Source organism: Lactuca serriola, chromosome 2 (assembly GCF_051521515.1).
Source record: "Lactuca serriola cultivar US96UC23 chromosome 2, Lser_US96UC23_V15, whole genome shotgun sequence".
NCBI lineage: Eukaryota > Viridiplantae > Streptophyta > Magnoliopsida > Asterales > Asteraceae > Lactuca > Lactuca serriola.
The window spans coordinates 68511985-68584073 of NC_136409.1; positions in this window are offsets into that span (position 1 = coordinate 68511985).

The following is a 72089-nucleotide window of genomic DNA, read 5'->3' on the forward strand; positions in this document are numbered from 1 at the left end:
GCCTTGTGGGAATTATACAAGCATCAAGTTTCGAACTTTACGTGACATTCATGCTTGGGAAGCCCAGATCTATAGTTTGGGGAAGCAGATCTTACCTCAGAAGGTCAATAGAGTTTGTGCATGGCATGAACTCGCCGAGTTGTTCTTGGGACTCGACGAGTAGGGTTGGGGTTTCGCATAAAATTTTCAACGAGTAGACTCGCCGGGTTGGGGGATGACCCAGTGAGTCAGGGAGAGTCAATAGAGGGCCGAGTCAAGTCGGAACTCGCCGAGTTGTTCTTGAGACTCGCCGAGTTGAGTTGTGGTGGCCCCGTGATTCATGCCAGGTGGAACTCGTCGAGTTAGGGAAGTACTCGACGTGTCCAGAGAGGATCCGAGGGAGTCAGTGAACACGTATAGACTCGCCGAGTCGCTCTAGTGCACTCGCCGAGTCCGGTCAAAGTTAACCGTTGACCATTGACCAGAGTTGACCAGTGTTGACTTGACAGGGTTAGTCAACCTTAGTTGTGAAAGTGTTAATTAGAGATATATTGTGTTATAGGAGGATTATAGCTCGGGGGATCGAGCGCGAGTGATTTCCGGGATTCGCGAGTTATCGAGATACGCGAGGTGAGTCTTCTCACTATATTTTACCTTGAGTAGGTAATCAGAGTTATGTGACAGAGTATTTGTATGATATATGTATGTTATGTGTTGTATTGCATTTTTTCTATGTGATTTATGTTGTGCATGTTTATAGAGTTGGAACCGGAAGGTTCACAGAGTTTGAACCAGAGGGTTCACAGAGTAGGGTCCACGGACCCACAGAGTTATAGCCTTGAGTGGCTAATATGTGTTATGTGTGGTATTTTGGGGAACTCACTAAGCTTTGTGCTTACAGTGTTTGGTTTTATTTGTTTCAGGTACTAGTGATGACTGTGGGAAGGCGCCGGCTTGATCAGTACACACACACGGGATTTTTGTGTTATGAGATCTTGGATTTTTATATGGCATGGATTGAGTTTCAAACATTGATGTTTTTATGAATATTAAATGAATTATGTTTTTATAAAATGTGAAAAATTGTTTTTGAAATTACGGTGTTACACATACCAGGAGCTCCCACTCCTGCTACTGATTACCTTACATATCCAAATCATACCCAAAACAGCATCTCAGGGTCCTAGGCTACCAAGCATCACATATCAGGTCAACCTATCTCTAGCTAATAAGAACTAGCATGCACGTCTACAAGCTCATACAATAGGCATACAATGCATCTCTCCTAGCATTCTATCATGCAAAAACTGAGCGGGTCCTTAGCCCTAACTAGCATGCGATTCAAAGATTCATAAATCAAATCATATCGGATAACATGTACGGGTACTTTGGGAGAAACTTACTTGGGCTCAGTCGATTTCACACACCACACCCTTTCTTGTATTAGAAAACTTGTTTTTCCCTTTTTAGATCATTTTTCTTTCATTTTTGAAAAACTCTACCGAATCTCAGTTTGAGTTTAGACACATCCGAGAGTGTTCCTAAATCCCTCAAACCAAGGCTCTGATATACCAACTTGTAACGTCCCAAAAATAATGGCATAAAATTTTCGTTTTTAGATTAAAATAATCGCCAATACATGTCATTTCCAAAAAACTAAGGTAAGCAAGTTTTATCAAAACATTGTCAAATCAGAGTAATTCACAAAATGCGGAAACCATGTGGTGTGTGCTTTGCAATCATCCCAAGTTTTTCATTTGAAAACCTAAGTACCTGAAACATAAACTGAAAACCATAAGCACAAAGCTTAGTGAGTTCCCTAAGATACCACATACCATACATAATTAAGTACAAAATGGGCCCCGCCCACACTCGAATAATGGGTCCCACCCAATAAACATACATATACAAGCACATAAAAGTATCACACAGACAACAAATATAATAACATAACTAATAGAGAGTCGGCCTTGGTTCCTTAGACCTGCTAAACCCAGTGAGGAAACTCACCTCACATTGCCGGATCACACACAAAATCCTTGGCTGTTAGCTGACCGATCCCCGAACTATCAATATCAAAACAACACCCAATTAACATTTGGGTTCCAATCCATAACCATAAATTCATTACTAAGGTAAATGACCAATTTACCCCTTACTTAGTTTGGACCAAGACTTAGGCCCAAACCTAATAATCCAAAAGGCCCAAAGTCCAAAATTCACCCAAGGTCCAAACCATGGCTCAATTTTCCAAATTGGGCCCAAACCCATTGTAGGACTTCCCAAAATAATTATAAGCCCAAAACCTGATGGCCCAACACGGCCCAAGACAACTAATACCAAAAGAAACAACCTAGCCCAACTAAAGCCCATACCAGAAGAGCCCAAGTCCAAAAAGTCCAATTCTCATATGATCAGACGTACACACAGCATACATGGCTTGTACGCACGGCGTATGTCGCTGGTCCAAAAACGGGCATCAAAGCCGGAACACGCGAAGTTCCCCAGCGGTATGCACAGCGTTCTCGATAGCCACCTAAAAGTCATTCCAATGACTTTATCCTTAAAAGTCCAAAACCTCATAATAGCTAAATATAAGTGACTTGATCCATAAAGTTGAAGGTTTTAAGCCTTTGCATGGCTTAATGAAGCCCAACACCAAAGATGAACTCTAAAGGTCAAAATCACTCCAAAATGTCTTAAAAACTTATTAATAACTTAAGACCTCGGTCCAAACTTCGAGATCTGATTCAAAGAGACTTATTAAGTCATAAAGTTCCTAACTTTATGACTTATCAAGACTTAATGGGACCCAACTCAAAACCCTAAGTCCCAAGCTTCACTAAAAGAATACTAAATCATGCATGGAAGTTTTATACTCATCAAGATCCAAAATTTATGACTCCATAACCCCAATAAGGACCAAATATGAAGCTTAAAGTTTCTAGAGTAACTTCTACTCTCATGAACCACCTTAATGGGACCAAAACCATAACAAAATACCACTTAGATAGATCCATATGAAAGAGTTATCAAGGTTGATACTTTACACCTCCAGAAGATAGATCTATGTGCACAAGTCCTAGATCCAAAAGCTCTAAGTCAAGCAATGACTCTTCAAGAAGTTATTTCTTCCTCCTCAAGCACCAAAATCATAAAAAATCACAATGATGCTCAAGAAACACTTAAATGGAGGCTATGGTTTCGTTCTTAGGGTTAGAGAGTGTGATAACCCAAAATTTTTCGATCCTGTACACTTGTTCAAATCTATCAAAGATAGTCGTGTTTTGCTAACTTCTAGCATTGTTTGGAGTCTATTTGAGTGTTCTAAACCTACTACAATTAAGGTAGGAGCCTAGAAATGGGATAACACGATGCATATCAAGCCAAATCGGGCCAAACACTCCAACACATGGAGTGTGCGGCCGCACACTTGAGTGTACGACCACACACAGGTGTGTGTGGCCGCACAACGATCCCAGCCACACCGTCACACCTATATATACCACACTTAGTCAATTTGAACACTTTTCCCACTTCTTCAAAGCTAGAACTCGAAATCCTTGCAAGTATCAACCAACGTTTCACTCCAATCTTCAAACAAGTAAGTGATTCATCCCTTGATTGACTATTTCATGACCATAACAAGCCTTCTTCCCCACTTAGATCCATGAAAACACGTTTTTGGTGTAGATGTTCAAGAACACCTAGAACACCAAGAACACACTAAGTTTTGGACCCTAATCACCCCTTTTAAGCCTCTATAACCTGTGTATACTTGTTATCCCTGGAAATATGTTAAGAACACTTGATGATATGCTTGAAAATCTCAAGTTTATCCTCTTCATGAAGGGTGTGCGGCCGCAAACCTTCATAGTGGCCTCACACACCCTTTATAGGTCCCAAAATGGCAATAAACTCCATATAAGGCTCGAGCATGAAGTGAGAAACCTTCATGGATGAGTTCTAGGGCCTTAAAATACGTTTTAACACACTTCATAGGGAGTGTGTGGCCGCACACACATCCTGGCTGCACACTCTAGCCACACACACACTAAACCTTTGGTTTTGTGGCCTTACACTTCAATATAGGACCATACACCCCTTATGTGCAACCATATTTGTTGGTAACAATTAGTTCTAAGTGTTCTTAAGTCCCTAAGGCATGTCCCTATCACCATTAGCGTCACACCCCAAAACCAAGAACGGCAGAAATGTTCAAGGGTGGAGAACGTCATGTGAAGTATCATAACAATGTAAAGTAGTAAACAAGCAACCACATCATCCATTGCATTAAAAGTAAAGTTTTAATAAATGTGAGTTCTTTTTTTATAATAAGACACCAAAATGTGTAATCAAAATAAAAGACAAGTCTTGTCTGCGCTCCGTCTTCTCAAAACCTGGTCATCGTACCTGTCTACTGGTGACCTGAGAATACAAGTTATTTTGAAAGAGTAGATCAGCATAAAGCTGGTGAATTCATAAGTATTTAAGTGTCATTACTCTGTTTTGGAAAGCTATTATGAATGCCATGTAAAGTTTTGATTGAAACATTTGATATAAGTGTGAAAACCCTAGAAAATCTCATATTTCCTACTAGTATAAAAGTAGTCTTCTACCAAGACCCGAATGTTTTGAATGTAGTCTTCTACCAACCTGAATGTTTTGAATGTAGTCTTCTACCAAGACCTGAATGTTTTGAATGTAGTCTTCTACCAAGACCTGAATGTTTTGAATGTAGTCTTCTACCAAGACCTGAATGTTTTGAATGTAACAAAGATGGTTTTTCCCTCGTATGACTACTATTAACAATATATATAGTCTACCTCATCGTTTATGTGAATGTATCACAAAATAAATGTAATAGGAAAACATAGCCATATAAGTATTATCCTTTTGTATTAGGATAAACCTGACATCGCGACTACCGAAAAGTATTAACCTTGAACCTCCGTAGATGTTCATTTTCCTCTGTAGATAACAGCTGGTCGTAGGAATGGTTAGTCCCGTAAAGGTACCCCTAGTATAAGTATTAACCGTAGGCATCCGTAGATGTTCATTATCCTCTGTAGCCAACAGCAGGGTGTAGGAATGGTTAGTCCCGTAAAGGTACTCCTAGTATAAGTATTAACCGTAGGCATCCGTAGATGTTCATTACCTCTGTTGCTAACAGGTGCGTTCTGGAATGGTTAGTCCCGTATAGTATCCTTTTGTACTAGGATAGACAGAACTAATCTACACGTATAGTATGTAATAGTAACTCATCATATAGTTTCTAGGTACAAGTATCCATGTAAGAGGATCCATGTAAGTGTATCTCTTCATATAGTATTTAGTATAGACTCATGAATGAACTGACTCTGGTGTGATTCCTTGTAATAGGAATAATGTTTTGTATCCCCTAAACTATCCCTATAATAGTTTACTAGAATGTATTTGTGGTCCAAGAAGGTTTATACACCCTTGCTACTCAAGAGTGTGGGAACTGAATGAAGAATGAAAGTTGTCATAACAATTCATATATATATATATATATATATATATATATATATATATATATATGAACATAAGTGTATAGATATAGATTTGACCAAGGACATGAAAGAGGTTTTGTAAAACATTTAAGAGTTTTGAGCAATAAATAGCAATGACTTGATGCCATTTTATAAACATTTCAAAAGTAATTCATTTGATAACAAAACATTTTAAGACAGAAAACCATTTCGTGTATCACATTTTGAAGCATGTGAGATCAGTTGGATGAAAACACAGTTATGAATCACATATGATTGATTCTATAGCATGTTGTTTTCTACCCGTATTCCCCCCCCCCCCTCATTAAAGCATTTAAAATCATTTAAAACATTGATTAAGGGGTATGAACTCACCTATTGATGGTGGTTTGTATGAACTGAAAGATGTAGGATTGCTAAGTGTCAAGTGAAGACTTGTACACACTCAAAGATCCTAGTTAACATGTAATCACACATATATGTATCCAGTTAGTCTTTAAACTACTAATTGAAAAAGTTAAGACATCCTAGAACATGCTAAACACCTTATATAAGTGTTATAAGTCCTACAGATTGCATCTAAGTTGTTGTAGGACAAAGCTATTGGGTTTAGGGTTCCAAAGAACCCCTTTCTTGAGTTTACTCCCCAAGGACCATAACACAATGAGTTTACGGTCATAAACCCTTGATTTTACGGTCGTAATCTCCTAAGCTTTTGATCATTTGATGGTTTGAAGACTTACATGTCCCTTAGAAGTATTTCTACTTGATGGTTTAGTCCTTGGAAGCGATTAGGGCACCCTTTACCTCCTTTGAGGAGTTCACGGCCCTAAGACCAATTCCCTTAGGTTTTGCGGCCGTAATCTCTCATGGACATGGTATTTTTGTGTTTTCAAGTCCTATACACATTAAGGTATGAGTCTAGGCTAGTTTAACAAGGAAAGGAAGGGACTAGGGCACACTTTTGGCCCTTAAAGAAGGTTTTACGGTCCAAGGTGTTCTTTGGCCGTAAACTCTTTGATCTTGTTGTTTCCTTGTGATTTCTTGATGTTTAGACATATAACAAGCCCTATTATACTCTTATATAGAAGCACTTATGATTTGGGATGAAAGGATGAAGATCCTTGAGAGAGAATCGGGTTTTTCTCTAGTTGGAAATGGAACAAATGAATAAATATGGCTAAGGACCATATATATACCCCTTGGGGTTTTGGACAGCAAACTCCATGTGTGGCTCATAAATTTCCAATTTCTTGGAGTATGAAATGTTATTGTTGCACAATAAACCCTAGGACATCCCCTCTCCTAGCATCTCCTAAAGTGTTAATCAAAGAGTACTCAAACTTATTCAAATAGTCTGAAAATTAACAGTAACTGTTCTGACTTCTATTGACTTGATATGTTGTCCATAATGGAAATTTCGGGCTGTCACATCATCCCCCCATTAGAAGTAATTTCGTCCCGAAATTAGAATTTAAGCAAATAAGTAGTTACCAATAACTAAGCAAAAAGATGAGGATATTTCAGTTTCATCTGATCCTCTCGCTACCAAGTGAATTCCGATCCTCGCTTGGCGTTCCAGCATACCTTCACTATCGGGATACGGCTTTGCTTCGTTCGCTTGACCTCTCGGTCCATGATCTCTACTGGTTCTTCCATGAAGTTGAGACTCTCGTTGATCTCGATCTCATCGAGTGGGATTACAAGAGTCTCGTCAGACAGACACTTTTTCAAGTTCGAGACGTGGAAGGTAGAATGTACGTTACTGAGTTCGTCCGGTAGATTGAGTTTCTAAGCTACGGGGCCGATTAGAGCAAGAATCTCAAAAGGCCCTATGTATCTTGGATTGAACTTCCCACGCTTTCCGAAGTGTATCAAGCCCTTCCAGGGTGAGACCTTCAATAGAACATGGTCGCCCACCTGGAATTCCAACGGTTTCCTTTGCTTGTCAGCGTAGCTTTTCTATCGGTCTCTAGAGGCTTTCAATTGTTCACGAATTTGAACGATCTTCTCTGTCGTTTCCCGAATTATCTCCAGACCCGTGAGAGTGCTTTTGGGAACTCGTCCCTTAGCTACCTAGGTATCACCCACCTCAGCCCAGCACAGAGGGGATCTACACTTTCGGCCATAGAGGGCTTCGAAAGGAGCTGCCTTTATGCTCGTGTGATAACTATTGTTGTAGGAAAATTCGACAAGGGGTAAATGAGTACCCCAAGCTTTCCCAAAGTCAATCACACAGGCTCGCAACATATCTTCTAAGGTTTGGATAGTTCTCTCACTTTGTCCGTCGGTCTGTGGACAGTAAGCTGTACTCATGTCCAGCCTAGTTCCTAGGGAAGTTTGTAGCGACTGGCAGAACCTAGCAGTGAATCTACTATCTCTATCTGAGATAATGGATATGGGAACACCGTGCAGTCATACAATCTCCATAATGTAGGTTCTCGTAAGTTTCTCCATTTTGTCAGTCTCTTTGATTGGTAGGAAGTGTGCAGACTTGGTCAATCTGTTGACGATGACCCATATGGTATCAATTCCATCAGTTGCCTTCGGCAACTTGGTTATGAAGTCCATAGTGATCCGCTCCCACTTCTATTATGGTATCTCCGGTTGCTGCAGAAGACCGGAGGGTTTCTGGTATTCGACCTTTACCTTCGTGCAAGTAAGGCATTTACTTACAAAGGTAGCAATATTAGCTTTCATGTTAGCCCACCAGTATAACTTTTTAGGATCCAGATACATCTTATCTGAACCTGGGTGGACGGAATAATGAGTGTTGTGTGCCTCGGTCATGACCAAGTCTCTGAAGCCACCGTGTTTCGGTGTCCAGATCCGATCCATGAGGTATAAGGCTCTGCCACCCTTGACTTCCAAGTTCTTATCCATCCCTCTCAGGGATTCACCTGCCATATTTTTCAGGTTTCAAAGCGTTGAGCTGAGCCTCCTTAATTTGCGTGGACAAGTGTGAATGGATAGTTAGAGTCAAAGATTTGACTTTACGGCCAGAGTATTCTTTCCAACTTAGGGCGTCGGCTACTACGTTGGCTTTACCCGGATGATAACAAATTTCGCATTCGTAATCACTGAGTAGCTCGACCCACCGTCGTTGTCTCATGTTGAGCTCCTTCTGGTCAAAAATGTGTTGTAGACTTCTGTGGTCTGTAAAGATCGTGCTTTTTGTACCATACAGGTAGTGTCTCTAGATCTTCAGAGTAAAAACACCACTGCTCCTAGTTCAAGATCGTGGGTGGTGTAGTTTGATGGGTTTTAGCCATAAGAACTTTCCTATGTGCACATGCAAAACCCTAATGCTTGGATCTAGGCTTTCTAATTAAACATGCTTTGAATCCAAGACTTCTAACAACTAATTGAGTATAAGAACAATAGAAAATTAGATCTAGAAGTTTACCTTTGAATCTCTTGTTTTGATCTTGTTGTCTTGGATCTCTAGAGTCACAGTTGTCACTCCTCTAATGGCTTACAAACACCAAATAGCAATAAATATGATTTGAGAGAGAGGAGAGGAGGAAATCGGCCAGGGTTTCTCTATTCTTGATTAGATGCCGATTTCCCTTTGCCATAGGGTCTATTTATACTTGTAGACTCTTTAAGGGTTTCACCTTAAACCATAATTGGATAATCCTTTCCTTAAAGCAATCCAAATCCTTACCATAGGTAAGCCTTGGACGATTTTGAGCTATCCCAAGCTCTAGAATCCGTCCAATCCCTATCTCTTAAGGATTTACAGTTGAAAGTGTAACTATCAAACAATTGACAGTTTATACCCTCTTATTTAATTAATCTCTTTAAGTCACCAAATTAATTCTAATTAATTCTATGACTTATATTAATCAAATAACAATATTATAATTCCTTATATTATTCACATAATATATTAATAATATTTATTCTCTCATAATAAATCATCCTATCAAGTTGCTATGGTGAAGGCAACCCAAAAGGACCATGCACAATCGGGTCAAATACTTGCCTAATATAGTTGCAGCCTTAGACACTATTCCAACAGTCTCCCACTTGGATAAGTCTAGTAACTATATGCACAAGTACAAATCGATTTGCAATCATAGCTCTCAAAGACGCTGTCAAACTCTGATCTAATCAATCTTGTCCTTTAGATAAGGGATCGTACAGTCCTCTGTTAGATATCATGCTGACAATTCTATGGAATGATTAGTCTAGCATTCAGGTTTCTCGATCTCTGATTTATTTGACATAGAACTTAATCAAACACATCAATTCAGTTCTGACCGGGCCCGACACATAAGTCAAATCAAATCATCGAGTGGCCGAGATATCGCTTTTACCTTCTTAGGATAAAATTCACAGATAAACTTCGACTTATATGCATTTACTTATTCATTAATCAACTATTCACAACAATGCATTTTATAACACCAAGTTACTGATGCGTTTTCGCATTATCAATGTACAACCAATTAACAAATAACAAACCATATATCTAGGTTTTAAGACTATATGATATTATCGTCTTGCGATCACCCTTTTTATATCATATTCCATAAGGTGATTCCAGCAAGCACGGGTTTGTTCCAATGCTCAAAACTAGTTCATAAGCACTCATGAACGTCGTAGCAATCTTTTGCCATGTCTAATACCATTTAGACAATCTACGCACCAATTCACGACAATCTTCATTCATATCTACTTCCAACATATGAACGATTGTGGACAATTTGAATAATTCGATTATTCTTAATAAATTCAATTATTCTGGAAGTCAAAACATGCAAAATGAAACAATAGTTAAACAATCAACATAAGACAGTAACATTACTCATAAATAAAACTCCTTTATTTAATCATCAAATGTTAATTACATTTATCTATTACATGTTTCTACTACTATCTAATATATGATAATATCATCCTTCAGCCCAATACTCCTAGCATGCTGCAAGTGCTTAACCCTACTCAGTCCCTTCGTAAGCAGATCTGCTGGGTTATCTTCTGTTGATATCCTCTTCACACGAGTTGTCCTTCTTCTACACGATGTCTAATAAAGTGGTATTTTCTGTCGATGTGTCGTGATCTACCATGATCTCTCGGTTCCTTGGTCAAGGCAATCGCTCCCTCATTATCACAGAAAATCTCCATGGGCTCCTTTATGGAAGGTACGACTCCAAGATCACCGATGAAGTTCTTCAACCATATTGCCTCCTTCGACGCTTCGCTCGCTGCAATGTACTCTGATTCGCACGTTGAATCAACTACGGTTTCCTGTTTGGAACTTTTCCATGTCACTGCTCCTCCATTCAGGGTAAAGACCCAGCCTGACTGCGAACGGTAGTTGTCCCTGTCGGTCTGAAAACTGGTGTCACTATACCCTCGCACCTTCAAGTCATCACTCCCTCCGAGGACTAAGAACCATTCCTTCGTCCTCCGAAGGTACTTAAGGATATTCTTCACCGCAATCCAATGGGCTCTGCCAGGATTCCCTTGATATCTACTAACCATGCTTAAAGCAAAGGCTACATGAGGGCGAGTACAAGTCATAGCGTACATGATTGAGCCAACTGCGGAAGCGTATGGTACTCGGCTCATTTCTGCTATTTCAGCTTCGGTACTCGGACTTTGAGTCTTACTCAACTTGGCATTACTTTGTATCGGTAATTCTCCCTTTTTCGAGTTTTCCATACTAAAACGTTTTAGTACCTTCTCTAAGTAAGTGTTCTAACTAAGTCCTATTAGTCTCTTACTTCTCTCTCTTACTATCCTTATTTCCAAAATGTAAGAAGCCTCTCCGAGGTCCTTCATAGCGAAGCACTTCCCGAGCTAGGACTTAACTTCCTACAGAGTCGGGATGTCGTGTCCTATGAGCAATATGTCATCGACATATAGAACGAGGAAGCTAACTATACTCCCACTGGCTTTGACATATACACACGATTCATCTTCGCTTCGTACAAATCCAAACTCTTTGACTTTCTCATTGAAGCAAAGATTCCATCTGCGAGACGCTTTCTTAAGTCCATAAATGGACTTCTCAAGCTTACACACTCTATTCGGATGCTTCGGATCCACAAACCCCTCTGGCTGAGCCATGTAAACATCCTCAGCCAACTTTCCGTTAAGGAAAGCGGTCTTGACATCCATTTGCCAAATCTCATAATCATGAAATGCGGCAATAGCTAGAATCACTCTAATAGATTTTATCTTCGCAACTGGTGAGAAGGTCTCATCATAGTCAACTCCGGGAGTTTGAGTAAAGCCCTTCACGACCAATCGCGCTTTATATGTGTGTACGTTTCCATCCACGCCGATCTTCTTCTTGAAGATCCATTTGTACCCAACGGTCTTACGTCCGGGCACATAATCAACCAAATTCCAAACTTGGTTATCATACATGGATTGGATCTCGCTATCCATTGCATCTTTCCATTTCACAGACTCTGGGCCTGCCATGGCTTCCTTATAGCTATTAGGTTCATCAAGATTTATTAGTATACCATCACTAATATACGTATCCCCTTCGGTAGTAATACGAAAACCAGAAAACTGGGGTTGAACTCTAACTCTATCGGAATGTCTAAGAGGTAAGGACTCGTCAATCGGTTCAACAGGAGTTTCCTCCTCGGGTTGAGTGCCAGCGGTAGAGGTTCCTTCATCTATCGACTCTTGAATCTCTTCAAGTTCGATTTGCCTCCCACTGTCTCCTTGGCTTATGAGTTCTCGCTCTCGGAAAACCCCTCTCCTCGCAACAAAGAAAACATTGTCTTTCGGTCTATAGAAGAGATATCCAAAGGATTTCTGCGGGTAGCCGATGAAAATACATCGCTCACTTCGAGGTTCGCCAGTTGTACCCGTGGTAACATAAAAAACACCACTATGTAGTGGGTGGTACCACATGAATCTATGGTTTCAATGGAGTATTTGTGCCGCCTCTTCCACCTTCTTTTCTTCTTGTCAACTTGTATGATATGCATATTAACTTCTATCAGAAAGTTTAGATCGGAAGAGATGAATTGAATTTTTATTATTGTGGGTTGGGATTGATGAAAATGAGAGGAGAAATAGATATTGATATGACAAATAGGTACCATGTGAGTTTGGAGGGATTAGAGGGATGGACTCTTTCCATCCTTAAAGATGCAATATATATATATATATATATATATATATATATATATATATATATATATATATATATATATGGTTCAGCTAGTAGGAACCAAAAAATTGGTAGGAACCGCGATTACTATTCTCCACTAATCATTTCGTCAATGGTACAAACGTCAAACACAATTACTTGGTCGTGACGCGCTCGCATATTGAATCATTAAAGTTAAGGAACATAAACATATTGAATCATAATATTTTGAATCGTCTCTATTTGGATCATATTATGTTTAACATATTTTTAAAAAATCTTTTAATCTTTTAAAATCATGTTTGGTATCTAAAACACCTTATTTTTTAAAAATTCTTTTTACAAAGTCATTAAAATAGTGAGTAGAAGTATCCCTAAAAATTTTATAATTTTTTGAGATTTTTTTTTCAGGGTTTTATTATAAATATAAAAATAAAAAATAATATTTTTTTTCAAACATTGATGAATATGCTCATTTTGTAGAGAATTAAATTTTAAGAACTTTGGTTTTTTCAGAATTCTTTTTAAAGAAAAAAGAAAGTTATGGCCGAAATACTAAGCGGATGGGAGGTGGGGGCACCTGTCAGCGCCTGGAGAGGCAACATGGGCCGAAAATTAAATTTCATTTTCATTTTTCTTTTAATATTTTTTGTTTTTGTCACTTGTACCCTCTAAACAATTAATTTTTCCTATAATTTATCAAAATCTCGCAACTAATTACCAAAATGTCATATCATCTCGCAAGATTTTGATAATAAATCAAATCAAATTTTGACTATTTATTTTTTCAATCTTAAGGTCAAATAGTTGTTGTGATTCATTCTATTTTTTGAGTTTTCAATTGACCCTATATATATATATATATATATATATATATATATATATATATATATAGTTAGGTTCAAATGTTTCTAGCAACTATTGTATGCATGTATGTACCAATGAGAATTCAGGAATTAATAAATCATTAAATAAATTAAAAAGGGTATAATGGTAAACTTAGTATATGTAATTATGGTAAAAGAATAATTCAATTAATCTCTCCTTAATTAGTTAAACCCTACAAAATCAACATCCCTTTATCATTCAGTCGTCGATCACGTTCGTTAACGTCTCTTCACCTCGCCTGTTCTTCAGATTGGTTGTGTTCAAATCCGGCATGGTTCTCGGCCTCGGAACTAGCTCCACCGCCACTTCCACCGATCCCCATCGACAACCTTCTTCGTACTAGAGATCATCATCGCCATCTTTCATAATCTCAAACCTGCAAATAAAAAAGGGGAAGAATGGTTGTTATTTTTGCACCATCGCTAAACCACACAGCCGAGACCCATCATCATGCATCCTCAATGGCCATCACAGCACCGCCAGACTAATTGTCACTGCCGACAGGTATGGTTTTTCCTTTTGTTCTTGCCGGAAACTCAATGATGTTCATAATTGTCGATTGGTTTCTAAAACTCATCCATGATTTCCAGATTCGTCGATTGATTTCAAAAAAAATTATTCATTTTTTAAACAATAGCATTAGTAAGGTTTTTTGTTAAATTTTTAAGTGTGCGCGAAAAAAGATTCTAATCCAATCTTTTAGGAATTATGTCATCGTTCTTGGATGTAGGTATAAGGATGTCACTTTTTTCCTGTGATCTCAACAAGAAAGTTTTATCATGTGGGAAGTAAGTTAATAGAATTATTTTAATTTAATCATAACCCTCATTTTTTATTATTTAGTACCCAATATTTGGCTTTATTCAATATTTGGATCACATGGAAACAATAGGGATGATGTACTGAATCAATTTCACAGGCTTATCAAATAATACTTTTCTAGGAATCACATCTCCTCTCTTCTCTTTAAGCAAGAATCGTTTCTCCTCTTAAATCATGTTATGCGTGCTTTTCTATCTGGTTTTGCATTTTCAAATTGTAGAATTCTTTGGTTATGTTCTCAACTTTAAATTCGCACGCCAAGTGTTTGATGAATTGTCTGACTCAACCAACATTATAAATAAAATGTATTATGATCATATTTTATTGCCCTAATTATTCTGACAGAATTACAACCCACATTGTTAAATGTATAAATCAGATTTTTTATAGTATTACTTTGCTGAAATCTAAAATTACATGTTTTAATTAGATGAAGAATTATGAATTTTTGAATATTCATTCCTAAAATCAGAACTTCATAGTTGTTTTGCTTACGAAAGTATAATAATTAGCCAAATAAAAATCGTAGGTGAGGATACTTTATGGTTAAAACTTTGTAAGAATACATTAGGCTTGGTATGTACACAATACAGTGTATTTTGTAAGAATACATTATGCTTTGTATAGTATATTCTATTGGAATAAACTACATCTCAAAATTAAATATATTGTGTTTTTTTAATTTACTTCACTTTAAGCAAAAAAAAAAAAAAAAAAAAAAAAAAAAAGACAATGGTCATGGTGAATGTATAGTTTGACTCTTTTATTATTTGTGATTTTTTAGTAACTACAAATTAAAAGAATTCTATATCATTCTTACAAAATGACTAATTCTATTTTCAGGTCAATGATAGAGTATTATCTCAAAAATGTATTCTTTCAGAATTTCTTTATATAAACGCATTCTGTTAGAATGTTTTTGAGAATGTTTGTTAACAGCAAGTATATTTTGTTTAATAGGAAATACTTCAATGTATTCTATCAGAATTTATTTATACTTCAATGGTTTATATATTCAAATTGTTTTTTTTTCTTAGTCACATTTTGTGTTAACATGATCTTTTCATGTATTTATATTTCAAATGTTTTGTTTGTTGTATATATTCTTGATAATACAAATTCTTTAAGAATATTGTCTAAACCATTCTTCAAGAATAGTTTATTTTGTAAGAATATTATTGCTGTATTTTGATAGAATTGTAGTTAATTATTTATATGTTTAATGTGCAGTTGTTACAAGTGTATAACTACAAAATATTTGACAATGAAATTGTGATAGAAATGACTTGAAGAATTGCTTGCAGACCTGATGGAAAAGACTTGAAGAATGAATTAAATAATGATCACACTCACTGTTTAAGAATGTTGTTATTTTTTAAGAATTACATTTTTATTCTTTCAGAATGTTGTTATTATTTAATGAATCACAATCATACAACGTAATTATTTGGTATATTATTAGTTCAAAAATCGATTTTTTGTATTAGTTCAGAATGTAATTACTAGTTTATGGTTTGCATTTTATCATTCTCACAGAATAAAGTCGAATTTTTAAATTTGAATTAATTTAAAATATTCAAAATTTTAAAAATAAAGGAATTAGTTATCCCTAAAAATCCAAAAAATTCCTTTTTTAATATAGGTTAATTGACTAAAATGTCCTTATGCTGAAATTTGTGTGAGTATATGGTAAATGTTATCGTATTCTAATATCATAGACCCTCAAATCATGATCTTTGATTCTATTTCATCTGATGGTCCAGATTTGTGCATTTTGGCACACAATAATTAGTAAAAACAAAATAATCTAAGCCTATATATATATATATATATATATATATATATATATATATATATATATATATATAGAGAGAGAGAGAGAGAGAGAGAGAAAAAAAAAATATACATTATAGCCGCATCTAAGTTTAGGTACTAAAACTCATTAAACTACGTCGAATTATTACCAAATGATTTTCCTATACAAAAAAAAAATATACTACCTAATTTCCTAACAAATCATCTCTTTTCTAAAATACTATGTGATTTCATGGAAACAATTTTTTTCCAAAAGATTTTCTTCTTATTTATTATTCATTGTTGGATACAAAGCGAAATAATAAACCATAATGAATTAAAGAAAACGGATATAGTTAGACGACCACGAAAAGCTGACAATAATACATGAGTGATATGACTTGTTTTCTAAATGGAAAAATGTTAAAATTGAACACATCTTCCTATTAAGTATAAATGTATTTACGAAAATAATAAAAAAATATATATTCAACTTCAAAATCAGCAAAATAGATATAAATGTTGCGTACATCGAATGACAGGTACTTGCATCAACGTGGAATGATAATAGCGAATTCTCATAAAAGGTTGGATATATTTTCTGCTTGACTGCGAGGTACCATGGGGAGTTCTTCAAAGTTTGAATAATATGACGACCAAAAATATTTTGACCAGAATATATCTATTAATGACACGAAACCTAAGTTTGTAACCCCAATTAATACAACTACTATGTATCCACATCATTCGATTTTTGGGCTTTTCTAACACACCTTAGTGGGACCACAATTGGGTGTCGAAAATTCTTGTGAGAATCACATCTCAACCTTTTATAACTCTTTGGATAAGTTTTTATTTAAATCAATTCATTCCGACCGATATAATTTGCGAAAATGCAATTAATTTGCGAAAACCCGAAAATGCGAAAATAAGAGAAAACTATGATATTGTGTCACCTCAACCTTATATTTTAGACAATAATTTATCCAAACTTTGAACTATATGATGATAATCGATAATACCTGAGAAATTGTTTCATATTAGCAAAACATGATTTTTGATATTTTTATTGTGAAAACATGAATTTAAAAGTAGTTAAGGATGTGAAAAAAAAAAGTTGTTAAAACCGTCTTTAAATTTATATTATCATAACACAATCCAATGCAAACTTATTATCTTTAATCTATTGCTAATAAATTTAATTTTTATAGTACTTGTGTTTGATTTTTATAAGATACAATATGTTTTCGCGTTTTCGCAAGATATTTATATTTTCGCATGAACCTACTTATATATATATATATATATATATATATATATATATATATATATATATATATATATATATATATATATATATATATATATATATATATATATATGTGAAAAACAAAATGCAGGAACCATTTCTGCCAAAAAAATGTCAACTTTACTCTTCCCAAGATTCATATCTTTAATATATATATATATATATATATATATATATATATATATATATATATATATATATATATATTAAAGATATGAATCTTGGGAATAGTAAACTTGGTATTTTTTTTGGCAGATATGGTTCCTGCATTTTGCTTTTCATTCTTTATCTCTTTTGACATTTTTGGTCATTGCAATCAATATTTTTATATTTTTTAGGAACCTTTTAATATTTAAAGTTTAACCACAAAACTTTAACGGTTTGACAATTTTAACCCATTTTCTAAAAATTTGCTAATTCCTACTCCTTTAATTTTTTAACCGTTTTGAAACTTTTGATCCTTGCAGTCAAACTTTTACATTTTTTATAAAAACATGAAAAAAACGGTTCGGGGCAAACTTCAGGGTTTTCATCGTTGCACTTTCTACGTCTATCATATTTATCGATTCGGAAACAATATTGAAAGTTTCTGACCCCGTGTAGCGGGGTAACCTTTCTAGTTATTTATTTATGTTTTTCTAGAAAATCTAATGCACTCATTTATTACTCCTAATCTATATTTTTTGTCCATTACAAATTTCTTGGGAATAAAACAAATTCAAGACATGATACAACTTACCTGGAAGCCCTTTTGAGATTGTTTATTCATGTTTAATATGAAAAAAATATATATTTATAAAAAAAGGTTTGCTAGATTTAGAAAACAGAGGAATGTCAGCCGAAGTGTTGCACAAAATTTTAATAATATATAAAATATTAATAAATATATTTTGTTAAATAAATATGTAAAATATTTTGGAAGTTGAACACAATAGTAATTTAATAACTATTATGTATGAGTCTCGTATACTATACAGATTAATTAAAAAAATATTAATATATAGACATTAAACGATTTTATAGTAAAATTTTGATATAAATAAAACTGAAATAATGAATTAAGTAGTCAAGACATAGTAAGATGACAAATTTCTTTAAACTTACTTAATAAAAGCTGCATACTTATGGTAAATATTTTTAAAAAAAGATATGCCGTCTTTATAAAAAAAAGAACAATATTCAAAATATCCAACATATTATCCAATTATACTAAAAGAACAATCAAATTATTTTCGTATCTACTAAAACCGTTATATTTTTAATTTTTTTTTTTATATTTGTAAATCTAATAGAATACTTCGCTAAATGTTAAAAACAAACATACCAAATGATTACGTTTGAAACATTGTTCTTAGTGGGAAGGAATAAACATTAAGGAATTTAAAACAATATTTTCCTTTAGGATCTTAATAAGTACAATGTTATAAAACAAATCATTTTGAAAGTATGTTGCTATAAAATGATTATTTGTGAAAGTACAATGTTGTTACACCTTCGGCCAACGGCGAAAGCATCAGGTTGTACGACGTTAGAATGTTGTCACAATTATTTGATACATTGAACAATACACATAGATATATCATTAAGCATTACTTTTATTTAAAATAAGGTTTACATAGTTGTTTAAGATACAAGTACAAATAAATACAAAGAAAATAATTAGAGAACAAATACTTCTTTGATGATTCTGCCACTTCGGGTATTCATTCCCCTAAAAATACATGTAGTTTTGAAAGGTTAACAAGATGTTAGTGAGTTCACAAGTTTTTATATTTTTAAAATGTTTAGTATAGTTTTTACAGTTTAATAGTTTCTAAACACTATTATTTTCCTTGACTCGCTTCCTTGAGTTAGTGTGTAGTGTGACTACTTCTTAGGTTTTCCTTTTTAAGTAGTTATGTTAGTTAAGGTTGAACAAAGTTACAATGAGTTCTGATAATCGAGCTTATGATTGTTGAATCTCCTCGAGACGACGCTTCTTCGGACTTCGTCAAAGTTTAAAAAGGTATCATTGTTATGACTCGACTGTTAAGGTTTTAGCTAGCAACCGCAGGTGGGGGTGTCATCCCCGTGTAGGCTTATTCATACTTCTCCTGGTCATTTAAGATTTAACGATTATAGGTTAGTGTTAGCTAAAGATTATTTAGCTAAAGGATGAATTACGTCTCATTCAACAACTATTTTTGTGTAGTCGTATCAGGTACACTGCTTTCCCTTTTTACGTTAGTTATGTTTCTAATATATATACATACATACATACATATATATATATATATACATATATATATATATATATATATATATATATATATATATATATATATAGTCATGATAGTATGGTTTATTCCAATAGGATATATAGGCATAATAATGGTGCTATCCCGAAAGTTGGCCAGGGTAAAGACTAGATATGATGTATTTCCTAGAGAGTTAGCTAGGGTAACGATTAGGTACAATGTCGTATCCAAAGTTGACCAGGGTAATGACTAGGTACGAGGTTATCCTTAAAAGTAGGTCAACATAATGACTACGCATAATATTATCCTTAAAAGTTTGGGAGGATATCTACCAAGCATAATATCATCCTAACATTTTTAGGTATAATTAAATCACTAATACTATATATAGTTAGCGATAATTATGAAATTAACAATGTACTATAATAACATGTATTCTCCCCCCACCCCACCCCACCCCATAAATATATATATATATATATATATACACACACACACACACACACACATATATATATATATATATATATATATATATATATGATAATCGTAAAAGTGGGGTTGTGAACTCACGTCGAAGCATGCTCTATATACCCGGGGAGTGGTGTCTGATCTTTGGGAGCTCGGGAACCGTTCGATTGGTAAGAGGGCTCGAAAGTCGAGAAAGAATGTGAGTTTGAGGTATACAGAACTAAGCTGATGCACCTCCCTATTTATAGGAAGTTTTAAAGCACGCACCACGTGACATGCATGTGCATACATGTGTCTGTTGGATTAGTGCCTAAGGCTGTAACTATATTTGGTAAGTACTTGAACCGATTGTGCATGGTCCTTTTGGGTTGCATTCACCATAGCAACTTGACAGGATATTTGATTAATATAAATCATATATTAATTGAGAATTAATTTGGTGACTTAAAAAGGTTAATTGAATAAAGGAGCATAAACTGTCAAATGTGTGATAGTTGTGTTTTGGGCTATGTATCCTTATGGATATAATGGTGGACGGATTTTAGGGTTAGGAGACCATAAAATCGTCCAAGCCTAGTATCTAGGAGGATCTTGGATTCCTTAGGGTCTAAGTTATTCAATTAGGGTTAAAGGTGAAACCCTAGTAGCTCATAATATAAATAGATCCCTTAGGTAAGGGAAATCGGCACTCATGCAAGGCAAGAAACCCTAGAGTCGATTTCTCACCCTCCTCTCTCTCTCTCTCTCAAGATCATCCACTTGCTAGTTGGTGTTTGTAAGCCATTAGAGGAGTAACAATTGTGACTCTAAGCTCCAAGAAGAAGAAGTATCAAGCAAGTAATCCAAGGTATTGTTCTAGATCATAATTCATATGATTAGATTCAATTGTTTACATTAGATCTAGTATTGTAAGTCTTGGATACAATGCATGTTTAATTAGAGAAACCTAGATCCAAGCATTAGGGTTTGCATGTGCACATAGGAAAGTTCTTATGGCTCAAACCCATCAGTGGTATTAGAGCTTTGATTGATTTCTATTGAATTGATGCATTGGTTGTTGCTTGTTGCTTAAAAAATTTGATTTTTGAGATTCTGCCTGATGAACTCGGCGAGTTCCACTGTGGACTCGGTGAGTAGCTCCAACTCGGCGAGTCCATATTGGAACTCGGCGAGTTCGAGCGTCAGAAGGAGGTAGTTTCGGGATTTCTTGTTGTTTTTCTTGAGGATACTTGTCTTAACTGTTTTGGGTCATTAAAATCCGATTTTAAATCAAATATATGAGTATATTCTTGACCAAACAAAAGATAATTACCAATTAGTTGAATAATAACTTCCGTATATGATAATAATTGATTATTTAAATTGAATTGGTGAATTGTCTTGCAAGTAATATTGAATAAGATCAAATTGAGATAATCTAATTAGTTGATTTATATTATTTGCTATTTGATCCTTATGTTTTGAAAAAGTTTAAAACTTGTCCTCAAGTTTTGTGATTAAAAGTTTAATTTGAATAATTTTAATTTCAAACCCTAGAATTTTACAAGCTTAAAATTCAACACTATACTAATATATTATTACAAGCTTAATATATATATATATATATATATATATATATATATATATATATATATATATATATATATATATATATGATTAAAATGCTAGTCTTACCGTTAGTAGGCCTCATTCACGAAGCCAGTCTATAAGGTGGGTATAAGATTGATGCCTATAAAATGGCGCTTAATGGGTGTACACTCACACCCACCGCTTGCTTGACTGGTGGAGGGTCGTTAGCCGAACGGATAGGATAGGACAAACCTCTTCTCATTAATAAGTATAATGAATCTATATAAAGTAACTAAACGTATTTCATAAAATTCCCAATCTTAGTTACTTTAGGAAAAGTGAATTGATGCAATCCCATGAAATTACGCTTTGTACCCTTGTTAAGAAGTTAGTGGAGCGTGTGTGGTTAACCGGCACACTAATTGGTTCTAAGCAAAGGTGGCAAAGGGTGATTCATTTTTTGTCATAGTTCGATGGAGCGTGTGTGGTTTACCGACACATTGAATAGGTGCTTGTAACAATGAAGGCACCATGTAGATTTGCATGGTTATTCACACCCGCTTTGTGATCCTCGGTATCCCAGTCACAAACTAGAGGGGCATATCGAGACTCAAACATGCCATTGAAAGGTTCAATGAATCTTAAAGAAATATAGGAATTCTCAATACATTTAAAACTTAAAGCTTATGTTTTTCATGGTGAAGAATTAGTGAATCGTCATTCACTTAACTCCAAATTATTTGCATGTTGGATCACGACATCCCTTTTCTAATGTGTAAATGATGTTGTTGGGTCCTAGCCCTAAATTTTCATTTTGGGTGTTAATTAGGGACTTAATTCTAATCAACTTTGTTCCTTTCTATTTGTAGATGTCTAACGCAAACAATGCTGCTGCTAGCTCATTCATGCTAATGAGCCTTTTTCAAAAAGTGACTTTCGATGGATCGATCTTTGGCGAATGGATAAGATACATTCGCACGATCGCGCGTTACGAGGACAAGGAGTATGTTCTCGATGAGAAGCTCGAGAAGATCAATCTAGAAACTGCTACTCCCGAAAAATGGCTGTCTTTTAGACACATAAACATGATGCAACGAAAGTCCATTGCATCATGATAGCCACAATGAACACCGAATTCCAAAATTTCTATGAGGACATGTATCCTTATGAGATGCATCTAGACTTGATGGAGAGATATCACCAAAGCGCGAGGCAAGAGCGTTATGAGATCATAATGAATATGATCACTGCTAAAATAGGAAGTGGAGAGTCTCTAACCGTGCACTTGCAAAAGATGCAAAGGTATGTCAATCGTCTTCGCAAGTTGAATGTCAACTTTGGGGAAGATTTGGCTATCAACATTGTTCTTCACTCCTTGCCCTCATGCTACAACCAATTTAGGATGACCTGCCACATGAACAAGGAAGAGGTCACCCTAAGCAAACTCCAAGGGCTCCTAAAGGACTGCTGAGAGCAACCTCAAGGACAAGTTTGTTGCACCAACTCCCAATCCACCCGCTGCTCCTGTTTTTGCTATTGGGCAGGGAAGGGGCAAGAAGAGGAAGGCTTATTCGAAGAACCACCGCAAGGGAAAGTCCCAAGATGGTTCCTCTTCTAGTGGGACCAAGGTTGATCCTGCTAAGCCCAACCCAAACCCAAAGGAGGCAGAGTGCCATCATTGCCACAAAATAGGGCATTGGAAGAGAAGCTGCACGGAATATTTGCAAGCCATCAAGGATGGGAAGATCAAGCCATCTTTTGCAGGTATTTACACAATTAAATCTAATGATTCATCTCATGCTATTTCTTGGGTTCTTGATATAGGGTGTGGTTACCACATTTGTTCTGATTTGTAGGGACTAGGAAGACATAGGGATGTGGAGCTTGGAAGAATAAACCTAATCATGGGGAACATAAGATCGTCGCCTGTTACCAAGATTGGAGTGTATTCTTTAGTGCTTAGAAATGGATTGAATTTAGATTTAAATAATTGTTGTTACTCGCCAGATATGGCAAGAAACATCATTTCTTTTCATGGTTTATTTAGACAAGGATTTAGATATTCGTTTAATAATGAGAATCATTCGATTTATGATTATCTAAATGGTGTTTTATATTTTGAAGCAATGCCTTGCAATGGAATTTATGAAACTGTTATGGTTGTAGATAACCTAGGAAATGATGTGTTGTGTATGGATTCTTCGAATAGTATGGATAAAGCATCCTTCTGGCATTGTCGTCTTGGACATGTCAACAAGAAGCGCATAACCTAACTCCAAAAGGATGGAGTGTTGGAATCATTCGACCTTAGGGAAGATGACACGTGCGAATCTTGTTTACTTGGAAAGAGGACCAAGTCACCCTTCACTGGCACTTGTGAGAGGAGTGAGGGTTTATTGGATCTCATACATACCGACGTGTGTGGGCCCTTTAGATCCACCACAAAGGATGGGAACCGCTTCTACGTGACTTTCACCGATGATTATAGTAGATATGAGTATATTTACTTAATCAAGAACAAGTCTGAAAAGTTTGAAAAGTTCAAAGAGTTCAAGAATGAAGTGGAGAATCAATTGGGCAGGAAAATCAAGATGCTTCGATCCGATCGAGGAGGAGAGTACCTAAGTCTTGAATTTCACGACTATCTCAAGGAATGCAGAATAGTTTCGCAATTGACACCACCTAGGACACTGCAGTTGTATGGTGTGGCAGAAAGGTGTAATCGAACCCTGTTAGACATGGTTCGTTCTATGATGAGTCATGCTTCACTACCTATCTCATTCTGGGGGTATGCCTTAGAGACTGCCACCCATATCCTTAACTGAGTCCCTACAAAGAACGTTGCAAAAACACCTCACAAGATGTGGATAGGGAAAGCTCCCTCATTGGCACATATCAAGGTTTGGGGCTGTGAAGTTTTCATAAGATGAGAAACTCACGACAAGCTCGAACCTCGTAGTGAGCGGTGTATTTTCATCGGCTACCCGCAGAAATCCTTTGGATATCTCTTCTATAGACCGAATGAAAAGTTTGTCTTCGTTGCGAGGAGAGGGATTTTCCGAGAGCAAGAACTCATAAGCCAAGGGGACAGTGGGAGGCAAATCGATCTTGAAGAGATTCAAGAGTCGAGCGATGAAGGAACCTCTAACACAGGCACTCAACCCGAGGAGGAAACTCCGGTTGAACCTATTGACGAGTCCTTACCTCTTAGACGTTCTAAAAGAGTTAGAGTTCAACCCCAGTATTATGGTTTTCATATTACTAACGAAAGGGACACGTATATTAGTGATGGTACACTAATAAATCTAGATGAACCTAATAGGTATAAGGAAACCATGGCAGGCCCAGAGTCTGTAAAATGGAAAGAGGCGATGGACAGCAAGATTCAGTCCATGTATGACAACCAAGTTTGGAATTTGGTTGACAATGTGCCCGGATGTAAGACGGTTGGGTGCAAATGGATCTTCAAGAAGAAGACTGACGTGGATGGGAATGTGCACACGTATAAGGCACGATTGGTGGCGAAGGGCTTTAGTCAAACTCTCGGAGTTGACTATGATAAGACCTTCTCGCCAGTTGCTAAGATAAAGTCTATTAGGGTGATGCTAGCCATTGCTGCATTTCATGATTATGAGATATGGCAAATGGATGTCAAGACCGCTTTCCTAAATGGGAAGTTGGCTGAGGATGTTTACATGGCTCAGCCAGAAGGCTTTGTCGATCCGAAGCATCCCAATAGAGTGTGCAAGCTTAAGAAGTTGATTTATGGACTTAAGCAAGCATCTCGCAGATGGAATCTTTGCTTCGATGAGAAAGTCAAAGAGTTTGGATTTATACGAAGTGAAGATGAATCATGTGTATATGTCAAGGCCAGTGGGAGTATAGTTAGCTTCCTCGTTTTGTATGTTGATGACATATTGCTCATAGGAAATGACGTCCCGACTTTGCAGGAGGTGAAGTCCTGGCTCGGGAAGTGCTTCGCTATGAAGGACCTCAGAGAGGCTTCCTATATTTTGGGAATAAGGATAGTGAGAGAATGAAGTAAGAGACTAATAGGACTTAGTCAGAATACTTACTTGGATAAAGTACTAAAACGTTTTAGTATGGAAAACTCGAAGTAAGGAGAACTACCAATACAGAGTAATGCCAAATTAAGTAAGACTCAAAGTCCGAGTACAGAAGTTGAGATAGCTGAGATGAGCTGAGTACCCTACGCTTCCGCAGTTGGCTCAATCATGTACGCTATGACATGTACTCGCCTTGATGTGGCCTTTGCTTTGAGCATGATCCATAGATATCAAAGGAACCCTGGCAGGGCTCATTGGATTGCGGTCAAGAATATACTTAAGTACCTTCGGAGGACCAAGGAATGGTTCTTAGTCCTCGGAGGGAGTGATGACTTAAAGGTGCGAGGGTATAGTGACGCAAGCTTCCAGACCGACAGGGACAACTACCGTTCGCAGTCGGGCTGGGTCTTTACCCTTAATGGAGGAGCAGTAACTTGGAAAAGTTCCAAACAAGAAACCGTAGCTGATTCAACGTGCGAATCAAAGTACATTGCAGCGAGCGAGGCGTCAAAGGAGGCGATGTGGTTGAAGAACTTCATTGGTGATATTGGAGTTGTGCCTACCATAAAGAAGCCTATGGAAATTTTCTGTGATAATGAAGGAGCAGTTGCCTTGACCAAGGAACCGAGGGATCATGGTAGATCTCGACATATCAAAAGAAAATATCACTTTATTAGACATCGAGTAGAAGAAGGACACCTTGTAGTAAAGAGGGTATCGTCAGAGGATAACCCAGCAGATCCACTTACAAAGGGATTGAGTAGGGTTAAGCATTTGCAGCACGCTAGTAGCATTGGGCTGAAAGATGATATTAGTTTAGATTAGATAGTTTGGAAACATGTAATAGATAAATGTAATTGACATTTGATGATTAAATAAAGGAGTATAATTTTTAAGTAAAATTGATGTCTTATGTTAATTGTTTAACTATTGTTTCACTTTGCATGTTTTGACTTCCTGAATAATTGAGTTATTAAGAATAATCGAATTATTCGAATGGTCCACAATCGTTCATATGTTGGAAGTAGGTATGAATGAAGATTGTCATGAATTGGTGTGTAGATTGTCTAAAAGGTATTAGACATAGAAAAGGTTTGCTGCAATGTTCATGAGTGCTTATGAACAAGTTTTGAGCATTGGAATAAACCCGTGCTTGCTGGAATCACTTTATGGAATGTGAAACAAGTGATCGCAAGACAATAATATCATATGGTCTTAAAACCAAGATATATGGTTTATTGTTTATTAATTGGTTGTGCATTGACAATGCGAAACCGCATCAGTAAATTGATGTCATAAAACGCATTGTTGTGTATGTTGAATTAGTAAATAATAAATGCATATAAGTCGAAGTTTATTTGTTACTTTTATCCTAAGAGGGTAAAAGCCATATCAGGGCCGCTCGATGATTTGATTTGACTTATGTGTCGGGCCCGGTCAGGACTGAATTGATGTGTTCAAATAAGTTCTAAAATGAATCCGAGATCGAGAAACCAAATGCTGGACAATAAGTTCCATAAGATTGTCCGCATAATATCTAAACAGAGGAATGTATGATCCCTTATCTAAAGGACAAGATACTGATAAGATCAGAGTTTGACATCGTCTTTGAGAGCTACGATTGCTAATCGGATTGTGTTTGCATATATAGTTACTAGACTTATCCAAGTGGGAGACTGTTGGACTAGTATCTAAGGCTGTAACTATATTTGGTAAGTACTTGACCCGATTATGCATGGTCCTTTTGGGTTGCCTTCACCATAGCAACTTGACAAGATGATTTGTTTAGAGAGAAGAGATATTATTGATAATAATATATTAAAGGAATAATAATGTTATTTGATTAATATAAGTCATATATTAATTGAGAATTAATTTGGTGACTTAAAGAAGTTAATTAAATAAAGGGGCATCAACTGTCAAATGTGTGATAGTTGTGTTTTGGGCTATGTATCCTTATGGATATAAGGATGGACGGATTTTAGGGTTAGGAGACCATAAAATCGTCCAAGCCTAGTATCTAGGAGGATCTTGGATTGCTTAGGGCCTAAGTTATTCAATAAGGGTTAAAGGTGAAACCCTAGTAGCTCATAGTATAAATAGATCCCTTGGGTGAGGGAAATCGGCACTCATGCAAGGCAAGAAACCCTAGAGCCTATTTCTCACACTCCTCTCTCTCTCTCTCAAGATCATCCTCTTGCTAGTTGGTGTTTGTAAGCCATTAGAGGAGTGACAATTGTGACTCTAAGCTCCAAGAAGAAGAAGAAGTATCAATCAAGTAATCCAAGGTATTGTTCTAGATCATAATTCATATGATTAGATTCAATTGTTTACATTAGATCTAGTATTGTAAGTCTTGGATACAATGCATGTTCAATTAGAGAAACCTAGATCCAAGCATTAGGGTTTGCATGTACACATAGGAAATTTCTTATGGCTCAAACCTATCAGTGTCATCCTCTTGTTGTGCCACATCACCAAAATCCTGACGAATCGGTGCGTCAGAAAGCATGTCGCATGTGAAGCACGGACGTACGCGCATGAAGAAAAACGGTTTTCTAAATTCCGTATCTCCCGCATACTGATGGGTTTGAGCCAAAAGAACATCCTATGTGCTCATGCAAACCCTAATGCTTGGATCTAGGTTTCTCTATTGTACATGCAATTCATCCAAGACTTACAAACCCTAGATCTAATGTATATATTTTGAAATTGACACAAGAAATCAGATCTAGATGATTACCTCTTCTTCAAAGGCTTGAATCTTCTTGTCTTTGGAGCTTAGAGTCACAAGTGTCACTCCTCTAATGATTTACAAACACCACAAGCAAGAGGATGCTAATTGTGAGAGAAGGGATGGCACAATTTCGGCTATGAACACTCCTAGGGTTCAAGTGTCCGAAAATTAGATGCCTTGGGGTCTTATTTATACTGTTGTTGCTAGGGTTTTAGTCAAAACCCTAATGTACAGCTTAGGCCTTAAGCAGTCCAAGGAAGCTTCTGGAATAGGGCCTCATTGGCCGAAATTAGGATGGACACATCCCTAATTTCGTCCAATCCTAGTCCATAAGCCTTCTCATCCCAATACTCAACTATCACACATTTGATAGTTTAAGTCCCCTTTATTTAATTAATGTCTTTTAGCCACAGAATTAATTCTTAATTAATTCTTGTCTAATATTAATTAAACTAACCAGGTCAAATACTTACCAAATATAGTTACGGGCTTAGACACTAATCCAACAGTCTCCCACTTGGACAAGTCTAGTAACTGCAAATGTAAGTACAATCCGATTAGCAATCGTATCTCTCAAAGTCGATGTCGAACTCTGATCTTATCATTAACCTATCCTTTAGATAAGTGATTGTATAGTCCTCTGTTCTAGATATTGTACGGACAATTGCATGGAACATAGTCATACTTATTGTCCAGCAATTGTTTCTCGATCTCTGATTCGTATGACATAGAACTTATTTGAACACATCAATTCAGTCTTGACCGGGCCAGGCACATAAGTCAAACCAAATCATCTAGGGGCCTAGATATCGCTTTTACCCTCTTAGGATAAAAGGAACAGATAAACTTTGGCTTATATGTATTTACCACTTACTCATCAAATCATACACACCAATGCGTTTTATAACATCAAGTTACTGATGCGTTTACGCATTATCAATGCACAATCAACATGCAAACAATAAACCATACATCTAGGTTTTAAGATCATATGATATTATCGTCTTGTGATCACCCGTAATAAATTCCATGAAGTGATTCCAGCAAGTGCGGGTTTAATCCAATGCTCAAAACAAATTCATAAGCACTCATGAACATCGCGACAAACCTTTGCTATGCCTAATACACTTTAGACAATATACAAACCAATTCATGACAATCTTCTTTCATACCTACTCCCAAAGACTGTGGAACGTTCGAATAATCTTATTATTCAAGAAGTCAAAACATGCAAACTGAAACAATAGGTAAATAGTCAACATAAGACAATAACATTACAAATAAATAATACTCTTCTATTTAATCATCAAATGTCAATTACATTTATCTATTACACGTTTCAACGCTATCTAATCTAAACTAATATCGTCCTTCAGCCCGATGCTCCTAGCGTGCTGCAAGTGTTTAACCTTACTCAATCCCTTCGTAAGTGGATCTGCTGAGTTATCCTCCGACGATACCCTCTTCACTACGAGGAGTCCTTCTTCCACCTGATGTCAAATAAATTGATATTTTCTGTCGATATGTTAAGATCTACCATGATCCCTTGGTTCCTTGGTCAAAGCAACTGCTCCTTCATTATCACAGAAAATTTCCACGGGCTCCTTTATGGCTGGCACACCTCCAAGGTCTCCAATGAAGTTCTTCAACCATATCGCCTCCTTTTACGCTTGGCTCGCCGCTATATACTATGATTCACACGTTGAATCAGCTACGGTTTCCAGCTTGGAACTCTTCCAAGTCGCTGCTCCTCCATTTAGGGTAAAGACCCAGCCCAACTGCAAACAGTAGTTATCCCTGTCGGTCTAAAAACTAGCATCACTATACTCTCGCACCCTTAAGTCATCACTCCCACCAAGGACTAGAAACCATTCGTTGGTCCTCCGAAGGTACTTAAGAATATTCTTGACTGCGGTCCAATGTGCTTTTCCAGAGTTCCTTTGATATCTGCTGACCATGCTTAAAGTGAAGACCACATCAAGGCGAGTACAAGTCATAGCATACATAATCGAGCCAACCACGGAAGCGTATGGTACTCGGCTCATTTCTGTTATCTCGACTTCGGTACTCGGGCTTTGAGTCTTACTAAATTTGGCATTACTTTGGATTGGTAAGTCCCCTTTCTTAGAATTCTCCATACTAAAATGCTTTAGTACTTTGTCTAAGTAAGTATTTTGACTAAGTCCTATTAGTCTTTTACTTTTGTTTGTCACTATCCTTATTCCCAAAATATAGGCAGCGTCTCCGAGGTCCTTCATAGCGAAGCACTTCCAAAGCCAGGACTTGACTTCCTGCATCGTCGGGATGTCGTTTCCTATGAGTAGTATTTCGTCGACATATAATACGTGGAAGATAACTATACTCCCACTGGCTTTGACATATACACATGATTCATCCTCGCTTCACAAAAAACCAAACTCTTTGACTTTCTCATCGAAACAAAGATTCCATCTGTGAGATGCTTGTTTCTGTCCATAAATGGACTTCTCAAGCTTACACACTCTATTAGGGTGCTTTGCATCGACAAAACCCTCTGGACGAGCCATGTAAACATCCTCATCCAACTTCCCGTTAAGGAAAGTGGTTTTGATATCCATCTGCCATATCTCGTAGTCATGAAATGTAGCAATGCCTAGCATCACCCTAGTAGACTTTATCTTCGCAACCAGTGAGAAGGTTTCATCATAGTCAAATTCAGGAGTTTGAGTGAAACCCTTCGCAACCAATCGCGCCTTATAGTTGTGTACATTCCCATCCATGTCGGTCTTCTTCTCGAAGATCCACTTACACCCGACCATCTTACGACCTGTCACATTGTCAACCAAATTCCAAACTTGGTTGTCATACATGGACTGAATCTTGCTGTCCATAGCCTCTTTCCATATCGCAGACTCCAGGCCTACCATGGCTTCCTTATAGCTGTTATGTTCGTCCAAATTCACTAGTGTACAATCACTAATGAACGTATCCCCTTCTGTAGTAATATGAAAACCATAAAACTAGGGTTGAACCCTAACTCTTTCGGAATGTCTAAGAGGTAAGGACTCGTGAATCAGTTCAACCTGAGTTTCCTCCTCGGGTTGAGCGCCAATATTAGAGGTTCCTTCATCGCTCAACTCTTGAATCTCTTCAAGATCGATTTGCCTCCCACTGTCCCCTTGGCTTATGAGTTCTCGTTCTCAGAAAACCCCTCTCCTCGCAATGAAGACAACATTATCACTCAGTCTATAGAAGAGATGCCCAAAGGACTTCCGTGGGTAGCCGATGAAAATACACCGCTCACTACGAGGTTTGAGCTTTTCGTGAGTCTTTCGTATTAAGAAAGCCTCGTGACTCCAAATGTTGATATGTGCCAATGAGGGAGCTTTCCCTATCCACATTTCGTCAGGTGTTTTGGCAACCTTCTTCATAGGGACTAAGTTAAGGATATGTGTGGAAGTCTTTAAGGCATACCCCCATAATGAGATAGGTAGCGAAGCACGACTCATCATGGAACAAACCATGTCTAGCAAGGTTCGATTACGCCTCTCAGCCACACCATTCAACTATGGTGTCCTAGGTAGCGTCGATTGTGAAACGATTCCGCATTCATTGAGGTAGTCGTGGAATTCAAGACTTAGGCACTCTCCACCTCGATCGGATCCAAGCATCTTGATTTTCCTGACCAACTGATTCTCCACTTCTTGTTTAAACTCTTTGACCTTTTTAAAGGTTTCTGACTTGTGCTTAATTAAGTAGATATACCCATATCTGCTATAATCATCGGTGAAGGTCACATAGAAGCGGCTCGCATCCCTTGTGGTGGATCTAAAGGGCCCATACACATCGGTGTATATGAGATCCAATAAACCCTCACCCCTCGTGCAAGTGCCAGTGAAGGGTGACTTGGTCATCTTTCCAAGTAAACAAGACTCACACACGTCATCGTCCCTAAGGTCGAATGACTCCAATAATCCATCCTTTTGGAGTTGGACTATGCGTTTCTTGTTGACATGTCCAAGACGACAATGCCACAAGCATACTTTATCCAAACCATTGGAAGAATCGATACACAACACATCATTTCCTAAATTGTCTACAACCATCACAGTTTCATATATTCCATTACAAGGCAATGCTTCAAAATAGAAGACACCATTAAGATAAGCATTAATAGAACCCTTTTCAGTATCAAACGGATATCTAAAACCTTGTCTATACAAACCATGAAATTTAATGATGTTTCTTGCCATATCTGGCGAATAGCAACAATTATTTAAATCTAATCCTAATCCAATATTGAGCAGTAAAGAGTAAATTCTGATCTTGGTGATAGGCGGCTATCTTCTGTTCCCCATGATCAAATTTATCTTCCGATGCTCCACATCTCTATTTATTCTTAGGCCCTACAGATCAGAACAAATGTGAAAACCACATCCTATCCAAGAAATAGCATGTGATGAATCATTAGATTTAATAGTGTATATACCTGCGTAGGATGGCTTGATCTTTCCATCCTTGATGTCCTGCAAATAATTCGGGCAACTTCATTTTCAATGCCCTATTTCGTGGCAGTGGTGGCACTCTGCCTCCTTGCGGTTGGAGTTGGGTTTAGCAGAACCAGCCTTGGTTCCACTAGAATAGGAGCCATTTTGGGACTTTCCCTTATGGTGGCTCTTTGAAGGAGCCTTCCTCTTCTTACCCTTCCCTTGCCCAATTGCCAGGACCGGGGAAGCAATAGGAGTTGGAGATGATGCAACAGATTTATCTTCGATGTTTCTCTCAGTAGTCCTCAACAGTCCTTAAAGCTTGCTCAAGGTGACCTCCTCCTTGTTCATCTGGTAGGTCATGCGGAACTGGTTGTAGCAGGGAGGCAAGGAGTGAAGGATGATGTCAATTTCCAGCTCTTCATGAAAGTTCACATTCAACTTTAGCAGGCGATTGGCATATCTATGCATCTTTTGCAGATGAGCAGTAAGGGACTCTCCACTACCCATTTTGGCAGTGGTCATCGAAGTGATGATCTCGTACCTTTCTTGCCTAACGCTCTGGTGGTACCGGTCCAGCAGATCTTGATGCATCTTATAGGGATGCATGTCCTCATAGGAGTTCTGGATTTTTGCAATCATAGTCTCCAGCATGATGCAATAGACTTTTGTAGCATCACGCTCATGGGCCTAAAAGGCCGCAATTTTGTTCAGCAGAGGCAGTGCTAATGATGATGTCCTTCATCTTCTCATCGAGAACATACTCTTTGTCCTCGTAGCGAGTGACCATTCGGATGTTGCAAATCCAACCATTGAAATTGGACCCGTCAAAAATCACTCTCCCACACAAGTTCATGAGTGAGAACGAGCCGTCAAAAATCACTAATACTATATATAGTTAGCGATAATTATGAAATTAACAATGTACTATAATACCCTATATATATATATATATATATATATATATATATGAAAATCATAAAAGTGGGGTCGTAAACTCACCTCGAAGCATGCTCTATATACCCGAGGAGTGGTGTTTGATATTTGGGAGCTCGGGAACCGTTCGATTGGTAAGAAGGCTCGAAAGTCGAGAGATAATGTGAGTTTGAGGTATGCAGAACTAAGCTGATGCACCTCCCTATTTATAGGAAGTTTTAATGCATTCACCACGCGACATGCACGTGCATGTGCGCATGGCTCCATCAGGGGGCTACCATGTGTCATCCTATCGTTGTGCCACATCACCCGAATCCTGTCGAATCAGTGCGTTAGAAAGCACATCGCACGTGACACACAGACGTACTCGGATGAAGAAAAACGGTTTTCTAAATTCCGTATCTCCCGCATACTGATTGGTTTGAGCCAAAAGAACATCATATGTGCTCATGCAAACCCTAATGCTTGGATCTAGGTTTCTCTATTGTACATGCAATTCATCAAAGACTTACAAACCCTAGATCTAGTGTATATATTTCGAAATTGACACAAGAAATCAGATCTAGATGATTACCTCTTCTTCAAAGGCTTGAATCTTCTTGTCTTTGGAGCTTAGAGTCACAAGTGTCACTCCTCTAATGGTTTTCAAACACCACAAGCAAGAGGATGCTAATTGAGAGAGAAGGAATGGCACAATTTTGGCTATAAACACTCCTAGGGTTCAAGTGGCCGAAAATTAGATGCCTTGGGGTCTTATTTATATTGTTGTTGCTAGGCTTTCAGTCAAAACCCTAATGGACAGCTTAGGCCTTAAGCAGTCCAAGGAAGCTTCTGGAATAGGGCCTCATTAGCCGAAATTAGGATGGACACATCCCTAATTTCGTCCAAGCCTAGTCCATAAGCCTTCTCAGCCCAATACTCAACTATCACATATTTGACAGTTTAAGTCCCCTTTATTTAATTAATGTCTTTTAGTCACATAATTAATTCTTAATTAATGTTTGTCTAATATTAATTAAACTATATGATTTCTCCTTTAATATATTATTCATATAATATATTAATAAACCATAATAACCTCTCACTTGATAAAACATCCTATCATGTTGCTTTGGTGAAGGCAACCCAAAAGGACCATCACAACTGGGTCAAATACTTACCAAATATAGTTACGGGCTTAGACACTAATCCAACACATACAAACTCCATTTTCGATGTTTCTTATATCCACACGAAGGTCTCAACGTGTACTACTACTTTCCTTTAGGTTGTTTTGGCTAATTCTAACTTTTATTTTTACCTTATATTTTATACCCGCGATGATTTTATAAAAATCATAACTTTCTCATATGGGTTCCGTTTTCGGCATTCTTGTTGTCTCAAAATTCTTATCTCAAGGAGTACTACGATTTTCCCTTTGGTGACTTTAGTTAAAATTCAATCATTCTCTTTGTAAGTTTTTACATTTCAACTTCTATGTGCGGTTGATTTTTATATTTTATAAAAATCCTATCTTCTCCATATGAAGTCGAATTTTCACAAATTTTATATTTTTGGAATCACGTCGACACATAATTTCCAACTATGTTATCCAATTCGAAGGGTGTTACGACTTTTTGTGCTCCTAATTCTTGGTTTTACTGCCTAATTGGCAGTGTTTTTACGAGCGTGTAGTTATGAAATTGTATTTCTTTATTAACATGACATAATTGTTACATTTATGTATGCCATTATTCATATCGGCGGGTGGTGACGCATATTCCTCTATTGTCACAAATGTTATAAAAAATAACTATTTATGCAATTACAAAGTTATATTTGATTGTCTTTCCTCGAGTGTTTCAAGTAAGATATAATCCATAGCAACGTACTTTCATCTGATTTGTATTTACATAAAACATCATACAATTCCATTTCCACTTAATTTTATAAGTTTATTAATAAATTTAGAGTACAACTTTTTGTAAAATTTTCTTTTTTTATTTACTTGAATTCAAATCACTTAAAAGAAATAAAACAATTTATAACTTTATAATCGATTTTCAGCACAAAATCTCAATGTTAAAACTTTATGGTTGAAGCGTTGGTATTATGTCTAGTTTAAGATACACAAGTATCAAACTTCATAAATTTCATATCAAGAGGTAAAAATGTAAAATGTAGAACTAATAGTATTACACGAAACTTCATAAGAGGATTTACAAAATTGGCTTGTTTTTTTTACCAATTGATCTTTATGTGTCAGTGGACATTCACTTGGAAGTGTGTTGTAGATCACACAATTAAAAACATAGTTCATGTTTGGAAATCAAGCAAACCCAATTCCTGGAAAAAAAATTAAGACGTTCAATATTTGTTGACTTGCTCTAACATTATTGTCATCTTATTTATAAAAACGATATTCTTGCTGGTATTAATAAATACTAATATACTATAAATGTGGAGTATTAGAAAGACGAGGAAATACATAAATCGGGAATGGTTGATTTATACATTTAATAAAATGAACACTTTACATATATAATAGACACATTAATTAATATAATTGGTTTTAAGAACTTGTTGTAGCTTCTTGTATTTGGCCTTTAAAAACTTAACACCTCAAGTGTGATGCCTAAAACAAGTCAAAAACACCATGAACAATTAGAAGACTTGAGAGAGAGGTTCTAGTCACTAAAATCGGCTTTATGAACTCCAAGAACACTAGTGTGTACGATTTTAGGCTATAGGGTGACATATATATAGTGTAGGAATCCAAGGGTCATGGGTAAACCCTAATCCATACACTTAGGTTATGATACATAACTTAGGTGGGCTAACACTTTATGGATTCTTACATAAACTTAGCTCACTATGGATCAATAGCCCAACCATATATATTACTGATTTACATAATCAGTCCCCGTTAATTTAATTAGTCTCTTTTGATCACTAAATTAATTCCAAATTAATTCTTGACCAATACTAATTAAATAAGATGATTTCATATTAATATATTAAAACTTATAATATATTAATAAATCATAAATAACCTATTTCTCAAATATCCATCCTATCAGATTGTTCTGGTGAAGGCAACCCGAATGGACCATGCTACTCTCAAGTCAAGTACATACCAACTATATTTATGGGCTTAGACACATAATCCAACAGTCTCCCACTTGGATAAGTCTATTAACTATAATCGCAAGTATGACATAAAACACCGACTAGCAATTGTAGCTCTTAAAAGCCGCTATCGAACTCTGACGCGTCCATTAGAAAAGGGATCATATATTCCTCCATTCTAGATATCGTATGGACTGAGACATGGATTTTAATCATTCTCTCTGTCCATATGTTGTTTCCCGATTTCCGATTTATGACGACCAACTATTTGAACAAATCAAATGAGTCCAGGCTTGGCCAAGCGCTTAGGGTTGTCATCACTAAATCATCAAGGGGCCTACTGATATCGCTTTTATCCCTCTAAGGGTAAAAGGAATGGATAAACTTTGACTCATGTGCTTGCTATATCTACTCGTCAAATCCCACAAAATGATATGTTTTATAACGCCAAGTTACTGGTGTGTTTACACATCATCAATGTGCAATCGACTTGTAAATTGCAACTCATATCTCTCAGTTTCAAGAATATAAGATATTATTGTCTCACCAATCACTCGTGATAAAATCCATGAAGTGATTAGATGAGTGTGAGCTTAATCCAATACTTAGACCGTATGAGCATTCATGAATGTTTAAGCAAGATTTTTCTATGTCTAAGCACTTTAGACAATCTACAATCCAAATTCATGACAGTCTTGCCTCAATACCTACTTCCAAATTATGATCGACTGTGGATAGTTTGAATAATCTTATTATTCGGGAAGTCAAAACATGCAAAGTGAAACATAAGAATAATCGAATCCAATATGGTCTCAAAACTTATGAACATAGATAAAACACCTTTTATTTAATCACCATATTGATCACACATTATTCATTGTATAATGTTTCGATTAATCAACTTAGGACTTGAATTAAAACAATATTTATCCCATGCTCCAAGCATGCACACTATGTTTGTCTATGGTCCTTACTTTGTGAAATAGATCAATTGAAAGACATGATGCTCATTTCACAATCCAAATCCTTATCGCAAGTGTAAGAATTCCAAATTAATGTCACTGCTACAATGTGTTAAATTCTAAACTATCATGCAATGATTCCTTTTGTAATGTCGAGGTACCAAGGTCATAGAGACTTTGCCAACGATATCACAAAACTTTCCTTTGTAGATTGTTACAAGACAATTCCATGGAGATGAAGTCTCAAATTCAAAGTACATTCCTTTGAACATCCTTCTTGCATAAAAGTTTCTTAATATCCAACTCCCATTTATGGAAATATTTCAATATATGCCATATGACAACTCATTATTAATAGAATCATGTCTATTAATAATAATGTCAATATGGTCCATCCATTACTATACTTCCAACTACAAGCGACCAATCATTGCGAACTTTAGATTGTCCTTGATAGTTGTTTAATAAGTTTAGTCATATTCGGTTCTAGTCCCTTTTTCCCTCTTAGTGCCCCAGGCATTTGGAAAATTAGAACACGAGAATATTATAGCATATGTAATCGATCCTATACCCGAAGCATATGGGATAGGATTCATAATGTCTTACATAAAGACATGATACTTGACCAGTCTCTTGCTATAATACTTCCATATATAATTTCCAATGTTGAAGCATTCCAACATGGTAATTATATATGTCCATGACTAATTTTAATAAACATTTCAATCTAAGCTTTTAGATTTGAAATAAAGTATAAGTATCCTCTCCCTTACTATACCGAAACAACTTTTCAAATTTTGCAACTTTGCGAAATTCTTAACCTTTGTTTCCTATAACTAATATTGCTAAGTTTCAACACTTCACATAATAATCATGCTACCACTATCATGATAATTATATTTTTAACAGCATAACACTTATGCTCCCACTAGCTTTGACATGTACCCAGAAATCAACTGGACTTCTAGAAATCAATACTTATTGAATTTCTTTTTGAAGTTTAGATTTTTGATAAGAGATGCTTTAATAAGCCTTTATCTAATCTCATACACCTTTTATAAGAAAGCTCATATGTGTGTCTAAACTATTTCAGAACTTACGACAGTAAGTCCCGAATGTTCAAACTATTTGCCACTTCTCACAATTCGAACTATGAAGAGGGATGTTGTAATCATAATCGAATTTAAGAATGCAATTAACACAACCACTATCTCCTTAAAATATACTTAGTGAAAGCATTTCCTCACAATCATTTTCATGAATTGGAGAGAAAACTTATGACACTTAGATTTTATGGTGTATGTGTTCTTATCCATATGAATTTGTTATTGTTGGGTTTTGTATACTACAAAATCCTTTGGTGCACATACAAACCTAAATACCTTGGATCTATGTTTTCACTAATTATACATGCAAATGGTTTCCATGGCATTAAACCTATAACCAGCATGCATTTGATATAAACCATATAAGATACTAGTTAGGGTAGCATACCTTTTATAATGCTTGAACTCTTGATGTATTTGGCCTTAAGAGCTTAGCCCCGATAGTGTGGAAGCCTCAAATGAAGTCACAACACATCATGGATAAAGGCAGACATTTGAGAGAGACTCTTCAGACACCAAAAACCATCCATATGAACTCCAACAACATGCCAAGTGTATGTGGGTGGCGTTTTTAGGTCATCATGCATGTCTTTATATGTGTGGATTCCAAGGGTCATATGTATAACCCAAATCCATACCCATGGGTTTTATGATCCATGGTTCATGTGGCCCAACTTTTTATGTGTCCATACATAAAATTGGTCCAACATGGATCATAAGCCCAACACATATAAATATAACTAATTACCATAATTAGTCCCCATAGATTTAATTAGTCTCTTTTGATCACTAAATTAATTCCAAATTAATTATTGATCAATACTAATTAAAACATATGGTTTCATATTAATATATATTATAACTTATATTATATTAACAAATCATATATAACCTTCTCTCAAGAGTCCATCCTAACAAATTGTCCTGGTGTTATGCAACCCAAATGGGCCATGCTACTCTCGAGCCGAGTACAAACCAATAATAGTTATGGGCGTACACATCGAATCCAACAGTCTCCCACTTGGATAAGTCTAAAACTATTATTGCAAGTATGACTCCAAAATCCCGACTAGCAATCGTAGCTCTTAAAAGCTGTTGTCGAACTCTGACCTAGTCAATGACGTGTCCATTAGATAAGGGATCTATATTACTTTATTCTAGATATCATATGGACTGAGACATGGAATATAATCATTCTCTCTGTTCGTTTGTTGTTTCCCGATTTCCAATTTATGTCGACCAACTAATTGAACAAATTCAAATCGCTTTTATCCCTCCAAGGGTAAAAGGAATGGATAAACTTCGACCCAAATGTTCGCTTGTACTTACTCATCAAATTACATACAACGATATGTTTTATAACAACCAAGTTACTGGTTGCGTTTACATATGTCAATCTGCAACTGACGCGCAATTACAACTCACACGTCTCCGTTTGAAGAATATAATATATTATCATCTCATGATCACTCGTGATAAATTCCATGAAGTGATTCAAATGAGTGTGAGTTTAATCCAATATTCGAATCTCAATCCAGGAGCACTCATGAATGTTGCAGCAACTTTTACTATGTCTAAACACTTTAGAAATCTACAAGCCCAATTCATGACAGTCTTGACTCATACCTACTTCCAAAGTATAATTGACTATGGAGAGTTTGAATAACCTAGTTATTCGAGAAGTCAAAACATGAAAAGTGAAACACAAGAATAATCGAATCCAATATGGTCTCAGAACTTATGAATATAAATAAAACACCTTTTATTTAATCACCATATTGATTACACATTATTCATTGCATAATGTTACGAATAATCAACTTAATACCTGAACTGAAACAATAGTCATGTCATGCTCCAAGCATGCACACTATGTTTGTCCAAACAATAGTTATACCACACTCCAAGTATGCACACTATGTTTGTCTGTGATCCTTACTTTGTGAAATAGACTAATTGTTCATGACTCCAATGATGCTTATTTCACAATCCCAAATCCTTATCGTAAATGTAAGAATATAAAATTCTTGCCATTTACTATAATCTATTAGATTCTAAACTTATATGCATTGATCATCTTGTAATGACTATGCAAAAAAGTCACAAAGAATTGGCAACAAACATTTACAAAGTATTCCAATAGAGAGCAATTCCATGGAAAACAAAGTATCAAATTCAAAGTATGTTTCTTTGAACATCGTTCTTGCATTAAGTTTTCTAATCTTACACGGATTTAACGAATAACTTCTCTAACACTAGCCAAAATAGGTCAATAATAATCACATGTGATTATGCTAATCATATAATGTGATAAATGTACTATGTATTTCATGATAAATTCTAATACAAATATGAACTTTTGTTATGATATAACTCAAAGTATACGTCCATACGATTCCAAAAATATAGAGAACGTCTGAATCTGACTTCGCATGAAGAAGTTATGATAAACCGAACACTATAAATCTCTATAGTAAGAGGAATTTAAAATATACTTAGAATTATCTATTAAAATCAAAAAGAGAGTTGTAGTGCTTGTAAATACCTACGCGTGCATATAAATAACATCAAAAACGGAGTTCATATGTGAAAGTTACGACCTTTCGAAGATTCAGCTGTCAGAAACCCTAGTCTGACTGAACTCACGTGGTGAACATAAATGTTCACAAGGTGAAGAGTCATAAGGCCAGATTTAGGAGCTAGTAGGCGCATGGCAAGTCTACGAAGTGATAAACCAAAAGTTCACGACGTGATCAAGGATTGATTCACGACATGAGGAGTCACACGACCACCTTCCGAAGCTAGGGACGCAAATGGCAAGACTACGACATGATCATGCAAGACTCACGACGTGAGCCTTATGAAACTCACGACGTGAGTTTCTAAAATCCTTACTATAATAAGCAGGTCCGACTTCAGCCATTCTTACACCTAAACTTCTTCACTTTCTCTCCTTTGCTTAGGCCATTTTGCATCCCGAGCCCCGACGATCTCGTACGCTGACCGTTTTTGCTTAGATAACATAAAATCACGCTACTAGGGTGAGTTTCACGACCCCACTTTCTAATATTTCGGGGGAAAACGCATTCTAGATATGATATATATATATATATATATATATATATATATATGTTATTATTATGTCTATATGAAAGTATATAGTTATGATCACCGGGGTATGATTGTTCTAAATATAATATTTTGAATATATACAACTATTATCAACTTATAAGTATGTTAATTTACTAATGTAGATCTTGAGTTATACTTAGGATTCTATATATATGTTTTGTGCGATGTAATACCGAAGTTATATTCGAAAGTTCTATATGTTAAGTTATAAAGTATGTTGCTATTAATAGTTTTATGTCAAGATAAAACTGGATATGTTATATGTTGTTATTGTTAGTTTTATGTCAAGATAAAACTGGATATGTTATATGTTGTTATTGTTAGTTTTATGTCAAGATAAAACTGGATATGTTATATGTTGTTATTGTTAGTTTTATGTTAAGATAAAACTTGGTATTTTTATTGATAGTTTTATGTCAAGATAAAACTAGAAACATTATATGTTGTTATTATTGGTTTTAGGTCAAGATAAAACCTGGTTTTACTTCAAGATATAGCTGTTATACTGCCTAAATATTATGAAGTTAAAAGTAATATTTAAAAGCATAGTCTAGTAACTTAGGGTTTTAGACATGAAGATGCTTTTTTTGTTAGAGCTATAGGAAGCCGTCAAAGTCTACATGAGTAATTGTATTCATCAACTAAGATTGAGGATCTTAGCGGAAATCCTCTGAACTATAACCGTTAATCCCGTGTGAGCGAGGAAGTCGTGTATTATTAGTATACGGGTTGACCACCCCACTTGTGACTGTTAGCTACAGTCAACCAAAAGCAAGTGATGAACTATCCTTTTGGATGTTATTGTTCCAGCGTCGATGAAGTGTACGGTGTTGTTTCTCATGGTAAATCATGAGTGTGTTTGTTTCTCATGGTAAATCATGAGTGTGTTCTATCAGAGGTATTATGTCATAGCAGCGGTTACAGGCTCATGGTAGCAAATTGTTAGAAACATTATACCTTGTTGTATACAAGTATTAATGTTAAGTATAAGTTTTCCCTTAGTTATACCTTAGGATTAAGAAATGTTTAGGTATAACACTTAATTGATAAGTATACTATTATACCTAATATACATACTAAATGTTGGAAAGTCAAAATGATACTTTCAAAAATATACTTTTGAATGCGGGAAATGTATTATTTTATGGAGTCAAAACCTGTGGACTCACCAACTTTATGTTGACGTATTTTTAAAATGCATGTGTTTTCAGGAACTTGAAAAGCTGGTATGTATTCGAACAGGAGAAGTTTTACTATTATCTTTCTATTCATTAAGAAGTATGCCATAGTCGGATATTATGTAATAAATACTAGGAAAACAATAATGTAACTTTCAATCATCAATAAAGGTATGTATTTTCTTTAGTATTGTTCAATGTATGTTATATAACTGTGATACGAAGAATAACGTTACACTACCCGATGTTTCCGCCGACGGTCGGGGTGTGACAGATTGGTATCAAAGCTATTAACTATAGTGAACTGCTACTTTGTTAGGAAAGCACGTCTATAGTTTAGGACTTACTCTATTAGGTTTAGGTATATCCCTTAGCCTATAAATAAAAAGTATTATTAATTATTCCACTGAAGGACTACTTACGGTAGCGGTGACAAGGATAGACATGTCGATTTGGGTTGCTGGATTTCAGAACGGCTATATGCTAAAATGATCCTGCCCTTTCGACAGTCCTGACTGGCCGGAGCCTTATCAGATAGACCTGAAGTAACAAACAATAGTAAAAGCATGAATACAATAAATAAGAATATATAGTCATATATAAAGACTCAGACTCGTGATGAGAATACACCTTAATACCCAAAATGTTTTTGATCTCAAGGATTTAGATCAAATATTCCAACTAAAGTTTATATGTGCATAGATCCTATCACAACTAGGTGTAGGTGTGCAACTACATTTTATTATGATCACATCATATGAACTGTTTAATTTGGGAGAAATATTTGATAGACTAAACTCTTGGTGATCCAAAATGTATAGGAATCCGACATGGCACATTCACGAGAATGGATAATTATCGAGGATACGGATGAAGAAAGGGAAGTTTCATTCCCTATGATGGTAGGCGATCCTTACTACCCTATAAACCACCTTTCATCCAGTACCTTCTAACGATGGAGCACCTTTACCCTCCAACGAATGGGAACAGAGTGAACCAATGGAAGAAAGCAAATCCATGGAGGAGACAGAGTTGGTGGCATCATCTTTACCACCACTGAACACTCTTTACCGTAAAGTTCCAAGAGGAGTAAAAATGAAACGCACTGCACATAAATCTATACCGATATGGCAAAAGATTAAGAAGAGTCAGAAGGCAACATCTTCAGGAAGTCATAGAGTTCAACATGAACCTGCATGGATCGCACAAAAAGTTGATAGATGGGTGGCGGAAGAAAAAGCTGCCAAGATGTATGAGACTGGTCAATCATCTCGACCACATCTCCCACATTCTTCTAAAGATAACACTTTATCTCAATTGTTTGAGAAAAGTGTGAAAATTAAAGATAAGATGGAAATTGTCGAAGGTAGGGCTACTCATCTCTCTGGAAGAGTGCGAAGGCTAGAAGGACAAAGGACACGAGATCAAGAATCGGTGATGGATGTCCATCATCGTATAAATTTTGCTTATAATGACATGATTACTCACGATGCCAGGATTGCAGAGTTAGAGCTATACAATCAAACCTCAAGAAATGAAGAACGCACGGGAACTTTTGAGTAGAGAAATCAAGCACTTAAAGAGCAAGTGGTTAATGTCACTGACGTGCTGGGTCATCACTTAGGTTTCTGGTAGATAAGCTACAACTAGTGGTTATGTAAATAGAGAAAATCAGACTAGTTAAGGTGAAAAGAGGAAAGTTTATAGCAAGGATGTAGAAAACATTGCAAATTTTGCAATGTTTATAGAAACTTTTCTCTTATAAACCTAAATAAACTGATGTAACTGCTGGTAATAATATGAAGCATACGTTACAGTAATCATTATGTTGTCTATTATGTTTTACGCTGTGAATAATAACTGGAGTATTTAGTACTCGTGTACTAAATGATTAACAAAACTCATAAAAATTCTTATTATTTATAATAGGAACTAAAACAAAATGCCTAGATGGAGTAATCAGCTAAACCCTAACCGACCATCAGCACCACAACAACAACAACCACAACCACCACCAAAAATAAACCCCTCAATAAGTATAGTAAAACTTGAAGAAATCATAGCTCAAAGATTTGTTGCGGCTCTATCTAATGTCACAAGAGATGGAGTTAGAAATGAAGGCCATGTAGGGACCGCTAGAACATGTACCTACAAAGATTTTATGAATTGCAGGCCAAAAATCTTTCATGGAAATGAAGGGGTAGTGAATTTGACAAGGTGGATAGAAAAGACAGAATCCATCTTTGAAATAAGCTTTTGTCCAGATGATTGTAAAGTATGATTTGCAGCATGTACTTTCGCTGACGTAGCACTAACATGGTGGAATAGCCATGTGAATACAATGGGAATTGATACTGCAAATTCCATGAAATGGGAGGAGCTAAAAATGATGCTAGTAGAGGAGTATTGTCCTAGGGAGGAGATACATAAACTGGAACAAGAACTGTGGACCCTAACCATGAAGGGTTTAGAGATAAAAGCTTGATGAGATTTGAAATCGAGTTTGAATGTAATCCAAGTATGAATTGAGTAATGATTGAAACGATGAACACTAGAGTAAATAGAATCTTTTTTCAGCTCGTATTATGCTTTTTAGTTTACAGAATACAATGACTAAACTGTAAATCTGTGTAAAACCGATACCTAGATCACTAGTACAGACCCTTATTTATAGGTGAACAAAAGCATAACAATCTTCTAAGGACTAAACATTAAGCCTCGACTTTATAATGCCTTAGAAAAATAACTATACATATGAAGACCCCTACATACGAAGACTAAAGACTCTTCGTAACAAACAAACTGATTCTTCGACTATTACAACATTTAGACCTAACAATCTCCCCCTTTGGAATCAAGGTCGAAGTCTTCAAGAAGTCAGTGATTGAACGGCATACATCAACACTCTTCAGATCTCCGTGTACCAAGAGATAACCTTCTTTATCTCTTTCTTATCTCCTTCTGAGTTTCTCTTGCAGTGGTTCATACGAACAATTAAGTTCGTATATTGAGAGTTGTTGTACCTCTCCACTTCGCAAGTTTGAAACAAAATCTCTTAGCTCTTCCAGCTTTATCTTTCCCAACAAAAACTATCCCTAATATTTTTAAGCAGATTTCACCATCTTCGTATTTATTCAGCTCAGTTTGCTTCTTTGTTGGAGCCATTGGTGCAGTTATATCGATTCCTTTGACTATTGCAAGTTCTACATCAGTTTGAGCCAAGCATTCGAAGTAATTTTCCAAGAATATTTTTATGTGCTTGCATCCAAGGCTAAAAACATCAGGATTGGTGTCTTGGAGATACGAAAACGATTTGTCTTTAAGCATCAAGGCAGTATTGATGAGATCATATGTATTCATCAAAGGAAAGTCTGCAACTGTAAATTCTTGAAGTTTCCCACTTGCTCTTTCAATAGTGTATTTGATATTTTCAAACTTCCCTTCGAAAATGACATCCCTTTTAATAGATATCACCTTTCGTATCTTCTCCAAAGACCAAATCTCTTCTGGAGCCTTTCCCAACACTGCATGGAATCGAATCTTCATCTTCTTTCCCTCTTCTGTTTCAAGTGATTTTGTCTCAGCTTTAAACTGTGGCATTACGAACATCATCTCGTTGATTGGGAAATCAAGTTGACATAAATCAGAGTTTGTCACCATGTAGCTCTTCTTTAGAATCTTCTCAAAAGAATACATATGGTCAAACATAACCCTGGATTCAATGGTTTCGTAATTATATACCTTTGACGGATTACCCTTGTCAACCTTCGAACTATCCAAAGCTCTCTGTCTCATGATACTTTGGGCCTGTCTCATTCTTTCTACTTCAGCTGCAACCTCAACTTTCTTTTCTTTATTAGTCTTCTCAACAGCAATACCCTTCCCCTTATCCTTTATATTTGAAGCATCAACTTTAGCTGACGAAGATACATCAGTTTGGATTCCAATAACAACCCACTTCGTGATTGGCTTTGAAATTGTAACTGGACCAGCAGAAACAACAATTGGCTTTGCCACTACTTTCGATGGAAACACCTTATCAACCACCTTCGCATCTTCTGTGGTTGATTTCATCCCTTCGCAAGTTTTCACTTGTTCCCCGACCTTCGTTTGTTCTATCTTCTCTCCCCCTTGCACCCCTGTGAAAACAGGTGGGGCATCTGATATAGTAGGTAAAAGGCTGGAAATTCGAAGCAATGGAACAAGATGCTTGTGTAAAATGGCTTCGAGCTGAATAAACTTCTGGGAAAGGAATTCTTGTGAAGTAATTGGAGAAACAGACTTCGAAGATAGTTCCTTTAATTCCTTCAATAAATTGACCAACTCTCTAAAGTTCTGTTCCACTTTGGCAGAAAGAGTTGTCAATGTTGGATGCATGTTTTCGAAAAGTTTGCCATATTTGGTGACTGCATCACAGATGATATCAATCTTCTGATTAGCCGAAGCATAATCCTGTTGTACGATTAGAACTTCCTTTTTCATATCTTCTCTAAGTTCTCGAATTTGTAGGTTGACATCCTCCCGTACCTTCTTTACTTCTTGTACGAAGAGCACATGACGCTCCTTCGTAACTACCTTCAAATATTTCAGTTCTCTCACAAAATCAGCTCTCTGAGATTTGATTCGATTTTTAGTAGTAATATCATGATTTTCCACTTTTTCAAGAACTATACTTTCTGAATCCTGAATTAACCCAAATACCTTCGAAAAGACCCGGCCTTCCATCAATTTCATCAAAGAATCAACCTCCAAGCTTGTAACCCCAACACCACCAACATCTGCTTGTGATTGCAAGATTGAATTCAGTTTGGAATTCAGAATCTTGAATTGCTTCATCGTCATAAGCATATGGTCTAGAAAATCTTCTTCAGAGTTATCAAAGTGAAGATCTTCGAATGTTCCTCCAAATCCTTCATTATCAGTACCAGCATCAGTAGCCATTGTTTCATCAACAGGTGAGGATGGGTTTGGTGGATCAGTAGATTGAGTAGAAAAAATCGTAGTGAACGGTTGATCCATAATTGACTGGAAAGTTGGAGAATCAGTGGTTGAAGTAACTTGGGGTAAAGAGACAACAACATCAGGCTTCAAAATATTAACATGAGGACTAGTCTTCGCTTGTTCACCACCCTTCGAATCCACAGGGGTGATTAAGACCATGTTATCATTGAGTGGATTTTCTTCTTGAAGATTTGCCTCAAGCCCTTCATCAGCCCGTTGGTTCTTCTGTATGAATTTTGCAAGATCCTCAGCCCTTCGATTCTTCGAAGATGGAGAAACAGGGGCTGGAATTTCCCGGACCATAACACACTGATGTGTTACTTGGGTTTTTCTAACAACCTGGGATGAAGATTTTCGCTTGAATTTGAGTCGACGAAAAACCCCTGACTTGGATGGAATAGTCTCCTTCTCCTGAGACTCTTTGAAAATTGGTGTATCAGCAACAGTCACAGAAATAGTCGAATCAAGTTGTGGAATAAATTCTTCGACTGTAGCAGGCTTTGGCTTAGGAGACTTCTTCTTTTTCTCTACCTTCTCTGAGTGTTCCGAAGACCCAACCTTTGTCTTCTTAGTTTTCTTGGACTTTTTCTTCTCAGCTTCGTACAAAATACTAGTGACAACGGTTGTATCTATCGTTTGAAGATAAGACAACAACACGTTATTTGTAGGATCCACCCTTTTGAGCATCGCATCCGGAATGCGAGCAATAGACATAAAGATTTTAGGATCATTATCAACCTCCTTCGGACATCCATACATATGAAAAGAAGCTTTTTCTTCAAACTCAGGAACTTCAATCCTCTCCTTAGTGTAAAGGTACTGAAGAATAAGACTCCAATATCTGGCACATGAAATCCCCTGCCTGACATTGGTCTTCGTAATGCTCGTTAAGAACTTCGTCCATAACTATTCGGAATAATCAACTTGCAAATCATAATAAAGCCCGACCACCATAGCATAGACTTCCATTCTCCCCTTGTCAAGACCCACTGTTCTTCCCGTAAGACAACGAAGAAAAATCCCAAACAAAAAATTCCATACCGTGGGTAAGCTAGATTTCTTGAAATCACTTATTCTCGTCAATGGGGGTTGATGACCCATCTCGTTGAACATAAAAACAATCTGTGGATAGGTGAATTCCATATTCGGAGAAGTGTTTGGAATCCCCAAAATCTTGCAAAACAATCTCTTTGACACCCGAATTCTTGTTTCATTCACCATGGTAAACTCCACACTTTCAGTAACTTTGTTTTAAGATGTTGTTGATCCAGCCTTGGACAACCAAGACATCGGAACCGGAAAAGAATCAAACATTGCTTTTGAAAGAACTGAATTTTTCAAAGCAACCACCAACATCTTTAGTTCATCCGGATACTTGGATAAATCCGACTCCACTTGATAATTCGAACCCGGGATCTTCAAAATTGGAATAGAAACAACTTCTTCAGTTGTTGGTGATGACGGAATAAGTTCTTGCACTGGAGTCGCCATTGTTAAGAGTTTGAAGAAGATTGATTGCAGAGAGAATTTGTAAGTATGAGAGTATTTGATCGCATAAAGTGATAAGAATCCCTGAATTCCCTTTTTATATGTAACCCTAGAATTTTGAATTTCAAGCGGGATGCATTAAATGCTTGCTGACATGGCACCTTGAAATATGGACCTCAACTCCAAAAAAATAGTAACAAACGTAACTGTCAGCACGCCTAAAAAAGCGTATCGTATACCATACGTCACCAAACGACAAGCTGTTTTGTTTGCCCCAAGAGAAGTGTAACCGTCGGAACCCTTCGGAATAGAAGTAAGGCTCTTTCACTTTTGGGTTAAAAAGCGAAGTCATATGCCAGAATTTCGAAATCATTAGCCTGAGTTGGTATTACTCAAAACCTCAAGGATTTCGTGTGTGTTGTGTTCCAAAAAAAATTTAGATAAGAGACAAATGAAAAAAAAATTGGATTATAGTGATGTCAAAATTTTGATTTGACACAAAAACAGTTAAATCCCGGGAAAAGATTACTTCGAAAATTATCAAGAGAGATAATCAACAGCTTGCTTGGTTTCCCGTGAATTACAATCGACAACTTGTAGAGAAGTTTCGAAGGGTTTCTTTTATAAGGCAAATGGGTGGCTTCGAAAATTTCGTTACATATCAACCTAAACATAAGGTGACTAAGTGTAACTGAAATTATTTGTTTGACCAGTGTAGTCAGTGACAAATTGGTTTAGAATAATATTCAAAGTAACAAGGATTTTCGAAGTATACTCACACGGAAATCATATTCATGAAAAAATATTATGCTGGATCTTGTTAGGAATTCGTAGGCTTCGAATGTTTGATCAAGACCACTCAAAAAGAATGAATACGATTTGGAGTATAATAGGTTGGTACTGAAACAAATCTTTCGTAAGTTCTGGAACAAAGTTCCCCGTCAATTCCTTAATTGGTTGGATTTTTGGGTTTCTCTTCCATCACGGTCTCATGATGTTAGATCGTAAACACAGATTTGTGATTTGTCTAGGTTTTGATTGGTTTGATCAAAGACCTCAAGGACAAATCTCTTCGAAAATTTATATTGAAAGAATTGTTTGGTATAAAAAGATTGGTTAAGAGGTGAAGTGTACCTCTGTTATAATGGACAAAACAGAAAACTCTTAACTCCAATGAGAAGAGTAAGGTAGCTCAGTCGACTAATGTGAATTTATGCCTGATTGGGAAAAACCCTCCATATGAAAGATTCATTAAGGCTTTCAGTTTTCACACATTGAATCTTGTTGAGGCTTTTGGTCTACATACAACAACATGCTTCTAGGGACAACTTAACTAGTTATGAAAATTGAATAAAAATAATGTACCTCCCCTAGAAATGCCAGACAAGAAGTCATTTAATGTTATCATCATAAAAATCTTTGCTTTTCATCCTTCCCATCAAACATACGAATACGAAGCATTCGAAGAGTTGACTTTGAACAGTAACCTCTGAATAAGAGCTTCTTCAAAGAACAAAACATACGAATGCGAAGCATTCGAAGAGTTGACCATGAACAGTACCCTCTGAATGAGGAACACTTTTTAAGCTAACTGTCCTTCAGCGCACTGAAACATTCTGGCCCATCACTCTTCGCTTTTGTCGCATGGAATTGAATTTCCATCAATCATTCCCAATCCTTCTAAAATACGAAGAAATGATTTTTCATCCAATGCCTTTGTGAAAATATCTGCCAATTGTTCCATTGTTTTCACAAAATGAACTTCGATATTTCCTTCTTCCACATGATCTTTTATGAAATGATATTTGAGAGCAATGTGCTTAGTCTTCGAATGCTGCACAGGATTATGACAAATTCTTATTGCACTTTGTGAATCACAATATAAAGGAATCTTTTTCATATTTATAGCATAATCACGTAATTGACTTTGAATCCAAATAATTTGTGATGTACATGCAGCAGCAGCAACATATTCAGCCTCGACAGTAGAAATCGAAACACGTGTTTGCTTCTTCGATTGCCAACTGACCAATTTTCCATCTAGTAATTGACATCCACCAGTTGTGCTTTTTCGATCAAGACTGCATCCTCCCAGATCAGCATCTGAATAAGCTTGAATAAAGAACCTTGTTTTCGAAGGGTACCGCAAACCTAACGAAGTAGTGCCTTTCAAATATCAGAAAATATTCTTCACTGCCGTTAGATGTGGTTCACGTGGATTCGATTGATACCTAGCACAGTTACAAACAGAAAACATAATATCAGGTCGACTGGCAGTTAAGTATAATAATGACCCTATCATGCTTCTATACGGAGTTAAATCAACAGTAGATTTGTCTAACGAAGGAGTTAGCTTTATGCCCGTTGCCATTGGTACTCGTAACCTTGTGCTATTCATCATTCCAAAATTTTCAAGCAGATTCTTCGTATATTTCTCCTGATTAATGAAGATGCCTTCTCAGTTTTGCCGAATATTTAAACCCAAAAAATTATTAATTTTTCCTATCATACTCATTTCGAAATTGCTTTTCATCAAATCTTCGAATTCTTTAGACAAAGCAGGGTCAGTAGATCCAAATATTATATCATCAACATAAATTTGAACAAGCATCAGGTGACTCCCAACTTTCTTTCGAAATAATGTGGGATCAACTGATCCTTGTTTAAATTTTGATTGTTTCAAAAATAATGTTAAAGTTGCATACCATGCTCTTGGTGCTTGTTTTAACCCATATACAACTTTATCTAAAATGTAAACATGATCAGGATGTTCGTTATTTATAAAACCTGGTGGTTGTTCAACATAAACCGTTTCTTCAAGTTCGCCGTTTAGGAATGCACATTTTACATCCATTTGATAAATGTCGAACTCTTTATGAGCTGCATAAGCCAGAAAAATACGAACAGCCTCGAGTCTTGCGACAGGGGCAAATGTTTCTTCATAATCAATTCCTTCTTGTTGAGAATATCCTTTAACAACAAGTCTGGACTTATTTCGAATAATATTTCCATCTTTGTTAGTTTTGTTTTTGAAAATCCATTTAAGTCCAACAATTGAAACATCGACAGGTTTAGGAATTAATCTCCAAACCTTGTTTCTTTTGAATTCAGACAATTCAGCTTGCATAGCAACAACCCAATCAGAGTGTTCAAGTGCAACCTTAAATGTCTTTGGTTCGATTTTGGAAATAAAGACATTAAACATGCATAGCTCTTGGTGAGTATTGAGTACCTCATTTCTTGCATGAAGTTAAGCCCTTGTCAATACACCCGCTTGAGGATTTCCAATTATTTGTTCTTTTGGATGATTTCTTGTCCATTTTTCCATAGGCGGATAAGCAGGATCAAAGTCCAAAGGTGCATCTTCGAACATATCATCGTTTTCTGATCCATTTATTGAACATTTATCCTCAACATCATCAAAATGCTCCCCTTCGAGTATTGGTTCCCCCTTGATTATTGGCTCCCCCTCGAGTATTGGCTCCCCCTCAACATCAACATTGGTAGACATATTATCTTCTTCGTATGAATGCTCCCCCTCAACCAAAGTGTTCGAATCCAAATGCTCCCCCTCCACTAGACCATCAGGTATTTCATTTGGGTTCGCATGCGAAAACGACATTGATTCCTCATCAAACTTCGAATATTCTGATTGTTGATTATCCGGTGCATTTCTTTCTGCGTCAATTGTGTGATCTGAAACACCAAAAATTAATTCATAATCAATATCATCCATTTCTATGGGTTCGTTCTCATTTTGAGAGTTTTGCAAAATAGGATAATTTGCAAATTGTTGATCAGTTTTTTTAAGATAATAATCATCAAATGTCAAATTGAATGTTTCTTCCACTTTGCGAGTTCGTTTATTTAACACCCTATAAGCTACAGAGTTGTGTGAGTATCCCAAGAAAATTCCATTATCATCTTTTGTTTGAAACTTCGAAAGATTATCCTTGAGATTCATTATGAAACACCTGCATCCAAAAACATGGAAGAATTTGACATTAGGTTTTCTATTATTGATTATTTCATAAGGAGTAACATTAAACCATCTATGAATGAATGATCTATTTTGAGTAAAGCAGGCAGTTGACACAACTTCAGCCCAAAGATATTGAGGTAAATTCGAATATGCCAACATTGTTCTTGCGGCTTTGCATAATGATCGATTTCTTCATTCAAATACACCATTTTGTTGCGGTGTATATGGAGATGAGAAATTATGCGAAATGCCTTTCTCCACCAGAAATGAATCCAAAACACGATTTTTGAACTCAGTTCCATGATCACTTGTGAGACTTCAGATTTTAACCTGAGAAAGCAAACCCACGTAAATCTTGAAAAATCATCCACAATAACTAGAATGTACCTTTTCTTGTTAAGAGTAGCAACTGTTGAAGGACCACATAAATCAATATGCAAAAGTTCCAGTGGTTCAAAAATCTTCGAATCTACTGTTATTGAATGACCTTGTTTGTGTTGTTTTCCTACTTCGCAAGCTGCACACAAACTGTCATTATCATATTTAAGAATGGGAAATCCTCTTACCAGATCTTGTACCACAAGTTTGTTGATGTTTCGAAAATTGAGATGTGATAGCCTCCTGTGCCATAACCAGCTTACATCGGCAGCAACCTTCGAAAGTAGACACACAACAGGTTTGCCTACAATTGGATTGATGTCCAATGTAAACATATCACCTTTTCGTTTTGAATTGAGTAAAACTTCGTTTGTCTCAACATTCGAAATGACACTTCCTTCTTCATTGAAAAGAACTTGATTGCCAGTGCCCACAACAAGTTGTGAAACACTTATCAAGTTATGTTGTAAGCCTTTTACAAATACAACTCGATTGACAGTGAATTTTCCATTCGTTATCTTTCCATAACCCTTGACTTTGCATTTATGGTTATTTCCAAATTTAACCACTCCACCATTCTCTAGGCTTCGAAAATCACGCATGTTTTCCTTCTTCCCAGTCATGTGACGTGAGCAAGCGCTATCGATATACCATTTTGTTGTCATATTGCTCGTCACAAAGTATCTGCGATTATTGAAAAAATTTAGGTACCCAAGACTTTTTGGGTCCATTTATATTAGGTTTCTTTTTCAATTGTAAAGTATAACCATTAACCCAATCACAAACTCTAGTTTTGATACTGTGAACAAAGTTAACTTCTTCATTCAAAGGGTCAGATATATGAGATTTTATTGTCTTCAAATTTTCACTGACTGTACCCTTCGCATTTTGAGTCTTTGATATGACAGTCTTCGCTTTTGTGACCGGTTTCCAAGCTTGGACTGAAATATTGGATTCCTTGGATGATGAACTGCCGTTCATTGAAGGATTTACATACTTTTCATATGCTTCATGTATCTGTTCTTTCGAAAACTTACTTGATTGATACATTTTTCCCTTCCCTTCCAACCAATGATCAATATGTCTTTTAGTTGTTATACCCTTCGCATTTGAAGCTTTTTCAGCATGTTTCTTCGGAAGATTGGAACAATTTGCGGAAAATGGAACATAATCCACTTTTGGTTTTGAAAGATATGATTCATGATAAGACGAATTTATTTGTGAATTTGAAATCTGTTTTTCAACCTTTTTCTGAAAACTTTTTCTTGGAAGTGTTGTTATTGATTCTTTAGAAAATGTTGTTTGCTTATTTCTTTCAGAGAACTGTTTAGGTTTTTGAAAATCTTTTCTAAAATGAGTTTGATTATTTGAAAATGAAGCATTTTTCTTTTCAAAAATTTGACTATTTGATTTTCCTTTAGACCTAACTTGATTTGTGTTATTAAGAACTTTCTTTTCTTTTGAAAAATTTATTGATGTCTTATTTAATGACTCAATGCTTTGCCAAAAAATTGTTGTTCTTGCTTGTCTTTTTGAGATTTTATTTTCTTTTGAAAATTTTTCAACTTGTTCTTTAAACTCCTTTGAATTCAATTTTATCGCTTTGGTAACTTCTTTAATTACTGGTTTAACAAATTCTTTCCTTGTTAGCACATTTTCAGTTGTATTAACCAACTTCTTTTCAACTTTTGATTTTTCAACCCATGTTCGTTTTTGTTTTTGACATTGAAATGTATATGAGTTCTTTGTCAGATTGTTTTCAACCGTGCTTTGATTTGCGAAGAAACCTTCATCATAAGTTTTCTAATTGTCCTCCTCCACCAATTTTTTGAGTTCAGGCCTTATATTTTCAGCATTGCCTGTTGTTACGAAGACTTGGTTTGGGAACACAATATCATCAGTGCATTTGAAGATTGGATAAACCACGGTATTTGATTCAAGATAATGAGCACCTTTTTCTTTAAGAATTTTCTCAAACTCTTGAGAATCCATATAAACCTGATCGACAAGAACTCGAGGAATTTCAACCTCTTTCAGACTTTTCTTTGTCTTCGAATGTTTTGTTTCTTCCTCATTGTCACTATCATCTGTTTGACTATCTCGTATGTCCACAAAATCCATATCACAAACTTTCGAAGTTGAGGGTTGATCAGTGTCAATTTTCACCAATAATTCCTCACATTTTTCTTTCCCTTTAAAAGAATTTGTAACATTTATCACAGACAACTGGGAACAATCTACATCCTCTAAATCACTAATTTCACTAATATTATCAAAATTATCTTCAATATCAGCAAAATTAGATTGAGAATTAGATGTAGAATTCTCAGTCTTTTTCAAAATTCGAATTTGTTCAGATTTGGTCAAGGTCTCATTCATAATTTTTACTAAGTCATCGGCATCAAGACACTCTTCGGCTTTAACAATTCCATATCTAAACCTATTATCTGGAACTTTGTTAAAATCAACTATTTCTTTTTCGCAATCATATGAAACATTATCTACCTTATCTCTTTCATAAGCTAAAAATGGCAGTAACTTTCTATGTTGTTCCTTACTAATCTCACTAGAATGATGCAATTCAGTTAATTTTCCATAGAGTCTTTTTGCAGAATTACAAAAAATATTACATTGTGCCAGTAATAAATTTATTTCTCTAGCTAAATTCTCCCTATCTGCCATAATATTTGAAACTTGCAATTCTAGATAATCAATCCTAGTGACTTTCGAATCTAGCTTCTTTCTTGTCTCTAGTAATTGATCATTTAACTTTTTCGCCTCATTGCTAGCAGATACAACAAGTGAATCAAAGTAAGTAACAGTTTCATCAAAAGATACTAATTCAGAATTGTATGCAGAAACTGGAATATTAAAATATTCAAGAATGTTACGTACCTTTGTTGTCATATGCGACTTGTCAGTAGACTTAGATACGAAGCACTACCCACGTACTTCATAAGTCTGCACTTCGTCCGAAACCTCCTCAAGTTTTGCAAACATGGCTCCATGTGATGGATTCCTCATCTCTTCATCATCAGAGCCCGAAGACCATATTTGATATGTTCCATCTGATTCATTTTCTCCATGAGCCACCAAAGACAAATTCTTTGCGCTTGACTTTACTTCCTCCAGCTTCTCTGTATTATAGGCTTCATCTTTTGTTTTGTCTTTCTTTTCCTCCTTCCTTCTCAACATACAATCCATTGCCAAGTGATTAGCACCATTGCAATAGTGGCAATCAATCCCAGTGTCACCCTTTAACTTCTTTTCCATTTTCTCCACTCCACTCTTCGAATCCTTCTTTTCTTCCTTCACCTTCTCAACCATTCCACTTTTGTTCTCAAAACTTCCCTTCGAATCTGATGACTTGTTCTTTGTATTAAAAGGTTTCTTAAAAAATTTCTTTACTCGATTGTTTGAGTAAAAAGCCACAACTTCATCATCAGAATTCATCAGAAATCCTTCTTCTTCATCAGACTTCGATTTTTCACTCTCTTTTTCTGAAACCTTCTAAATTAGAGCCAATGGACCACCAAGACTCGCCATTGCTTCCTCAACTATTTCATTAACCTCATTTTTATGAGATTTCAGTTGATTGTACAAGTCATTTAAAGTCGAAGTGTCAAAGCTCTGCTGGTTTTTCACCATCATACTTACACTCCTCCATTCCTTTCGAAGTCCCATCACAAATATCAAGTTGAACTCCCTTGATGACCTTATGATACCATAACGATTGCAACGGTAGATTAACTCGTTGAACCAATCATAGTATACTTCAATGGATTCAGACTCCTCCTGTTTGAAATCCTTGAGTTCCACTAGACATTGTTTCACAGAAGTGATCTTCGTCTTCTCACTGCCTTGAAATTTATCTTTGAGGTTGTTCCAGATTTCTTTAGCTGTTGTGCAAGTCCTGACATAGTTGTACACAACAGGAGGCAAAGCACCTCTTAATTCCCTCATACACCTCTTCTCCAGCTGTTTCAGACGATTAGATTGATTATCAACCTCTGAATTGTTTGAAGATGAACCAATTGGCTGAACTCTTACAGGTGGATTGATTTCCCCTGAAATGCAATTCCATAGTTCCTCATCCAATCCATTCAAGTAGTCTTGCATATGATCTGCCCACTGATCGTAATATTCCGGAATTAGCATCGGAATCTTTGTGGATGATCCAAGCAGATGAGAAAATGATGTCATGGAGTTAAGATTGAATAACGCCATTGTTGTACGGAACGAAAACTTAAGATTTTGATGAAAACTTGGAGAATTTGAAATCAAATTTTATGATTCAGATTAGAATCACAAAACAAACACTCGATTCACAAAAACTTTTGCAGAATCAAATCCTAGACCTGGATCTAGAAGAATTTTTCACACACAAAAAGAACGGAAACTTTTTGAATCAAACAATAGACTCAAAAACCTTTTTGAACGCATGAAAATCAGATCACAGAAAGGATTCCTGCTCTGATACCAATTGATGAGATTTGAAATCGAGTTTGAATGTAATCCAAGTATGAATTGAGTAAATGATTGAAACAATGAACATTGGAGTAAATAGAATCTTTTTTCAGCTCGTATTATGCTTTTCAGTTTACAGAATACAATGACTAAACTGTAAATCTGTGTAAAAGCGATACCTAGATCACTAGTACGGACCCCTATTTATAGGTGAACAAAAGCATAACAATCTTCTAAGGACTAAACATTAAGCCTCGACTTTATAATGCCTTAGAAAAATAACTATACATACGAAGACTAAAGACTCTTCGTAACAAACAAACTGATTCTTCGACTATTACAACATTTAGCCCTAACAAAGCTTATACCGCTAGATTTAATGATCTTGCTATAATGTGTCCAACACTTGTAACCCCTGAATATAAAAAGATTGAGCGATATATCTGGGGTTTAGCATCGCAAATCAAAGGCATGGTGATCCCATCAAAGCCTATGACTTATGACAGCACCAAGAGGATAGCTCATAAGCTAACCCTCACAGAGATCCAAGGAACAAAAGTGGTCAAAGACCGAGTCTCCTAAATCTAGAACAAACAAGCGTAACTTTAATAGGAAGAATCCCAAACAATCATCTGAGAAAAGACAAGAAGTGGCAACCAACTACGCAGCCACAACAACAGTACCTACTCAACCAAAATCTTCATGGTTCAATCAGTGCAACCGTCATCATCCAGGTGACTGTTTTGTCTGCATGAAGTGCAAGAAAAAGGGGCATACTGCTAGTTACTGCAGGAGCACAACACCTGCAACAGTCGATCAACAAACCAATAATGGGACAGGCCGTGGTGAAGGAAGAAAATGCTACGAGTGTGGGGAGGTTGGACATATCAAGAAAGAATGTCCAAAGTTAAGGAGTCAAGGAGGCATAGGACGTGGCAGGGCGTTTGTGATTGGAAGCAGAGAGGCTATCCAGGACCCTTCGGTCGTATCTGGTACGTTTCTTATAGATAATTTTTATGCTTCTATACTCTTTGACTCTGGAGCAGATCGAAGTTTTATAACTCCGACATTTAGAAAATTTGTTGAGTCATGAGTCTAGCATATTAAAAGAAATGTATGAAGTAGAAATCACCAACGGTCAAACTGAGAAAACACATGAAATCCTAGAAAACTGTATGTTAACTCTTAATAACTACCTTTTTCACGTCAACCTCATGCCAATGCCTATCGGTAGTTTTGATGTTATAATTGGCATGGATTGGTTATCTTCACACCGCGCCGAAATTCTATGTCATCAGAAAGCCATACGACTACCTTTACCAAACGGCGAAGCTCTGATTATCTATGGCGATAAATCTGGGAAGAACCTCAAAGTCATCTCTTGTACTAAGACCCATAAATATCTACATAAGAAATGTAACGCATTCTTATCCCATATTGTAGATAGGAAGAGAAAGACAAAAGAAATCAAGGACATACCTCAAGTATGTGATTTCCCTGACGTGTTTCCTAAAGATCTACCTGGAATAACTCCCGTCTGACAAGTTGAGTTTCGAATCAACTTAATTCCAGTAGCAAAATCTCCTTATCGGTTGGCTCCATCTGAAATGCAAGAATTGTCTAGCCAACTATAAGAAAATCTTGACAAAGGCTTTATCCGACCTAGTTTTTCACCTTGGGGAGCACCAATCTTGTTTGTCAAGAAGAAGGACAGATCCTTTCGAATGTGTATTGATTATCGGGAGCTGAACAAGCTAACGATCAAGAATCGTTATCCACTTCCAAGAATTGATGATCTATTCGATCAACTGCAAGGATCTAGCTACTACTCAAAGATAAATCTTAGATCAGGATACCATCAACTCAGAGTACAAGAAGACGACATTCCAAAAATGGCATTTAGAACTCGTTATGGTCATTATGAGTTCTTAGTTATGTCTTTTGGATTAACCAATGCCCCAACAGTGTTTACGGATCTCATGAATCGTGTTGCAAACCATACTTCGATAAATTCGTGATCGTATTTATCGATGATATGTTGATATATTCACGAACCAAGGAAGAACATGGTCAACACCTGCAAATAATCTTGGAACTACTAAGAAAAGAAAAGTTGTATGCTAAATTCTCCAAATGTGAGTTTTGGATTAGAAAAGTACAATTTTTAGGTCATGTAGTTAGCAACGAAGGGATTCATGTTGACCCATCCAAAGTTGAAGCAATCAGGAATTGGGAAGCACCAAAGACGCCAACAGAGGTGCGTCAATTCCTAGGACTTGCTGGCTATTACCGAAGATTAATAGAGAATTTTTCCGAAATAGCCAAGCCACTTACAACACTAACCTAGAAAAATACGAACTTCAACTGGGAAGACAAACAAGAAGTTGATTTTTAGAAACTAAAGCAAATGTTGTGTAGTGCACCAATCCTAACCCTTCCAGATGGAACAGAAGATTTCGTTGTATACTGCGACGCATAAAATCAAGGATTGGGATGTGTGTTGATGCAAAGAGGAAAAGTTATCGCCTATGCATCACGACAACTTAAGATGCATGAGAATAATTACACTACCCATGATCTTGAATTGGGAGCTGTAATTTTTGCACTAAAAATTTGGAGACATTATTTATACAGTACCAAGTGTACTATTTTTACCGACCACAAGAGTCTCCAACACATCTTCGACCAAAAAGATCTTAGTATGAGACAAAGAAGACGGGTTGAATAGTTGAATGATTACGAATGTGAGATTCGTTATCATCCCGGAAAGGCAAACGTGGTAGCAGATGCTTTGAGCCGGAAATAATATATTAAACCTCGACGGGTACGAGCATTAACTATAACTATCCATTCTAACTTTATTGCACAAATTAGAAAAGCTCAGCTTGAGGCTCTAAAAGAAGAAAACATCAAGAACAAAGCTTTTGCAAGGAATGGAAAAGCAACTTATATGAAAAGATGAAGGAATACAATACTTTATGAACCGAGTTTGGACGCCAAGGTTTGGTAAAGTCAGGGACTTGGTCTTAGAAGAAGCCCACAAATCCAGATATTCCGTGCATCCAAGTTCTGACAAAATGTACTTAGATTTAAAAGTACATTATTGGTGGCCAAACATGAAGGCATAAATTGCTACTTATGTGAGAAAATGTTTGACTTGTTCTAGAGTGAAGGCAGAACATCAAAAGCCTTCAGGTTTACTTCAACAACCGGAAATATTTGAATGGAACTGGGAGCAGATATCAATGGACTTCATCACTAAGTTACCTAAAACTCCTAGTGGGTCCGACACTATTTGGGTGATAGTCGATAGGTTGACTAAGTCCGCCCATTTCTTACCAATTAAGGAGAATGACAAGATGGAGAAACTGACTAGAGTTTATCTTAAGGAAATTGTCAGATTGCATGGAGTTCCAAATTCTATTATTTCTGACCGTGATAGTAGATTCGCTTCACGATTTTGGAAATCTCTACAAAAATCCTTAGGAACACATCTAGACATGAGTACCGTTTACCATCCACAGACTGATGGTCAGAGTGAGAGAACCATTCAGACTTTAGTAGATATGCTCCGAGCCTGTGTAATAGACTTTGGAAATGCGTGGGATACTCATTTACCGTTAATTGAGTTTTCCTACAACAACATTCATCACACCAACATCAAGGCTGCACCGTTTGAGGCTCTTTATGGATGAAAATGTCGTTCCCCAGTATGTTGGGCAGAATTTGGAGATACGTAAATGGCCAGAGAACGTACAGGCGATACCTTACATACTGGACCAGAAATAATCCACGAGACAACTGAAAAGATCGTGCAAATTAAGGATCGATTAAAGGCTGCGCGTGATCGTCAAAAGAGCTATGCTGACGTAAGACGTAAGCCTTTAGAATTCCAAGTTGGTGATAAAGTAATGTTGAAAGTCTCTCCTTGGAAAGGTGTAATTCGATTCGGGAAACAAGGAAAAATAAACCCACGACATATAGGACCTTTTGAAATTCTTGCAAGAATTGGTTCTATCGCATACCAACTCAAGTTGCCTCAAGAGCTAAGTAATGTACACGATGTTTTTCACGTATAAAATCTCAAATTATGTATATCTGATGACACTCTTGTTGTACCTCTCGATGAAATACAAGTCAATACGAAACTCAACTTTGTAGAAGAACCTGTTGAGATTATGGATCGAGAAGTCAAACGATTAAAGCAAAGTCGTATTCCCATAGTGAAAGTTCGATGGAACTCTCTGCGAGGACCTGAATTTACTTGGGAACATGAAGATCAGATGAAAGAAAAATACCCCCAACTATTTGACAAAACCTTATCCACAAGATAAATTTCGGGACGAAATTGTTCTAACGGTGGGAGAATGTAACACTAGCCAAAATAGGTTAATAACAATCTCATGTGATTTTTCTAATCATATAATGCGATAAATGTACTATATATTTCATGGTAAATTCTAATACAAATATGAACTTTTATTATGATACATCTCAAAGTATACGTCCATACAATTCCAAAAATATAGAGAACGTCTGAATTTGACTTCGCATGAAGAAGTTACGATAAACCGAACACTGTAAATATCTATAGTAAGAGGAATTTAAAATATACTTAGAGTTGGCAATTAAAATAAAAAAGAGAGTTGTAGTTCTTGTAAATACCTACGTTTGCATATAAAGAACGTCAAAAACAGAGTTCGTATGTGAAAGTTACGACCTTTCGAAGATTCAGCTGTCAGAAACCCTAGTCCGACTGAACTCACGAGGTGAACATAAATGTTCACGAGGTGAAGAGTCATCAGGCTAGATTTCGGAGCTAGTAGGCGCATGGCAAGTCTACGAAGTGATAAACCAAAAGTTCACGTCGTGAGCAAGGATTAATTCACGATGTGAGCAGTCACATGGCCACCTTCCGAAGCTAGGGACGCAAATGGCAAGACTACGAGATGATCATGCAAGACTCATGAAGTGAGCCTTATGAAACTCACAACATGAGTTTCTAAAATCCTTACTATAAATAGTAGGTCCAACTTCAGCCATTCTTACACCTAAATTTCTTCCCTTCCTCTCCTTTGCTGTGGTCATTTTGCATCCCGAGCCCTGACGATCTCGTATGATGACCGTTTTTGCTTAGATAACATAAAATCATGCTACTAGAGTGAGTTTCACTGCCCCACTTTCTAATATTTCGGGGGAAAACGCATGCTAGATATTATATATATATATATATATATATATATATATATATATATATATATGTTATTATTATGTCTATATGATAGTTTATAGTTATGATAACCGAGGTATGATTGTTCTAAATATAATATTTTGAATATATACAACTATTATCAACTTATCAGTATGTTGATTTACTAATGTAGATCTTGAGTTATACTTAGTATTCTATATATATGTTGTGTGCGATATAATACCGAAGTTATATTCGAATGTTCTATATGTTAAGTTATAAAGTATGTTGCTATTAATAGTTTTATGTCAAGATAAAACTGGATATGTTATATGTTGTTATTGTTAGTTTTATGTCAAGATAAAACTAGATATGTTATATGTTGTTTTGTTAGTTTTATGTCAAGATAAAACTGGATATGTTATATGTTGTTATTATTAGTTTTATGTTAAGATAAAACTTGGTATTGTTATTGATAGTTGTATGTCAAGATAAAACTAGAAACATTATATGTTGTTATTATTGGTTTTAGGTCAAGATAAAACCTGGATTTACTTCAAGATATAGCTGTTATACTGCCTAAATATTATGAAGTTAGAAGTAATGTTTAAAAGCATAGTCTAGTAACTTAGGGTTTTAGACATGAAGATGCTTTTGTTGTTAGAGCTATAGGAAGCCGTCAAAGTCTACATGAGTAATTGTATTCATCAAAAAAGATTGGGGATCTTAGTGGAAATCCTCTGAATTGTAACCGTTAATCCCGTGTGAGCAAGGAAGTCGTGTATACTTAGTATACGGGTTGACCACCCCACTTGTGACTGTTAGCTACAGTCAACCAAAAGCAAGTGATGAACTATCCTTTTATTTGTTATTGTTTCGGCGTCGATGAAGCGTACGGTGTTGTTTCTCATGGTAAATCATGAGTGTGTTTGTTTCTCATGGTAAATCATGAGTGTGTTTTATCAGAGGTATTATGTCATAGAAACGGTTACAGGCTCATGGTAGCGAATTTTTAGAAACATTATACCTTGTCGTATACAAGTATTAATGTTAAGTATAAGTTTTCCCCTACTTATACCTTAGGATTAAGAAATGTTTAGGTATAACACTTAATTGATAAGTATACTATTATACCTAATATATATACTAAATGTTGGAAAGTCAAAATGATACTTTCAAAACTATACTTTTGAATGTGGGAAATGTATTATTTTATGGAGTCAAAACTTGTGGACTCACCAACTTTATGTTGACGTATTTTTAAAATGCATGTATTTTCAGGAACTTGAAAAGCTGGTATGTATTCGAACAAGAGAAGTTTTACTATTATCTTTCTGTTCATTAAGAAGTATGCCATAGTCGGATATTATGTAATAAATACTAGGAAAACAATAATGTAACTTTCAATCATCAATAAAGGTATATATTTTCTTTAGTATAGTTCAATGTATGTTATATAACTGTGATACGAAGAATGACGTTACACTACTCGGTGTTTCCGCCGACGGCCGGGGTGTGACAACTTCCACCTATGGAAACATTTCCACATTCCCATTTTGACTATCACTTCTTAAGAAGAGTTGCCTCCTTTCAGAATATGTTAATATGGTCCTTCCAAAATTAACACTATACTTCCAATTGACCATGAGCAACCAATCTTTGGTAAACCCCAAATTATCCTCGACAATTTTTTAATCATTTTATGTAACACCCCGAGATTTAGGTACATTTCTTTCATCCTCGTTCTTTTTTGATTGGGCATGTTTAGTCCTTGAGTGGTAGGATTGTAGCAAGTGAGTACGCTGCGCGTACTCATGCGCTTAATTTGGACGCGGAGTCACCAAGGTACGCTGGGCGTACCTAGAGTTACGCCGGGCGTACCCAGCCCAGGTGCAAAAACCCTAATCCATCTTGTGCACTATTTAAAGGGTGTTATGGCTCATTTCTCAGTCTCCATATCAGTGAGTGAAACCCTAAAAGAGAGCCCCATCGTCTTTAGTGTGTGAGAGTGCTGATTTGAGCTTTTTGGTGCTTTAGTGACTTGGTGAAGAAGAAGGAAGGGAGTTCTTGGAAGCTAAAGCTTGAGGTGCCATTTTGGATCTGAGATCTACAGAGAAAAGGGCTACACCTGGAGGTATAAAGTTCAAAACTTTCCTCTTCTTTTGGTTGTTGTTGTATGTGCCCTTTTTAGGGCTAAAATCCCCAAAGGTGGAGACTTTATGAGTGTAAAGTGCTCTATGGGCCGAGATCTGTCCCTTTTCAGTGTTATTGGTGATTTAGAGCCATAAAGTTTCCATCTTGGATGTTAGTTTGAAGTCATGCATGTGTATTAAGCCTTCTAGAGTTGAAGGTTGGATCATTGTGGGAGTTGGTGACTTGTTCAGCCATGCAAAGGCTTAAAGTCATCAACTTTATGGATTAAGGGGCTTAGATGGGGTCAGATCTAAAATACGGATGTAGGTCTTAACTGTTTAAGATCTCAAGAGCTAAGGGGCTGAAGCAGGGGAGTGCGCCGGGCGTAATCCCTAGTACACGCCGCGTACTGGGTGGCGTTCCCCGATTCTAAGATGCAGCCGGGTACGCTTAGCGTACACATCTGGTACGCGCAGCGTAACCCAGAGAGTTGACTTTTGGTTGACTTTTAGGGTATGGTCTATTGTGGGGCCTTTGAGTTATGAGAGGGGTAAAATGGTCTTTTACCCTTCTGAGAGTGTCATAAGAGAAGCATAGTCTAGCCTTTGAGAGTTATATTAAATAGAGTGTTTATTTCATATGATTAGGCGGAGGCTAGACCAGCGTTTACCGAGTTAGAGGTTTACCGAGATACCCGAGGTGAGTCTTCTCACTATACTTTACCTAGTGTGGTAATATTGTGATGAGACAGAGTACTATAGAGTTATATGCCAGTGTGATTGCATGTTATTATGTGTTGTGATTTATTGTGATTATGTGATATGCATGATTCAGAGTTACAGAGTTGGGACTTTCGGGTCCCTAGAGTTAGGGCCAGAGGGCCCACAGAGAGTTGGGGCTGGAGGGCCTCACTGAGACACATTGACCAGAGGGTCAACAGAGTTACAGCCTCGAGTGGCTATTATGTGTTTGTGTGGTATTTTGGGGAACTCACTAAGCTTTTGCTTACAGTGTTCAGTGTTATGTGTTGTCAGGTACCAGTGATGACCGCGGGAAGGCGCCGGCTTGATTCGTACACACACATGGGATTTGATGTATCTTGATCTTGGGAGATATTTTGTGAACAAAAACATGATGCTATGACAGTTTATGAATGAATGGTTTTGTTAAAAATGTGTTTACAATTGCGAAAAATTGTTTTAAAATTTACAGTGTTACAAGTTAGTATCAGAGCCTAGGTTTGAGGGATTCGGGTGCACCTTCAGGCGTATCTGAACTCAAACCGAGGATTTGAGAAAATTTTGATGATAAAAAAGTTTTCAAAAGAAGAACTTGCGAGACAAACAGAGCAGAGTTGTGTGTACGAACAGCCAACCCCCGAACGGTGATTTCCCAAAATACCATTATTATAAGTGTTATGAGATATGATGTGATATGTTATATGATGAGCTATGATATGCATTATAGAGTTGACTAGGTATTCTTATTAGGACTAGAGTGGCCTGATATGTGATGCCTGAGTCTAGGAGTCTTGCAGCTATGAATATTTTAGAGTGTTTAGGTAGCAGCAAGGAGATTGTGAGAGATCTGCTTGCGAGTATTATATGATTTGAGAAAGTAGAGTGCTTGGGACTTGGGACTCTGGGAGGAGGACTCGGGGTGGATGCTGATGCGGTGTGGACGGTAGTATTGGGTCCACACTACTGAAGACACTAGGTCAGTGCACAGTCCGAGTAAGAATCTTTGGAGTACCAAGGGACTAGTAGGATGGAGTATTCGAGTGTGAGTATACTCGAGCGAGTCCCTGATATTATTATTATGTTGTATTTCAGAGAGAGAGAGAGATCATGGTTGGGACTCGCCACACACCAGGGACCAGCGATACGAGGGATGAGGAGATCCGTAGGATCATCCAGGAGGAGGTGGCTGTGGCCATCAGGGCAGAGATACCAGAGATGTTCGGGTCTATCAAGACCACGCTGATAGAGACATTTGATGAGAAGTACGCTGCTCTTTCTGAGGCTGCTGTTGTTGCGGCCACTGCAGCTATAGCTGCGACGAGGCCGTAGGGTGGTGATGCGTTGCTGTTCCGAGAGTTCAGCAACACAAAACCACCGGAGTTTGACGGGACCTAGGATCCGATTGCAGCGATGAGATGGATTTCAGACATAGAGGGGTGTTTCTTTACTTGCTCATCTCCTGAGCATTTAAGAGTCCGGTTCGCGCTGAACCAGCTTCGCTTGGGAGCGAAGAAATGGTGGACGTTTGTGACGGCGCGCTATACGCCTGCTGAGCTTGCAGCAGTGACCTGGGAGAGGTTCACTACCATGTTCCGAGATGAGTACGTTCCCCAGGTGGAGAGGGAGTGTTTGGCACAGGAGTTTCTGACCCTCAAGCAGGGTACTGAGTCTGTTACGGTGATTACGAGGATGTTTCATGAGCGGGCGATGTTCTGCCCAGAGCACGTGTCCTCCGAGCAGGCACGTATGGGTCGATATTTGAGCATTCTGAGGAGGGATATATGTGAGTTCGTGGTGAACTCGACGTACCGGACATTTGTCGAGCTTCAGACGAATGCCCGGAAGAGGGAGATAGAGCTGGAGACTCAAGCTAGGGAGGAGGTTGAGTCTCAGGGGAGGGATCGACGACCGGTGCAGTCTCAGCCGGTAGCCAAGCGGGCCAAGCCCGCCGATTCAAGATCAGGGAGCCAGAGGGGCCGCACTTGTGGCAAGTGCAGCAAGAGCCACGACGGGGTGTGTAGAGCAGGGTCTTGCTAAAAATATGGCAAGGAGGGGCATATGGCTAAGGACTGCCCCAAGGGGTTTGCAGTATGTTTTCACTGCAACCAGACCAGACACCGGAAGGCAGAGTGTCCGCAGTTGTGGGGATCAGCACAGGGAGCATCTCAGGGATCTGCCCCTGCCACCATCAGAGCTACCGAGAGTCGGCCAGTGAAGGCCGAGGCACCGAAGGCACGAGGGAGAGCCTTTCAGTTGACCGCGGAGGAGGTCCGCGCAGTGCCCGATGTCGTGGCTGGTATGTATTCTTTCATGTATTTATTTTGATGTTGAGGTTTTGTGCTTATATTATGTTATGCGTACGTACTTTTCTTGTGAATTATGTACCTGCCTTGGTGTTATTTGACTCGGGTGCGAGTCGGACTTTTGTATCTTTGGCTTTTATTCAGCATATCAGTGTTAGTCGTGAGGCGTTGAGTCGACCTCTGAGAGTTTCCATAGCTGACGAGAGGGTGATATATGCCACAGAGGTGATCCGAGGGTGCGTATTCGAGATTTTCGGTGTTGAGTTTCCGATTGATTTGGTTCCTATTGCGATGGGTGATGTCTGTGTCATTGTGGCATGGACTGGTTGAGCAGATTCGGAGCGGTTATCGACTGCGAGCGACAGCTGGTGACCATACGAGACCCTAGTGGGGAAGTTCTTATGGTGTACGGAGAGGGTATATGTTCTGGGTCAGCATTTTGTTCGGCCGCTAGGGTGAGGCAGTGTCTACAGCAGGGCTGTAAGGGCTTTGTGGCGTGTGTGATGGATACGTAGGTTGATTCAGAGAGACCGAGGTCAGTTGAGGAGGTTCCGATAGTGCGTGAGTTCCCGGTCATATTTCCAGAGGAGTTTCCAGGTGTGCCTCCCGTGAGGCAAGTGGATTTCAGTATCGATTTGGTTCCGGGGGCCGCGTCTATCGCCAAGGTGCCCTATCGCCTTGCACCTCCAGAGATGCAAGAGTTATCCTCGCAGCTTCAGGAGCTGCTGGGAAAGGGGTTTATTCGGCCGAGCAGCTCGCCGTGGGGATCGCCTATCCTTTTTGTCAAAAAGAAGGATGGTTCACACTGGATGTGCATTGATTACCGAGAGTTGAACAAGCTGACGGTCAAGAACCGTTACCCGTTGCTGAGGATCGATGATTTGTTCAATCAGTTGTAGGGAGCATCTTGGTTCTCCAAGATCGATTTGAGGTATGGGTATCATCAGGTAAGGGTACGAGATGAGGACATACAGAAGACAGAGTTCAGGACTTGTTATGGGCATTACGAGTTTGTGGTGATGCCTTTTGGACTCACCAATGCCCCGGCAGTGTTCATGGATCTCATGAGCAGAGTGTGCAGGACGATGTTGGATCGGTCGGTGATCGTGTTCATCGACGATATTTTGTTGTATTCGAGATCCAGAGAGCAGCATGAGGAGCATTTGAGGGAGATCCTCGGAGTACTAAGATCAGAGAGGCTTTACGCCAAATTCTCTAAGTGTGATTTCTGGTTGCGAGAGGTCCAGTTCCTAGGGCGCCTTGTTAACCAGAAGGGGATATTGGTCGACCTGGCCAATGTGGAGGCAGTGATGAGTTGGGAGGTGCCGATGTCACCCTCCGAGATCAGGAGTTTCTTAGGGTTGGCAGGCTATTATCGGAGATTTATCAGGGATTACTCCAAGATCGCCGTGCCACTCACCAGGTTAACCCGGAAGTGTGTCGCTTTTTCATGGGACCCAAAGCAGTAGACCTCCTTTGAGACGCTTCGCCAGAGGTTATGTGAAGCCCCAGTGTTAGCTCTCCCAGAGGGAATGGAGGACTTTGTGGTGTATTGTGATGCGTCGATCTCGGGGTTAGGAGCGATGCTGATGAAGAGAGGGCATGTGATAGCATACGCATCGAGGCAGCTGAAGCCTCATGAGACGAGCTATCCCACCCACGATCTAGAGTTGGGGGCAGTGGTTTTCGCCCTCAAGATTTGGCATCACTATCTGTACAGGGTTCGGTGTACGATATACACGGACCACAAGAGCCTAAAGTATTTGATGGATCAGCCCAACCTAAATATGCGACAGAGGAGGTGGTTGGACGTGCTCAAGGATTATGACTGTGAGATCCTGTACCACCCGAGCAAGGCTAATGTTGTAGCCGATGCACTGAGCCGCAGGGCGGAGAGCACCCCATTGCGAGATGTATGTTTGAGATTGACTGTGATAGCTCCGGTGTTGGACACCATTCGTGGGGCACAGGCTGAGGTTGTGCAGCCTGAGAGCCAGAAGAGAGAGCGAGTTGTCGGGTTGGTATTGGAGTTCGTCACCGATAGCCGGGGCTTATGACATTTCAGGCGCGTATCTGGGTACCGTTTGTGGGAGGGACGCGTACCATTTTGATGGAAGAGGCTCATCGGTCGAAGTTCTCGATCCATCCTGGGGCCACTAATATGTATTTAGACCTGAAGAGGGAGTATCGGTGGCCCTGTATGAAGAGGGATGTCGCGTGGTTTGTTGAGAGGTGCTTAACCTGCCGTAGGGTTAAGGCTGAGCACCAGAGACCGCATGGTAAGTTGCAACCTTTGGAGGTTCCCGAATGGAAGTGGGAACAAATTACCATGGATTTTATCACCAAATTGCCACGAACTACTAGGGGAGTCGATGCAATTTGGGTGATTGTGGACAGGTTGACAAAGAGCGCCCACTTCCTTGCTATCAGTGAGAGCTCTTCCGCAGAGAAGTTGGCAGAGATGTATGTGAGAGAAGTGGTATCGCGGCATGGAGTGCCAATCTCGATTGTCTCAGACGGAGATGTGCATTTCACTTCCAGATTCTGGAAGAAATTTCACGAGGAATTGGGTACTAGGCTGCATTTTAGTACCGCATATCACCCTCAGACTGACGGACAGAGTGAGCGGACGATTCAGACGCTCGAGGATATGCTCTGGGCATGTGTGTTGGATTTCGAGGGGAGTTGGCACACCTATTTGCCCTTGGCAGAGTTTTCTTACAACAACAGCCATCATTCGAGCATTGGTATGCCACCCTTTGAGCTGTTGTATGGGAGGAGGTGTCAGACCCCCATTTGCTGGGGATAGTTCGGGCAGCGTGTTATGGGTAGTACAAAGATTGTGCTGCAGACAACTCAGCAAATACAATAGGTCAGGCAGAGGTTATTGACTGCTCAGAGTCGTTAGAAGAGTTATGTGGACAGGCGCTGGTCCGAGCTTGAGTTCCAGGTCGGCGACTTTGTAGTCATGAGGTCTCTCCTTGGAAAAGAGTGATCCGATTCAGG